This window comes from Acanthopagrus latus, unplaced genomic scaffold (genome assembly GCF_904848185.1).
Source record: "Acanthopagrus latus isolate v.2019 unplaced genomic scaffold, fAcaLat1.1, whole genome shotgun sequence".
In the NCBI taxonomy this organism is placed as follows: domain Eukaryota; kingdom Metazoa; phylum Chordata; class Actinopteri; order Spariformes; family Sparidae; genus Acanthopagrus; species Acanthopagrus latus.
The window spans coordinates 103748-175590 of NW_023504084.1; the positions used below are offsets into that span (position 1 = coordinate 103748).

A 71843-nucleotide genomic window follows, 5' to 3' on the forward strand; every position below is an offset into this window, starting at 1 on the left:
TGTCTCCCCGTCCAGCTCACCTCTGGATGCGATCATCGCCTCTGCGTGATCTAACGCATCTCTGGTGATGTGAGGCAGGTTCCTTCTGGCCCACCTCGTGGCTACCTGAAAGGCCGGTTGCCAGTCCCGTACCATGATTTCGGAAAGCTCTTCTAACACTCTGTCAAGCTCTGTTTTGTAGTGCTCTACCAGAATTAACACAGTGTTGTGGCCCCAGTTTTTGGCATTTCCCCGAATTAGATCCGCGGTACGGGCTGAGGGGGCTGCAGGTTTAATCATTGTTGCAAGCACATTCACCATCCTGGAGATCATGCGTGGCTCCGGCTTGTCTGGCTTTACGGCCACATTCTGCAGGTGGTGCACTATCTTAATTGCAGCATGCATCTTCCGTACAAGCTGCCCAAACTGTGGGTCAGCAGGCTGTCTTCTATTCTCATCTGCTGCTGCAGCCCCAGGCTGCTGAAATCTAGCTGCAGGCCCAGGCTGCTGAAATCTAGAGGCAGGCCGTGGCTGCTCAAATCTAGAGGCAACATTTTCACACATACAATAAAGTTTTCACAGATCAGAACCTGTGTTGTAATGAATGTATAGCCTCTGTAGGATAATCTCATCCAGATTTGACAAATCTAGGTACAGTGGTTTTTGATCAGGACCTGGTCTAATGTGGTCTATATTACGAAAAAATGGTGAAATGTGCCTTTATTGCATTTTCAAAAATAGAATAAAGTTTTCAAGGATCAGAAACTGTGTTATAATGAATGTATAGCCTCTGTAGGATAATCTCATCCAGATTTGACAAGTCTAGGCATAGTGGTTTTTGATCAGGACCTGGTCTAATGTGGTCTATATGATGAGAAAACGGTGAAATGTGCCTTCAATGCATTTTCAAAAATAGAATAAAGGTTTCATTGATAAGAAACTGTGTTATATTGAATTTATAGCCTCTGTAGGATAATCTCATCCAGATTTGAAGAGTGTAGGCATAATGGTTATTGATCAGGACCAGGTCTAATGTGGTCCACAGTCTCAGAAAATGGCGAAATATGCCTTCATAGCATTTTCAAAAATGAGAAAAAGCTTTCACAGATCGGAAACTGTGTTGTAATGAACGGATAGCCTCTGTAGGATAATCTAATTAAGGTTTGACAACTCTAGGCATAGCGGTTTTTGATCAGGACCTGGTCTAATGTTGTCCACAGTCTGAGAAAACGGCAACATGTGTCTTCACAGCATTTTCACAAATACAATAAAGCTTTCACAGATCGGAAACTGTGTTGTAATGAATGTACAGCCTCTGTAGGATAATCTAATCGAGGTTTGACAAGTCTAGGTACAGTGGTTTTTGATCAGGACCTGGTTTATTGTGGTCCATAGTCTGAGAAAATGGCAAAATACGCCTTCATAGCATTTTCACAAACAGAAAAAGGGTTTCACAGATCAGAACCTGTGTTGTAATGAATGTCTAGCCTCTATAGGATAATCTAATTGAGGTTTGACAAGTCTAGGTACAGTGGTTTTTGATCAGGACCTGGTCTAATGTGGTATATATGATGAAAAAATGGTGAAATGTGCTATATTGCATTTTCAAAAATACAATAAGGGTTTCACAGATCAGAAACTGTGTTGTAATGAATGTATAGCCTCTGTAGGATAATCTGATCCAGATTTGACAAGTCTAGGTACAGTGGTTTTTGATCAGGACCGGGTCTAATGTGGTCGATAGTCTGAGAATACAGCAAAAAGTGCCTTCATAACATTTTCACAAATAGAATAAAGGTTTAACAGATCAGAAACTGTGTTGTAATGAATGCAAAGCCTCTGTAGGATAATCTCATCCAGATTTGACAAGTTCCAGGCATAGTTGTTTTTGATCAGGACCTGGTCTAATGTGGTCCATAGTCTGAGAAGATGGCGAAATACGCCTTCATAGCATTTTCACAAACAGAATAAGGGTTTCACAGATCAGAAACTGTGTTGTCATGAATGTATAGCCTCTGTAGGATAATCTTGTGCAGATTTGACAAGTTTAGGCATAGTGGTTTTTTATCAGGACCTGGTCTAATGTTGTCCACAGTCTGAGAAAATGGCCAAAAATGCCTTCATTTCCTTTTCACAAATAGAATACAGGTTTCACAGATCAGAATCAGTGTTATAATAAATGTACAGCCTCTGCAGGATAATCTCATCCAGATTTGACAAGTGTAGGCATAGTGGTTTTTGATCAGGACCTGGTCTAATGTTGTCCACATTCTGAGAAAATGGCGAAATATGCATTCATAGCATTTTCACAAACAGAATAAAGTTTTCACAGATCAGAACCTGTGTTGTAATGAATGTATAGCCTCTGTAGGATAATCTCATCCAGATTTGACAAATCTAGGTACAGTGGTTTTTGATCAGGACCTGGTCTAATGTGGTGTATATGATGAAAAAATGGTGAAATGTGCCTTTATTGCATTTTCAAAAATACAATAAAGTTTTCAAGGATCAGAAACTGTGTTATAATGAATGTCTAGCCTCTGTAGGATGATCTAATGTAGATTTGACAAGTCTAAGCATAGTGGTTTTTGATCAGGACCTGGTCTAATGTGGTCCATAGTCTGAGAAAACGGCGAAATACACATTCATAGCATTTTCACAAACAGAATAAAGCTTTCACAAATCAGAAACTGTGTTGTAATAAATGTGTAGCCTCTGTAAAATAATCTCATCCAATTTTGACAAGTCTAGGTACAGTGGTTTTGGCTCAGGACCTGGTCTAATGTGGTCTATATGACGAGAACATGGTAAAATGAGCATTTATTGCATCCTCAAAAATAGAAAAAAGGTTTCACAGATCTGAAACTGTGTTGTCCTGAATGTATAGCCTCTGTAGGATAATCTCATCCAGATTTCACAAGTCTAGGTACAGTGGTTTTGTATCAAGACCTGGTTTAATGTTTTCAAAATGATGAGAAAACTGTGAAATGTGCCTTTATTGCATTTTCAAAAATAGAATAAAGTTTTCAAGGATCAGACGCTGTTCTATAGTGAATGTATAGCCTCTGTAGAATAATCCAATCCAGATTTGACAAGAATAGGCACAGCGGTTTTTGATCAGGACCTGGTCTAATGTGGTCCATAGTCTGAGAAAACGGCAAAATGTGCCTTCAGAGAATTTTCACGAGTAGAATACAGGTTTCACAGATCAGATACTGTGTTATAATGAATGTATAGCCTCTGTAGGATAATCTCATCCAGATTTGACAAGTTCCAGGCATAGTGGTTTTGGATCAGGACCTGGTCTAATGTGGTCCATAGTCTGAGAAGACGGCGAAATACGCCTTCATAGCATTTTCACAAACAGAATAAGGGTTTCACAGATCAGAATCTGTGTTGTAATGAATGTATAGCCTCTGTAGGATAATCTCATCCAGATTTGACAACTCTAGCCATAGTAGTTTTTGATTAGGACCTGGTCTAATATGGTCTACATGATGAGAAAATGGTGAAATGTGCCTTTATTGCATTTTAACATAGAGAATAAAGGTTTCAAGGATCAGGAACTGTGTTATAATGAATGTCTAGCCTCTGTAGGATAATCTAATCCAGATTTGACAAGAATAGGCACAGCGGTTTTTGATCAGGACCTGGTCTAATGTGGTCCATAGTCTGAGAAAACGGCAAAATGTGCCTTCAGAGAATTTTCACGAGTAGAATACAGGTTTCACAGATCAGATACTGTGTTATAATGAATGTATAGCCTCTGTAGGATAATCTCATCCAGATTTGACAAGTTCCAGACATAGTGGTTTTGGATCAGGACCTGGTCTAATGTGGTCCATAGTCTGAGAAGACGGCGAAATACGCCTTCATAGCATTTTCACAAACAGAATAAGGGTTTCACAGATCAGAAACTGTGTTGTCATGAATGTATAGCCTCTGTAGGATAATCTCATCCAGATTTGACAACTCTAGCCATAGTAGTTTTTGATTAGGACCTGGTCTAATATGGTCTACATGATGAGAAAATGGTGAAATGTGCCTTTATTGCATTTTAACATAGAGAATAAAGGTTTCAAGGATCAGGAACTGTGTTATAATGAATGTCTAGCCTCTGTAGGATAATCTAATCCAGATTTGACAAGAATAGGCACAGCGGTTTTTGATCAGGACCTGGTCTAATGTGGTCCATAGTCTGAGAAAACGGCAAAATGTGCCTTCAGAGAATTTTCACGAGTAGAATACAGGTTTCACAGATCAGATACTGTGTTATAATGAATGTATAGCCTCTGTAGGATAATCTCATCCAGATTTGACAAGTTCCAGGCATAGTGGTTTTGGATCAGGACCTGGTCTAATGTGGTGTACATGATCAGAAAATGGTGAAATGTACCTTTATTGCATTTTAAAATATAAAATAAAGTTTTCAAGGATCAGATACTGTGTTATAATGAATGTATAGCATCTGTAGGATAATCTAATCCAGATTTGACAAGTCTAGGCACAGTGGTTTTGGATCAGGACCTGGTCTAATGTGGTCCATAGTCTGAGAAAACCGCAAAAAGTGCGTTCACATCATTTTTAAAAATAGAAGAAAGGTTTCACAGATCAGAAACTGTGTTGCAATGAATGTATAGCCTCTGTAGGATAATCTTGTGCAGATTTGACAAGTTTAGGCATAGTGGTTTTTGATCAGGACCTGGTCTAATGTGGTCCAAAGTCTGAGAAAAGGGACGAATATTCCTTCATAGCATTTTCACAAATAGAATAAAGCTTTCACAGATCAGAAACTGTGTTGGAATGAATGTCTAGCCTCTGTAGGATAATCTCATCCAGATTTGAGAAGTCTAGGTACAGTGGTTTTTGATCAGGACCTGGTCTAATGAGGTCTGTAGGTATCAAACAAAAATGGTGAAATCTCCCCTTTAGCATTTTCACAAATAAAATAAACGTTTCACCAATACAATAGCGGGTGTCAGGTGTGATGGAAAAATTCCTTTTCATTATGGGTTGATGAATTTTGAACTATTTTGTTGAATATGATTTCTTATGCAAACGTATGAACACAGGGCGGCTGTAGCTCAGCGGGTAGAGCAGGTCGACTCGTGATCGGAAGGTCACTGGTTCAAATCCCGGCAGAGTTGAGCTGCATGTCGAAGTGTCCTTGAGCGAGATACTGAACCCCACATTGCTCAGTAGTGAGGGCCCTGCGATGAGCTGGCGACTTGTCCAGGGAGCACCCTGCCCTCGCCCTGAGACAAGGCTGGGATTGGCTCCAGCAGCAACACCCCGCAACCCCATGGAAAGGGATAAGCGGTTCGGACAATGACATGACATGACGTATGAACACCTAACCTCTGCCCTATATGATTGTAACAGAGTCATGAACCAGCCAAAACTCAGATAGAAAGTTGCCCTCTTGTCTCATGTTTTATGTCTGATAATTTTATGCTTCGCACAGAGTCCCAGGTCATGCACCATGAAGTTTTAACTTTAGTTCTGGAGTGGATGAGAAGCCTTTCTGATTGGGATAGTCGTATGTACGTATGTGTGTAGCTTAATCACTGCTGGCACCGAGAGTGCTTGTCTCTTCCCCTGACCTTGTTGATATCTGTGTATAAATTGTGAACACTCCTTTACTCTGGGCTCATTCACTCAGCTCATGAATTTGACTGTGTGGTGAGTCCATCTGCAGATGGTTGGATTAAACTTACCGAAAAGACAGATCTGACGTTATTCTTTTATTGACAGAAATTTCCGCCACACAGGCGAAGTTAATGTCTTACCTAAAATGTCTGAAATGTTTTTACATCAAGAAGTGTCACAAAAAACAGACAATCAGTGTACAAACAGTCGCACTGCACGTTACGTAATTTCCTCTTAACTTTCCCCTCAAGTGCTGAATCAGAAGGTGCTGAATCAGAGGCTAACTTCAGCGTCATCAAAAACAATGGATTTCTTGTAGGGATGACTTCACGGCACTACACGCAGGTTGCACTGTGCTGATCCAGGTGACATCATATATGCAGGTACACTGCAAGTCAATGCACGAGACACTGCTGGTCCTGAGTAATTTGGTGCCCTGGGCAAGATGTTAGCGGGCGCCCCCCTGCATCACAGTCAACTTCACAATCAATTTTCATACACTCACACAAAAACTGCATATATGTATTTAAGATTTGATTTGTTTTAAGTCAAAAATATCACACCAAAGAAAAACTGAAGAAAGAAACAAGTGATAAAAATACAATATAAATAAGGCATTACTCAAACATGTTATCTCTCAGCCTCAGAGTGCCATCTCTCACTTATCTATTGTCAGCCACTTTGCAAAATGACCTCCAACTCCTTCCATGTTGCCATGTGGGTATTGTGCTGCTATCTATCCTCATGAACCTTCAGCAAGTGGCTTTCATGTCTCCAGTCCTTTAGTCCTTCCTTATTTAGTTTGTATTCTGTTGGAGAAAACTTTTAGCACGTGAAGCAGTGCAAGCTATCATTTCTGTTTGAGTACATCAGCCAGCTTCTTTTGATTTTTTCAGCACTGACTAAGACTCTGTTACAAAAGTCATGTTGACACTCTCCCATCTTTGTTTTATTTGAACTGGTCCTCTGTGAACTAGCTCTGATCTTACATAGTCAGTTAGAAGAGATGTCCAGTCAGCAGGTCTACTGGTGCAGCCTTAAGTCCTGATGCTGTGTCAGTCTGCTGTGCTGAAATATGTTAAAACTGCATCTGAAGAGAGAAGAGAAGTATATCTGACCACTGCATGTTACATTTTAATAAAAAAACAGATGCTTGATGTGTGCTATACATAAGACTAATATAGACTAATAATGAAAATGTGATGAGATTCATTCAACATTATTGTCATTGCAATGCAATTCAGTCTAACCAGAGTACAAGTGCAGTGTGTGTGTGTGTGTGTGTGTGTGTGTGTGTGTGTGTGTGTGTGTGTGTGTGTGTGTGTGTGTGTATTTCACCCATGAATGATATGAGAAAGCTAAGGTGTGGATTATTAACAGTAATACAGTGTAACTGCACTTTAACACTGATGTAAACTATAACAAACATAAACTGTGACACAATAAACCAAAGGCTTACAATGACCCTATTACAAAGGGGATGGAAAACTAACAGCATTTTAACTGACAAGCAGGAAAGACACCTGTAAAATAACACCTGAACAGGCCTGACGTTAACTTACCAAATGGTCCTGATGAATTTAAGGTGGAGTAACATTAACACACATCGACTCAGCTATTTATTGATTATTAAACAATGCTGCTATCGTCCGAAGTAAGCTAGCAAGCTAACACTCTGCTCCAACAACAGTAACTACGATTATTAAACTATGAATTTCATTCACCTCATCACATTGACGTTACTGTACCTGCATCTTCTTCACGTCTTCCTCTCCTTTCCTTCTTTTCCTTCACTGGGTACCGGATGGTTTCAGTCTTTTGGACCTTGTAATTCCGCTACAGTATCAGTAAATCTCTCCTGGTCTTGGAGAGACCATTCAAAGTGCTGAAGTGTAACAAGTTTCAGGAGTCTTACATCTATCTCAAGTTATACAAACAAGCTAGTGACCACTACTGTTCACTGCAAAAACTGAAAATCTTACCAATAATATTTGTGTTATTTGAAATAATAAGAAACTCCATGGGGTATTTATTATTAATTTTTTTTATTGTAATAAGAAAAAAACCCTTGACAAAGGTGTCATCAAAGGGACACATTTCCCAATTTTGAGAAATGATTTTGTTTTGCTTGGAGTAAACCCCCCCCCCACTCCCACCACCACCTATAGGGCCCTGCAATTTCCCGGGTCCAAGTTTGTGTTGTTTAAATGAAAGCACTGACTTGTGAGCTTGCAATGTTTGCAAAGAAAATGTTTCATCAACAAGTTTCAATTGTTTGTAGTTTTCAATGTCTTTTTTAAAAAAAAAATGATTCATAAACATCAACTGAAGACAGGATTTCTCTAAATTCATTGAAACACAGCTACTTTGAAACGATCAAAAACATCAATTGAAGACATGATTTTTTTTTAATGCATTGAAAAGCAGCTAATTAAAAATTATTTAAAAACATGAACTGAAGACAGGATTTCTGTAAATTCATTGAAACACAGCTACTTTAAAAACAATACTTGAAGACATGATTTCTCTAAATTCATTGAAACACAGCTACTTTAAAAACAATACTTGAAGACATGATTTCTCTAAATTCATTGAAACACAGCCACTTTAAATACATCAACTGAAGACACGATTTCTCTAAATTGATTTCTCTGGAAACACCGGTACTTTAAAACCATTAAAAACATCAGTAGAAGACATGATTTCTCGAAATTCATTGAAACACAGCTACTTTAAAACGACTGAAAACATCAATTGAAGACATGATTTAAAAACATCAATTGAAGACATGATTTCTCTAAATTCATTGAAACAGATTATTCTAAAACATCAATTGAAGACATGATTTTTTTTCTAAATTCACTGAAACACAGCTACTTTACACACATCAGTTGAAGACATGATTTCTCTAAATGCACTTAAACACAGCTACTTTAAAAACATCTATCGAAGACATTTTTTTCTCTAAATTATTACTACACAATAGTTATTTAAAGACATTAAATTGAAGACATGATTGCTGACAAAAATGATTAAAATATATCAATTTACCGCACTTTGACCCTGATTTAAAAACAATAATTTAATACATATGGTTTAGAGGACTAAAAACAACAATTCATAATGACTTTAGAACATTGGAAGAATTTAAAAAAACACAAACATTATACTTATTTCATGGTAAAACTCACAAACATCCAGCACTTGAAATTACATAGACAGGGGGAGAGCCAACCACAGCCAAAATACAGAGACAGACCTGAGGGGAGGTGATAAATGGAGGCAGGGAGGAGAGAGACTCATTCCTGCTCTGACTTACCAGAGATACAGACGACTGTTAGTCATTCAACACCAGTCATGTTGCTTTCACACTGTGCTAGGCCTGAAGAAGACCAGAACTTGGTCAAAATGTCGCTGTAAGCACACACTCATGAAAAATAAAAACAAGTTGTTTAGTTCCCCAGTCCTAACCCCTAACCCTATCCTAAACACAATATCTTAACAACAAGTGATATTAATCTCTAAAGTTTACAATCACAATTAATACTTACCTCCCAAAACCTAAAAACAATCATTTATATGTACCTTTAAAATCAGAGAACAACAATTCGTACTTAACTCCCTAAAAGATTTAAAACAATTCATACGTAATTTCCTTAATTTAAGTTCATGTGTTCGCGTCTTCCATACTGGCAAGTCAAGCGTAGCTTGAGCAATGAAGCTGCATGTTTAAATCAACTGAAGTTCTCCTTTAAAGGAGAAATCCGGTGAGTTTTCACATACATCTCTGTTTCTCGAGGTCACTGAGTACTGTCTACACAAAACAATTTTCCTTTTGTTTTGGACCGACAGTTCTCGGTGACCTGGAGAAACTGAGATATTTGTGAAAACTCACCAGATTTCCCCTTTAAAGTCTGGTGGGTTTTGTGGAGATTTTCAAAATCATTATCTTAAACAAGATGTATGTTGTCAGTCTGGTTTACAGATGGCCAAGATGGGTGAGGTGCTGAAAAGGGACCTCAAACTGCGATGTACAGCACAAGTCCAGTCAGATTCAGACGATACATCTTGCGACATGTTTGATCAACTCGAAACACGTAAACCGTTAATTTAAAAACTGTAACCACCTTCATCCAATAATGTGCAGTGTTCCCCAGAGAACTGCCAGAGTTTACAGTGGTGGATTATAGCCACTGGTGTAGTCCAGGGTATACGTGCGTATACGGTGTATACCTACTTCTTTTTCAGTCAGCATTGCGTATGCCCACTTCTAAATCCCCCCTGATGCACACGCAGTAGTGTCACACCGATGAACAACATTTCATCCCCCCCAACTTATTCCTATGGTATTAAACCATTTGCCCGCCCTCGAGGTGTACCAGCGTACTGAAATGGATCGCACCTCAACACGGTGAGTATACATGAAAACCCATTGGTCAAGTTAGATTGATTGACAGCTATCAAGCCAATCACATAGTCCCGGCTGCCCAGGTGCTGCCGCAGACCGGGAGCAGAGCATAAGTATCACTGCATGAAAAGTGGGATTTTCGTCCCCGTAAACGCCCGGAAATCTCCCTCATTTTCGGCAGTTAACGACAATTCACAGCCTGTGAACGTCGCGTTTGTCTGTGCCACATATTGACAGAAACGAACCATGACGTATGTGGAGCTTACGGAGGTGCTAATGGCTCCAATTAGCATATGAATAGCAGCGTAACAACACCTGACTAGAGGATGTTTTCTAGAGACATCCACTGATTTTGACATTACTCAACATTATCATTATGACTTCTGTCATGTAAGTGGAGTTATGTGACAGGAGGGAAACAGAAAGCTAGCTTTCAATTCTTAAATGCACTACTTCAAGTTTATAGTAATACATTCATATTCTTGCATTAATGCCATTTAGGTGTTCATTTATGTAACTTGAAGCTATTTGTTGGAGCTTAAAACCTTCTTTTCAATGTAGAAAATGTCCGACATCAACTCATCCGTGTTACTGCTCTCAGAAACTAGAAAAGAATATAAATGAAAACAATGAAATACAATAAAGATATTGAAATCTTAAATAAGACGAATAAAATGATATAGACTACAATATAGGCTATAACAGATTAGTTAAAACAGAAGAGAACAACAAAATATGTGAAACAATTAATAAAAAGCAGATACAAGAACAAAAGAAAGTTATGTTTCCTAATCAAAATCAAGGCTGTAGAGGTTTGGTCTGAGTCTACATCAAGTATTTCAACACTGCCATGTTCAGGAATATTATCATTGAGTTCTTTATGTAGGATGTTTATGAGGAAGGGAAGTCCAGGTGTCAGGACAAAGGAGAGTTAAGGAGGAATAAGGAATAGTTCACACAAAATGCATAGTTGTCTCTCACTAGTCTGTGGGCCAGTGTTGGTTTAGTAATTTCAGAATCATTCCTCCCTGAGATCAAGCAGCAGAGATTATGTGACAGTGAGCAAATACTACTGATGGAGTTTTGGGTAAACTAAATAGAGTAGTCGTACATGTCACTGTTTCTAAAACAAAGTTTTTTTCTTGGCTGCGTTAAAAAAGGGCCAAAATTGAGAGTATAGCCACTTCTCCAGGGACCACTACACTACTACATACGGGTATCTTTCAGCATGACCACGTGATGTAGCTCGGTGTGAGAATCACGTGAAAACCAAAGAGCTGGCAACCTCAAGTCCTCGGACCTCAAGTCTCTTGTCTTTTTTTTTTTTCTCAGTTCAGGACTAGTTGAGAATTGAGGAGTGCATATGAGCAGGTAAAAGGATGATCAATTATGCAAACATTAAATTTACAGATGTAAGATATTACCTTATTTCCCATCGGCATCAACGTATTTGCTACTGTATGGTGTTACTTTTGGATTGTATTGCCTTGACACTGCTGAGGGCCAATTACGCAGTGAGCAGGTATATTAATAAGTGCTCTAACATTTAATTTCCGGATGTAAGATGCAAGATGTTAATTCCCATTAGCATCGTCATATTTGCAACTTGATGGTCAGGGGTAGTTTTTCATATGGGCAGTGTGGACAGCCGCCCAGGGCGGCATGAGTGCCAGCAGTAATAATAATAATAATAATAATAATAATAATAATAATAATAATAATAAATTATAAGATAAAATGAAATTATACATTATTTTTGTTTGCGTTCATGTCCTCCAGTTTTTGTATTGTTATTTTACAGTCAAGTGAATGATGTCATGACGCCACGTTGGGAGCAGGCTGGCTGCCCTCTGTTTTATCAAGGTGCGTCTGCTGCTGCTAGTGTTGTGTCATTCAAACAAACAAATCTTTTCAGTGAACGAAGTGAATGGAATCACTTCATGAACTGATTCGTTCCTTTTGCAGTTCAGTTGAGCTCAGCTGCGATCATGCCGGCCGGGAGTGAAACTGCCGCCACTCACTCAGAGAACTGTGAGGACGTGATTCACGTTCGCGCTGTGATTCGTTCATGATTCGCGAACCTACTGCACACAGAGAACTGATGCTGAGGATGTGATTCTCGTTCACGTACTGCGCTGACAGCGGTGCTGTGTCACTCACTCACTCACGCAGGGCAGAGGAGTTGATTCATGTTCTGTAACTGTTGCTAACATCCGTGTAGCATCATGTTAAGTGATTTTACTGCACAGTAAAAGTCACTCACGTCCGCGAACGTGATTCTCAGGAGGTCGTTTGCGAACGACTGATTCACTCATGATTTGCATCGCTGAGGATGTGATTCTCGTTAACGTACTGTGCTGAAAGTGCCGCTGTGTCACTGACTCAATGACTCACTGACTCACTCAGGGCAGAGGAGTTGATTCACGTTCAGTAACCGTACTGCTAAAATTGTGTTGCTAACATCCGTGTAGCATCATGTTAAGTGATTTTACTGTGCACTGTGACACTTTCACCGTGTAGTAATTTGAGTGCATGTATACCACTCAGAGCAGCGCTGCGTCTCCCACGAATGATTGTGTACTATAGTCCGTGAACGCACCGTCCCTCAGTAAGTGAAGGTGAACCTCAGGGCTGAATCATGAACTGAATGACGGATCGTTTGGCTGCTTATGAAAGACTCTTTTGAACATATGATTTAAATGAACGGATTCTAGAGATTCAGTACAGTAAAAAGAAGTGCCGTTCCCATCACTAACTGCTGCTGAGAGTGTCACACAGAGTCTGTGGGGAAGGGTAGCGGGGCGGGGACAGGCTCACCTACTGGGGCGGGGGAGCGGGGGATTCATCTAATAGTGCACAACAAATGCACTTAGTAGGATGAAGTCAATCACATCACGAATTCCTTCCACATGACGGACATTTCAGTCATAATAATATCATGAATAAAAGCCCATAGTTTCACACATGTTTTGGGGGTTTGATTAAATAATGAAATATATTACAACACGAGGTGAACTGGTTCAGTCTTAACTCTTGGTTGACGGTGTTGGGAGGGGTCACGTGTTGATTCCCCAGTGTCAAATAAACAAATGGATAAGAAGAGGACACAGCCATCAGGTGCCCAGTTCAGGAAAAAGACAAGAGAAGAAGAGGAGAAACCAGCAGAAGATAAAGGTACGGAGCCATGTCAAACACTCTTCAGAAGTGTGACCATGCATGTAATGAGATGAAATGACATTAATTAGTAGAAGTTAGGCTAACTGGTATGTTTGTTAGCCTCTTGCTCCACTGCTGGCTACAATAGTAGATGACGACAGCATCCGTTTTCAGTCCAGCTGACCAGCAAACATTCTATCTAATTCATTTCACCCTAATAATGTAACACAACATGACCAGCTCACATAGTGTGTGTTAAACATCACGTTAGGTCCTGTGCTGCTCAGTAAAGTCACTTATCACTTCTGGAAGCTAATTCCTGATGTAGCTTTCTGACTCATTTGGAGTGTCATGTATATAATTAGCCATTAACCAAGGAGGTTGTGTTTTGTTTTCTATTCATTTGGTTCCTATTCTAAAAGTTGGATACATTATGCTTAATAACAGCTTTATTTAGTTGTGCTATTCCTGCATTGATCATTTATGTTGTATTTTGAGACATGTGCTGATGGACAATTACACAGTGTGCAGGTATATTAATAATTGTTCTAAATTTCAATTTACGGATGTAAGATGCAAGATGTTATCTTAATTCCCATCAGCATCGTCATATTTGCAACTTCATGGTGTTAATTTTGGATTATATTCCATGTAAAGATGACATGATACATGTATTCTGCCCACTAATGGATAATTGTTATTATTGTCATATCCAATAATGCAGGCATATCAGGTTCTTTATCCCTGAATGGTCATGTCACATTTTTGTAATGCAATCTTCATCATGCCTACCACAATACAAGCACACTATTTTGCAAGCACTGCAGCAGCAATCACTTGGCAACTGTGTCTGATGAAAGAAAACGGTTGAGAAAAGTTTTATGTATAAAAAACAATGAGAGAAACTCCCTGAAATGTTATATTTTCAAAATGTAAGTTTCATAATTTGCTTTGTATCTAAAATCAACAAAGTCGTGAGCAAAAACTTGCCAAACGTGCTACAAAAAATATAACATAAACAAAATGATATGGCCACAGTTTTTGGCCTGATTTCAGTGTTATAAACATCTCAGTTGCAAAATATTAGAATTTTCTGGGCTTTTTTGGCTGTATCAGCCTTTAAAGGGTTACCTGTGTGTGTGTGTGTGTGTGTGTGTGTGTGTGTGTGTGTGTGTGTGTGTGTGTGTGTGTGTGTGTGTGTGAGTGTGTCTGCATTGTGTCTCCACAGATAAGGCAGGTCACCCTTCTAATTGATTTAGGCAGATGTAAGTAATAACACGCATATGTGCTTGTGACTATACACTTCACCTGACTACAATTAGGAGAAGGCCATGCATTCTTTTTTTTCTTTTTTTCAGTGTCTCACACGTACATTGCCGCTGTGAATGTGTGATGCATGTCAGGTCTCAGGAGAGGTTGAAGTCCCACCATGAGTGTCTGCTGGAGAGGGGACAGCACTGGATGCAGGCAGCCTGCCAAAAGCTTGAAGCAGGAGAGAGGATCTCCTTCGACCACAGGACCTTCTTCTCCCTTCTTCTCTGCTATACAAACCTGATTTCTTCTCCACTTACAGAATTAGGACAGGGCGGGCACCTCTGAGGGATATGGAGGGAGGATCTATAGATACAGGGCAGTACCTCCACTCCTCACTCTGTCTCAGCACTCTGACAGGAAACATCCCTGTACAAACCTGAGAGGACAGCAGTTGTTTGTTTTCAGTGTGCCTTTGACCTGAGGAAGAGCCATAAGGATTGAAACATTGCACATTAGGCACACATAATTTTATTTCATATTTAAGTTACAAGCATAACATAGAATAAAAACAATTTCATTTTTTTCCATTTTTTTCTATTTAGTTCATTTCCTTTTAATTAATATCTACCCTAATAAATACATACATGAATAAATACATACATAAATAAATACTTCAATGAATAAATACTACAATAGATAAATATAAATATAGTTAAAAACAATTAAAAACCAATCCGGTCGTGCCTTACGAGAAGGATGACCAATGGATACTTGTATGTTCCGGGGGCAGGCGTGGACGCCTCCGTGAACGTACTGAAGAAGCACCTTGCAACTTAACCAGGGGGAATAACTCCTGGGATCGCAGGGGGAGAGGCTTTGGGTAGAAGGCGAGTGCACCAACTGTCTCCTGTGTAGATGGAGGACAGAGCAAGCCCTTCTTTCCTAACCGTAAGCCGAACCCCATAAAACTAACCCTTAACTCAACCACTCGGGGAATGTGCATAAAAACAGTAAAATTTCTGGAAAAACTTGAAAAAAGGTGCATTTTTTAGAGTTATAGTTAGGCCATCCACCCCAGAGGAGTACCAGCCCGGTGGGTTCAGATGACCCTGGCGCCGTCAGTGGTGACGAGATGGGGAGAACCGGAGACTTGGGAGTGAGCCCACCTGTTGTCCAGGAGGGATCTGGTGGTGGAGCTGCCATTGTAGTGGCAAATAAATCTGGGTCACGATCATGCATATAAATAGATCTGGGAAATATCCTGTGCAGTCCCAACTGTGCTCTGATAATGAATTTTGAGCCTGATAACCAACGTTGGAGTTACCCTTTATAACAGTGGTGTCAAACTGATCCAGTAAAGAGCCATGCCACTCTGTATGAATCCTCAGCACCACGCAGGCAGGCAGCACAGCTCTCACTCTCCACCCCAGAAAGCCCCAGCACCAGCTTACAAAGCTTCTGTAGGCTACGTATCTATATTGGCTGGACACAAATCAGTAGAAAGTCAGCACTGAATGTTCACATCCATGGCAACTGGCGAGTTTAACTGTTCCACTTTAGATATTTATTTTGTATGTCTACAATTGTTTCTTCCAATAAAACATCTCTCCCAACTATTCTGTGTGTTTTCATTGTTTGATATGTAGTTTTCATTCAGTTACCAAGTTAAAGATAGTAAAGATAAACTATAAGCAATGTAAGACAGAGGAAGCAGTTATGTACTTCATAACACTTTTGCGATAAGTTAATAATATTTATGGGCCTAAAAAGCTCACTGCTCTATTCCCCTCAGACGTAAAGGTCCGTAGTCTGCCCGATAAATGTTCAGTGCATTCTGCAGTGAAAACACATTCAGGCAGACAGGTTCTAGGCCAGGATGGTCCAGCATGCATGATGGTTGCTCAGGAAGCTGCTGTAACTTAGTCTTCATGTCACCTAGAAGTTATGAGAGGTAAGTGAGTGACAATGGATTAAAGAAAAGAGACTGCAGAATACCAACCTTGTTTGCCCAGTGTTCACACTTACCTGTGGTATTTCCATACAGCAGATATTCTCAGGCTCTGTAGCCACTTGTTCACAACTGCCACAGGAACACCTGTTTTTAAGCATGTCACAGCCCGGTACGCTAGGTGGCGCTGTACCCATTTCAACTAGTGGTAACAGAAACACCTCCGGCTGACCTCTTTACGTCACCAGCTGCCTCGGCATTCAAGAAAGATGGCGTACGAAGAGCGAGGAGAGGCTACATCTTTGTACACTTCGTATATGATGTACATGATAATTACACAGACTAGATGCACAGTGGCGCTCTTTCTTACGGTGATTTCGGAGGAAAGACGTCGTTTGGTCATTATCATCGAAGCCTAGATGTTGACCTCCATTTGACCTTTGACCTGCACTGCTCTGAGTGTGGGTAAACTCCCATATTTCCTTTGGATTTATTCCACTGACACCTAGAAGTCTTTCTGCAGCTGAAGCAATGTCTCATGCCACACCTGATTTATTGTTTGCCACCATTTTAACCCTCCACATTGTTTCAGCCATGAATGCCAGTAGCCCTTTCTTCCTTATCAAGACTGAGTCATCATTTACAGCTATATGTCCATTTACTTGCTCTCTTGCAACAGCCGTGCTTTGACTGTGACTGACCACACTGTTATCCTCCACCCTTCTGGCTGCCTCTGCACAAGATATTCTGTTTTCCTTCTTTATTCTTTCAACATTTTCTGCTTTGACATAGTTTTGACATCTCCTGAAGGAAGCTGGAAGATCACCCCCACAAATACAACATTTCGCAGGTTAATTACACTCTTTTCCATCATGATCCTTGCTACCTCATCTGCATCGTTGCTGTCTTCTACACACAGCTGCCACATGGCCATATCTCTGGCACTTAAAGCATCTCAGAGGAGATCGTTCATACTCTCTCACAGGGTAACTCATGTATCCCAACATGATTCTCTTACACTGTAAACCCCGATAGATTCACGGAACTCAAAAATTATTTTGCAACAGATTACACAAAAATATTTTAGTGATGTTTTTAAATGTTTTAAGTTTACAGAAAATAAAAATTACATTTGCAGTTGCCTTCGGTTATCTCAATGTTATCTTATAAATACTGATAATCCTCAGCTTAGAATTAGGGAGTAATTCATTCAAAATGTTCAATATTTTTCAACTCAATCTGGGGGACATGCACTCAAAATTAATTCTAACCTGAAACAGTGATGTCAGCCCAATGCATGATTATAATCAGCTAATAATGTTAGAAAACATGAAAGTGACACCTCAGTGACAATTTAACAACTTTACTCAAGGGAGCTCAGTCAAAACAAAGTGTTTGTCTTGAATTAAAACAAAAGGAAAGGGAAATGACTCCAGCAAAACAAAATGTATTTTGGGTCTCCATCTCGCATTATTCAGTAAACATTATGACAGCAATGACAACTCTTAGAATGTGGAGCCATTTAACACAGTTTAAAAACGTTTTGGCACTTACTGTACCTTGAAGGCTGCCCATAGGGGGCTGCTGCTGCCTGAGATTCCCTTTATCTCCTCTTGCAGTTTGGTGATGCTCTTGGTTAACATTCCCAAAGTTTCCATGATCTTGGCTTTATCCTCTGCCTTCATTGCTCTGTTCTTCTCCAGTTTGGATATCAGGAGCGGCTGTGTCTCAGTTTGCTTCACTAGGATATCCTGCTTCTTCTTCCATACATCCTGCTGGGGGGTTAGGTGAGGGGAATTGAATCCGGCATCCTGTGAGGTGGGTTAGGGAAGGGAACTCGATCTGTCTTTTTCTAACAAAAACTGGCTGGAGAGATATGTCTTCCTCCTTTGCTTGTCACAGGGTGAAGCGCTCCTGGAGGCCGCATACAAAATGATTACAGCTGGGATGTCCTAACATCTAACATTTTACTGATTCTTGTATATCCATGACCATATTCCTCTTTGACCATTTTCCCAACATCAGTTTCTCCTCTCTACCATGTATAAAAGTAACAACACTAAAAGGTGAATGGGTTTTGGGTTGCCATCCCCTCATTTACCGAATCTAGTGTTAACTGTTGGTGACAATCCGTCTTCCCTGTCAGACTGTCCAATGCAACACCGAGTGCCTCAAAGAGAGCGAGGCTCCTCTTCAGACCCTCTTTCTCCATGTGGGAACTTCCACCAACTTTGTTGCTCTGATCAGAAAAACACAAAAACAGAACATAAAAGTCTATTAAACAAAATGACTTTTAAAAGCACACAGATTAGTTAACGTGAATACAGATCACACCTTTGAACTCACCTGAACCAGCTGTATGTCAATAACAGTGTTGCTCCTCAGGTCCATCATTGAGTACCTGTCAAACTTGGCAGAGTGGCCTTCAAAAATAAATGTATAATTTCACCAATATTACATTTTACATATCACTTTGTTGTTCTTCATAGCAGCCACTTTTCTAGACAAAAAAAATAGAGTAAAATGTATCAGAGAATCTTGTATACCTGGTGAGTCAGCCCTTAAGTGGCCATCTAGGATAACACTCTCCTGCTGACTGAGCTACTCCATCATGCCGTCCTGCACAGTCTTCCATGTGTGTAGGACAGCAGGCTCTATATACGACCGTGCATGATGGTGATAAGAGATGTGTCATTAGTACTGCTCTATACAACATTTAGCAATACGATATGCAGAACTAATAAAATTACATAGTAAAGTCTTAATCTGTTACCTTTTCAAGTTTGAAGAAAGATGCTCCTGTGGTGTATACTGCAGCTGAGAGCTGGAGGTTTCCTGCTGGTGTGCCTCCCAGAATTGGCTGGCTGTTCCAGTTTCTGAAGAACTGACAATGTGGGCATGTCTGTTCTACAGAGAGGAAAGTGCCTATCCTTCTTGTCTGAACGTCTGAAACACGCTGACAGACAGGGCACACCTCAAACAGCCCCATCAGACACTTTTCATAGACAATATATGTTGGGGTCTTATGAACAGGGCAGGAAGGCTCCAGTCTAGTAGGAAACAAAAATTGCAAACATAAATTAGTAACTCCCATACTACTTGAGACATATAATGTAAAAAAAAAAAGAAAAAGTAAATTCTGAGGTTATTTACTCACGTCACATCTGCTGACTCAGACAAAACTGTGACAGAGTCCTCAGGATCATATGTAGAATCCTTGGGGTCAGGAATGTCCATGGATGAACTGCCCTGCAATGGATTCTCCTCTCCCTCCTCCTCCAGTTCCAAGCGAGCCCTTTTGCATGGTCTCTTTTTCTCTTCTTATTGGGGTTGATGATAAGAATGGTTGAGATGTTGAGAAGGCAATGGTTGAGGTGCAAACTCCAACATCAGCACAGGACTCGGATGTCTGCGTGCCTTTGACAGATGAAAACAGAATTTTCATTAGCCAATCCAAATTCATAACAGAGTAAAACAAAACTACACATTAGAGTAAAATAGTGACTAACATTACATCATATGCTTTTGTTCAACAAACCTGTGCTTCTGAAGTGAGGCCGGAGAGTTCTCATGGAAAGCTGTGTGCCAACCGTGCATTTCACTGGTTGGTCTGTCTGGCAGGCAACATGATGCACTACAGACTGCTGTACAGATGTGCCTGGCTAAACACAAAAGGAAGGAATATGTTCTGTGTCTGTTTTCTCATGTTACATGAAACAAATCATCATTTCTGTCAACATTCCGCTTTGTTTTCATACCAAAACATTATCTGCAGGACAGCAATCACTACTTTGTTTTGAACCAGAGACAGGGGTTACCTGCCACATGTCTGCTGTACTATGAATAACGTTAGTTATATGCAGGCACAGACAGAGAAAAGTTTCTTCGTAATGTGTATTGCTCACTTACTAAATCTAATGTGAAATGAGAGATTTGCATGGGTTTGCTCAGATTATGATTTGGCAGATTTTGCCTTATCAAATTGATTTTGTAATCATCATTTCTGTCTACATAACTTTGTTTCATGTAACATGAAACAAAGCAAATCCATGCAGATCCCTCATTTCACATTAGATTTAGTAGGTGAGCAATACACATTAAGAAGCAATTGGCATGTCAATTCTGGTGTCCCAAGCATATTCATAATGTAAGAAATAAATATTCAGCAATTCTCTCTTAAACATTTTGAGATGTTGCCTTTTCGGTCACTGGTGCATTGTGCCCTGAAATCATGTGTCGTTCTGGATAATGCTAATAAAACATATATGATGTTCTTATATTTGTAAACTGTCTATTTCATGTGGAATGTGGCGGTAATGTGTTGAGGGATAAGCTATGTGTTAGCCAAGCAGACCATGTTCGACTGAGTTTTGGCAGAAAAATTGTGTTTTTGTCCTCTTTTATCTGGATTGGACATTTTAATGAAAATACCTTATTTATTATATTTGTCACTTTTTATGCATTGAGTTAATATTGTTATATAACATTAATAACTTAATATGCATTTTTGTTGTTATTTCGTTTTAATAGTTTTAGTATGGTGGGTGCTGAAGTCCAAGTGAGCAGCAGGAGGCAGGTAATGGGGAAAAACTCATTTGTGTGGCCAGCAACTGCAGACGTGCTTTTCTAAGGGCCAGAGCCGCCAACAAACCCCTCATCAAAGTTATGTATCCAGGACTGGGAAACATTCCACAGCATGTGGCAGCAGCATAAAAAGTAATAATAATAAACTTTATTATAACAAAGTTACAAAGTGCTTAAATGGATTCAACCAGGTTGGAATGTGGAGAAACCACCTTTTTCACGTCAGTTTTTAGTTTTTTAAGTGTTTTGAAGTGTTTCACTAAAAATGAAACGTCAGTGAACTTATTAAATGCCTATATAGTTTTACCCTGTGATTTAGTGTTATGTGTGTTACATACAGGACTTGAACAGTTACATTTTTGGTGTTGCATGAAATTAAAGATAAAAAAAAACATTTTTCAAATCATCAACAGTTGTCAGTGTCTCTTTCTTTTTAGGTATCACTGTTGATTTTTTTTTTTCTTCCATAGAGCCTTAGAGAAATACTTGCAGGATGTCATTCCTGGCAAACAGCATGTCAGTCCGAGTAACGTAATGTCGGTCAAGAAATTTAACCCAGATTTTCATGTTATGTTACACAGTCATGTTTTCCTGAGTTGAGGATACAATAACAACCTTTTCACCTTTACTGTAAACCATTTTAAGAAATTTGTTCTCTTTTTGACATGGAATATTGTATGACGAAGAAAAATTAAGGAGCCAATTTCAGCAAAAAATACCCAAATATATGACATTAATTGTGATAAAAACCTAGTTTTCTGAGCAGTGATTGTTTGGTGCTCTCTAACTATGGATATCTACAAACTTGTCTATGCAACAAGTGGTAGACATTGAAATAAGTTTAAAATCCATCCCATTACCTGGTGTCTTGACTCTAGGTTTTTGTTCTTTGTGTTGTGTCTTGTATTTTGTTTTCCACGCCCTCTTGTGTCTCTTGTCCTTTAAGTGTCTCCTATGTTCTTCCCTCTGTCTCCCTTTGTCTGTAGGCTTGTTCCCTCCATGTTTTCTCCTCTGTGCTCCTCCCCCTCATTACCTCACCTGGCCTCCTCTCTCCTCACCTGTTCCTCGTCTTGTCATTAGTGTCTGTGTATTTAGTCTGTGGCTGTGTCCAAATTCAGGGGCAGCATCCTTTGGAGTGTGTATGCTCGAGTGCAAGTGGTTCCCACAAATGCCTCCTTCTTTTCCCTCTTCCTTGAGGACACACTGCTACTATCCTTCGTGGCTACAAACTGCCCAAGATTCATTGTGCGCCCAAAGAGAAGAAACAAATAAATAAATAATGGTGACCTCAAGAGGTGCAGATCCCGCATTTAAATGTAAGTATTGGGTTTATACTCGGTTTTTACTCATTTGAGCGTCAAACACTAGATATGTTAAACTTCAAGGGACCTTAAAACCTCAAAACATCAGTTGAAATACATTGGTAAAGCTCAGCTTTGCTTTGTCGTAGACAAACTGACACAGTGGCAGCTGACAGACCTTGTTGATAGTTTTAAAGGTAAGAACATGATTTTTCACATTCACAGCAAGCAGTTGGCCTGCATAACCATAGGTAAAGAGATGATTTGAAAAGTCATGTAATTGACTGCATTGTATTTAAGTGCTCATTCATTGTTTCTTGTAGTTTGAGTTTAAGCATCGTGAGTAATTAACATTTTATAGAGGAATTGATGCTAAAATAGTCAGTCGGACAGTGGGCACATCAACTCATCTCCCAGCACCTGAGCACTGGACGTCTGTGCTGTTCCAGATGGCTCAGCCACATCCTGTGGCCATGCTGTCAAAACAAAGTGTGCTTCATCTCTATTCACCAAAGATTTTCCTTTTTTGACAGGGAGTCTGGTTCACCCAAGGAAGGAGCAACCATCCAGCCATTGGATTCCTTGAAGAGAGGCTTCGGAACAGCAGAGAGAGGCTGAGATCGCAGAGCAGCTCACGCAGCCGAGACCGCCACAAAGCAGTGAAGAAGGCGCCTGTAGGACACGCATACCAGGTAATTGTTGGAACTGAATAATTTGTTGAAGCAATATTTATATAACTTAGTGATTGGTAATATGATTATGTGTACTCTACCATATCGGAAGAAAGAGCCATACAGTTTAAAGACTGGCTGAGACACGTGACATGACAGTTCGCAGCCCCTCAGCAAGGTGGAGCTATACGTGCTGGATACAGCAGTGTACAGGTCAGTAGGAATGCACTGCGGACAATAGCTGCAGCACTCGATGCCATTTTTCCTATGCACGCGCCTCATGGTACTCTAGCACCTCAAGTCATTAAAATATAAACTCCAGACAAACTAATTGGACTACTCCGAGACCTCTCACCTATGACCTAACACCTGCTCATTATGCTAGGGTGGGCTGGCCCAGTGTAGAGGACAGAGTACAGTAACGTGCCATTGGCCTGCTTTTCAAGATACTCGAGGGACCAGTGCCCATGTAACTGTTACACTACTTCAAAAGAGTGAGAAACGGGCACAACAGAGAGGGAGCTCCATTACACAAATAGAATAATTTAAAAATCAGCACAAACGAAAATGAAATGAATGCATTTCTATTATGCTACCAAAACGTGGAGCACCTACCTCCCAACCAGCCAACAAAAATGCCATGAAACAGCACCTGTCTGCAATTGCCCTCAGGGCTTTTTGTGTTATCGTTTTAACATTCTTGTACATTTGTACTGCTGTACTTTCTGCAACTGCTAATAAAGTATTCAATCAAACAGGTCCAAGATGATCAGGGGAAACAAGTGGGACATCCAGGAGACCTGCCAAGAGTTTCTGTATCTACTCACTCCAGGCATGGTAAATTAGGAAGGACTATATGTTGAGGATTCATTGTTAATAACAATCTTTTATCTGCATGTTAGCTGCCACATTTAATTTGTTTTAGGTTGCACAAGACTTTGAAGTCTTACATGGAGAGACTGCATCAGAACTCTTCGAAACCTGGCTGCCGTTTTATGCCAAAAAGATTCTGTCCCTGGCGACACGGGAAGGGAATAGTGTTGTTTTTGGCGGCCTGTTTTAATTTTAGTTTTAGCCTAGTCTTTGTGTAAAACTGTCATTTTAGGTTTTATTAGTTTTAGTCACGTTTGTAATCTTTTTTAGACTAGTCAAGTTTCAGTCGACTAAAAGTCTGAGCATTTTAGTCAGAATTATCTATTTTCGTCTAGTTTTAATCAATGAAAACTGATGACATCTTAGTCAAAGAAATTGTACTTAAAGGAGTACGCCACCCCCAGGTGAAATTGAGTCACTCCCCGCAGTCCCTAGAGTTGGATGAGTGAGCCAAAGCGTTTTTTAGCCGACCAAGCCATTGTCCTAATCTAGAAACGCCGCGGTTAGCTTTAGCTTAGCGTAGTCGCTGTAATCCGGAGTGTCCAGCTAGCATGTCGTTGCAAAAGTGAATCAAATAACTCAAGATTTTTTGTAATTATCTCTCGTGACCTATACATTCATATCGAGTACACATATAAATGCAAATTAACACAAAGGGATTTACTAGACCAATTTATATCTGGAACTATTTGCGGCCACAGCACAGGCAAAGCACTGCTACCACGCGCAAAGACACCACTCAGCACCTGAAAAGCCTCAACTTCCGTCAATACACCAGCGTGGCTACTAAGTTCTCTGCCTCTAGGAAACGACAATGCGAGTCGGACTAACGTGAAGTTTCCGTGATAATGTTAGCAATGTATAAACCAAGGAAGGGTAAAAATTATAACGTTACTTACAGGCATGGATGATGAACTCTGTTCTGCCTCTGTACTGAAAATGGATGGGACGGCCGTATCCTTCAGATGTAGCAGCATCTTTCTCGTAGCATACTGCATTTTCTCTTCGTAGTCCTCCGGTTTAAAATGCTCATCGCAAACACGATATTGATTGATTTTATCCACTGGTGTTGTTGCAGGAATGCCGAGGACAGCAAGCCAAAGATTTCTTCGTTCCACTGGTTTTGGAATTCTGTGAAACATTATGTTCGTGTATGTCCTCTGCTTGTTATCGCAGCCCTTCACACAGCAAATAACCATTTTTCCTCAGTAGATGTGAAACTAACTTCAAACTACTAACGTAACAACCTTACTGCAACAACTTCTTCTCTTACTGCAACTACATGCAGGCAACACTGGAAGTTGTGGTGCTGTGTGCTGTCAGTGTATTGATGGAAGTTGAGGGTTTTCAGGTGCTGGTCTCAGGTTTCAGGTCTTTGCGCGTGGTAGCGGTGCTTTGCCTGTGTTGTGGCCGCAAATAGTTCCAGATATAAATTGGTCTAGTAAATCCCTTCATGTTAATTTGCATTTATATGTGTACTCGATATGAATGTATAGGTCACGAGAAATAATTACAAAAAATCTTGAGTTATTTGATTCACTTTTGCAACAACATGCTAGTTGGACACTCCGGATTACAGCGACTACGCTAAGCTAAAGCTAACCGCGGCGTTTCTAGATTAGGACAATGGCTGGGTTGGCTAAAAAACGCTTTGGCTCACTCATCCAACTCTAGGGACTGCGGGGAGTGACTCAATTTCACCTGGGGGTGGCAGCATCAGTCACCGGCAAACAACGTTAACTCACCGAGTGTTGGTGATGAAAATAAATCAGCCCTCCAGACCGAGACTTCGGTGAACTGTCCCCCAGAAATCAGCCTCTGTCCCCGCGAGGGAGTCAGACAGCGTCCACTTTACTGATGACGATCATGCAATTATGTAATTCAGAGCGAAAAACATAACTTCGTCACTTTCCAGCATGTTTGGTGGGTCAGTATCTCAATCACTGCACATTATAACAGCATCCATATGATTATAAACTGTCCCCAGGTTTAGACTGACGGGACACCGGAGGGAACGCCGAACCCCGGCTGGTGGCCATCGGTCCCTTTCTTAGTGCCAGACTTCGCTCTGTGTCTTGAGTTATCGTTGAGCCACCAGCAGCATCTTTTTAACAATGCCAGGCGGGGGGATTGAGGAAGAGACGTCGCCTGCGTCTGCGCAGTGCGACCTGATGCAGCACCCGAAATGAGACTCAGGACACAGAAATATTGCAAAATAATAATAAGGGACGAAATAACGTTATTAGATTTCGTCTCGTCTCGTTTTGGTCAACGAAAATAAAGATACTTTAGTAGAGGTTTTTTTTTGTAAACCACATTTAGTCCCGTTTTTATTCATCAACAATATTGCATTATATATTTGATTATAGTTTTCGTCACATGACCACCATTTATGTTGCGTCTCGTCTCGTTTCCTTCGCGTGATAAAGGTTCGTTGACGACGATATTTAGTCATACTTTTCGCTGATAAAACAGCACTAGAAGGGAAACTGACCTCTTTGCTCGATGGATTAATACACGGTAATACAATATTATATTGTACTGCAGACTATGCAAATGTCAAATTCATTAGGTGTTTTATTTTGCTACTTAATGACCAAATCCCAGATATGCCATTCTATGTATTGATATCTATAACATTGCCTTCCTACAGATTGCTTGGGGGAACTGGCCCTGAGCCAGCTACCAATGCTACTTCCACCAACAGTGTACAAAGCTGACACCATCAAGGAGTCCAAATTGGCATTTATCGACCATAAGCCTGTAAGTCCCTCTGCATATCTAATGGGAAATGTTATTCATCTGATCACTTGAACCCAGCATCCATATTATAAGACATTTTGTGTAGATGGAAAACAGTGATCCAAGTACACAGCCAACCCAGGTCTAGTTTAATTGGTTAAGACTGTGCCGTCTTGTGTCGTTTCATTTTCCCACAACCAAACCCTACCCCTTTCCTCAGCCTCAACCACTCGGGGAATGGGCCTAAACCCAGCCATCTCACACTTTGGCAGCTGTCACCCAAAAGTTGGTTAGTTACTCAGGTATGTATAGACTCCAAATTACCTGAAACACGCTCCTAAAAACTTTCTGGAACGAGTTTTTTGGCTCTGACAGTGACATTTCACCAAAAGTTCACAAAAAATTCTACTTTTAAAAAAAAAAAATGTTTATAGGTACTAGTGCATTGCCCGTATGAAGCATGTATTCATATAGAAAAGTGGGAGGTTAAGTAGCTTTTTCATGGATGGCCAAATGAGGTTGTGTTTGAAGGTGGGACATCAGGGATATAATTGGCTGTTTTTGACTACTTTTGATTTTACCATTATATTTCACCTTAAAAACTATTTACTTTGCCTTGTTTGGTGTCATTATTTTCAGCATAACCTCACATGTGTGACTGTACAGTTATTTTTTTCATTTTGACAAACTGTATTAACACCATTGACCTACAATCACAAAATAACATAAAATCAAAGTAGGAAAAACTTGTAATAATGCAAATATAAATTGCTGTTTGCTAAATTTGTGAATAAGTTTTTGAAATTTACAAAGTTATATGTAACTATTTACATTTAAATGCAGGCAATGCCTCAGGCTCAGGGTTCCTCAGCTCATTCTCCACATTCAGCAGTCTCCTCCTTGTTTTGACTCACAACACAAAAAAACGACTACACTACACACTAAACAAACTACACTAAACACATGCTATATGTCACAAATCTCTCAACTCTCAAAACTTGCTATCTCTGTCGACGTCTGTATCACCACCGGCGTCCTTCAAACACTTCCCCTGTTCCTCAGCAACCAAACTTGCTGCTTTTACCATTTCTTCCTGCACCAGACACAAAGCAAACGTGACAGCAGTGTTCGCAAAAAAGCGTGGCAGACATTATTTACCCTAAGTCTGGTTTTGGACGTGCCAGTGCATCCAGTCCGTCAACTCGGGAGATGGGCTGTGGGGTGGGGCTAGCTGCTAGCTACACACGAACATCCACAGATTCCGATTCCACTTTGTTGTCCTTGCGTATCTGGATCTCCTCAGACCGGAACAGACTCGATCCAGACTCGTTTGGTCTCATTAATCCACAACAGTCAGTTTAGATGCACAGAACGGGACCGAACCAGCGGCAAAATCCCGGTCAAGCTCGCGCTGCTGAAGGTCTAAATCCGCTTGTTTCTTAAGTTATGTCGTGGAAGTGAGCTCTGCAGTGATTGGCTCTGGTGCACACATGGATATGGTGGCTATGATTAGCAATGCTATCAGAATTCTCAGGTCAGTCTGATCCTGATCCGCAGAGATGTTTGAGACAAACGCAGAAAGACAGAGATTCCTTGATTTATACAGAGAGCTGTATAGACTCCAAATGACCTGAAACATGCTCCTGAACACTTTCTGGAAGAAGTTTTTTAGCTATGACACTTTCACCAAATCCATCGCCCATTCATTTCTTATAGTAAACACGATTTCTCTGAAATCTCCGGAACTGTACGTTGTAGAGACTCAGGGGTGGTGGGCTTCTCTCCACGCCAGTCTTGGTCCTGAGTCTCTACGGCCTTCTGTTCCCGAGATGCACACAATTCATGCACAGGAAGTGACGTAGCTCGGTAACGGAATGTCATAGAGACTCAGCAATGGCATTGTTGGAAAGCCCATACATGAAAACCTTCCTAAAAAAAAAAAGACTTTCTTCTCTCTAAGACATTCCGTTCCACGGCAAAATCACAATAACTTTAAACAAGACAATTTATATCCACAAAGTTTAAAAAACCCTTGGCGTAGCTGACTGATCCTAACCCTAATATCTCTACCAATTCACCTCTCTAAAAACAAAAGCCTTTAAAAGACAAGTGGCCAGTGTAGAGCAGCATAGGAGGGACACACACCAAAGACTGTACATCTTTGCCTGGAGCTTCCTTGGGTGAGAGTGTCTTGTGGTAATGGGTCGAAACACTCAATGATCCTAAGGCACACAACTGAGGATGTGTCCCAGTGAGCACAGACTTTGCACGTCATCAATCGAAAGACCCAACTGGTTTTACGCATCTGGGGCTTTGCGGGCCGACGTACTGGCCCACATTCCCTTAAATCCAGACAACAGGTGCAGATGTCTGTCATGGTGTCATGGGGGCATTCCTGCTCCTTCCAACTTTCATCGAGCTCTTCCTTGCACCCCACCACATTCCCTCCTGGGGCTCTGCATGCCGGACGCACGCAGCCACGTCCCCCGATGTGGCCATGTGTTCCCCCGGTGTCTTTGCCGACGGGGGGGAATTACGGTTTAACAGGGGTGCCTGGTTGACTCGTGGGAGCTTGTTGCGGATGACTTGCAATGGTCTCCTGCGCTGTTCAGAGTACTCTACTTGTGCCCTACAGGCTCCTCCAACTGCTTTCGCTCTCCACTGGTGCAGACCATATGGAGAGGGAGGATAGAGTGACGGGAGAAACTTCCACTGCTGCAGTCAGCCTCCACTGGTGCAGACCACATGGAGGGGACTGCTGTGGTGTTGGGACGATGACACTTCCGGCACTGTCCCAACTCACTTAGCAAGCAACAATTTTTAAATAGGCCTTAGTCTTATTCTACAAACTCTTAATATCTCCAATACTTTCCCAGCGAGCACAGACTTTGCGTGTCATCAATCGAAAGACCTAACTGGTTTTTCGCTCTTGGGGCATTGCGGGCCGACATATTGGCCCACCTTCCCTTAAATTCAGACAACGGGTGGACACGACTGCCATGATGTCTGAGGGCTATTCCAGTTCCCTTCAGGGTGACGGGCAGTGGTCCTCGGCATTGTTCAGAGTATTCCACTTGTGCCGTATCCTGACACGATGACACCTCCAGCACTGTCCCAACTCACTTAGCGAGCAACAATCTCTAATTACTTTAATTTAGCAAACTCAAAATGTCTCCAATGCTGTCTTTGTCTTCTTTCTGTGATTTCTTTCTGTGTTTTGCCAGTCTTCTTGGTCTTAAATATGGCCACACCAGTCAGTTATCCACTGGACACGCTACTGTGTTTTGGATTTGTCCTGCCATTATGCATGGAGGTTCACTTAAGGCGTTTCCCCTCTCAACATACTCTTCCTCCTTCTATTCTCCTCTCCTCTGTCATGGTTCATGCTGGCAAGTGGGAGGTGAGATGGGGACTAACTTGCGGCGGCCAGCTCCCTGCCTCTGTCTCTCTACCCAAACTATGTTGTCGTTGGTCAGCATAGGGAGAGACTCTGAGTAATTTATTTCTTCACCTAACCCTACTGCACCCTACATTCATGTCTGGTTTTTTTCCTACTGACAGCACTCTGTCACCTCGATCAACAGGGATATGAGTTAAACACGGCCAATGTCATTCCTTTAAGGTGACATATTTTATATATTTGTAAATAGTTGAATTGTATATAGTTAGGTAGTTATATTTAGATGTAGTTAAGATGTAAATAGTTCATTAGGGTTATTTTAGATGGGGTTATAGTTAGATAGGATTAGTTAGATGTCGTTATATTTAGATTTAGTTTGTTGTACAAATTTGTAGATAGTTAGGTTCCCCCACAAGGACTCTGCCAGGATTTAACTGTGCTGGGTATGGCCGTTCTGGAGAATCCCTGGGATGACGGGGGCCAGACTAAAGAGTCCAACATTTAGCAGTTTGAAAAGCACTTAACAGTTTTACTAACTGTTGACACTTGGACATGACAGCCAGAATGGTAATTTGTTAGCGTTGGCTTCCTTTTCGAGCCAACTCTTAAGGCAAACTTCAGAGTTTCCATTTGTAGCTTGCCAAATGGAAGGGACATTTATGTATGTTAGTGCAGTCACCAAGATGAAGCTTGAGGTTTTTATGTTGTTATTTAACCTGATCCCTCACCGTCATCTTCCCTACCACCAAAACTGCACCCATCATGCACATCACTTGTTTCGTTAAAGTGCCACACACTTATACCCCTTCCCTTCCTTTACCTTTCCCTAACCCTACCTCCTTCCCCTGGGGCATCCCACCTCAAGTAGTTTAATGAATAAACAGCCAAGCGAGTCTTTTGTGTATTTCTAAATATACTTCTTGCTGCCATTACTTTATTCAGACAGGCAGCGTAGAGGTGGAGGTGAACGAGGTGAAGCAGGCACAAAATTTCAATGGAGTAGTGATTGGTTGATGGAGAACGTTGGCCGCTTTTTACTCCTTATCCCTGTTGATCGAGGTGACCGAGTGCTGTCAGTAGGAAAAATAACAAGACAATTTGGCACAATATTTACCAGGTGTCACAAAGGCAGCTAGAGTCAACCTATGGGGGCAGACATAACCGAAAGTTAAACTTAAGGATGTCTGTCCCCATAGGTCCGCTTTAGCTGCCGTCCTGATATCTGGTGAATATTGTGCTAAAAATGACTGTTAATTTTTCCTACTGACAGCACTCTCTCACCTCGATCAACAGGGATATGAGTTAAACACGGCCGACGTTCTCCTTTAAGGTGACATATGTCATCATCATTTGTATATTTGTAAATAGTCAAGTTGTATGTAGTTACATTTAGATGTAGTTATAGTTAGATACAGTTGGTTAGATGTAGTCATAGTTCCATTTAGTTGGTTGTATATAGTTGTAGTTACGTTCCTCCACATGGACTCTGCCTTGACGTGGCGTGGAAGCTTGAGTGCAGCGGTGATGCTAGGTAACGTCCAGTTGCCTAGCATCACCGATGCCAGACTAAAGAGTCCAACAGATGTGTGACAAAAGGCTTTCTTGCCTTGCATGTGACTTGTATTGACATTGCACTTACAGCCTGACCTGGCCATGTTTACAAACTAAACAGTTTTTTTTGTTTTGTTTTTTTCAGGATGTACATGGTCAGGCTGTCCCATACAAGTGAAGCGAGAAAATGGCGGCCCCTTGTTCAGGTAGCTGGCATAAAATAGGAGGCAATAGCCAGCGTGAGGGTGGGAGTATTCAAATCACCCAGATTTCACCCGGACGGTTACGTAACAGAGCTGGTGAAATATCTAATTTCCTGACCCTGAGTAGTTGAAAATCACTCTTAGGGGGTGGGGAGACACTCACTTATTAATGCTACCATGTTCATAATTATTGTATGAAAGGAAAGGGTTAGGGTAAGGTTCTGTTATGAGCTTCTGTTCCCTAGCTACATATGAAAATTTGCTTTCTGTGAAATTGAAACTATCAATTCCAAAATTACTATACGTGCACCCAAGTGTGTGAAAATGTCAAAACTTCTGATGGGCGGTGCCTATTGATCTAACTTAACCCTAACCTACTCAACTTGATAGTGAGGTAAGTAATTCACATATCTATTGATAAATTTATTTAGGTCAGTACTGTGAGTGATAAATAGTAGTTTGTGAGGAATATCTGAATTGTTTAATCAATTTTATTTTGTTGCTGTTGACTATGAATGAGGTGTGTTGTGTGGTTTGAAAAAATGATTTACCAGTGGAGTTTGCTTACTTTGAGGAGTGCGATTTAAAAGGGATAGTGTGTTTTTTGACGTGGGGTACATACATATGGTCGATCTGTTCTCTACTGTAATCAGCAATCAGCGCAGCCTCAGTTTGGAGAAGTAGAGAGCCGCTCCAGCCCAGACGCTCAGCTTTGTACTGCAGTGAACGAGGTCCAGAGAAAAAGAGAAATAAACCACCTCAAACAAGGCTCACCTTAAAAAATCTATAGCAATTCAAGTGTACGTTGTATAGAGAAAATTCACAGCGCTTTACATCGCCGTCAGACCACCCTTTATTTTGGAACTGCATTTTCTCAACCGTAGAACCTCCGTATCCCTGCGTATTCCTTTAATGGAAATCCACGTGTAGAGCCAGAATGTTTTCACATGTAATTGAATTGTTGAATCAGAGTTTTTTCCCCAACTCAACCAGAGTTGCTAATTGTTGGACCAGAAAAGACTAACGTCATGGTTTTGGTGAGATTTGTTTGGTTTCTGTTGCGTTCGCATGAGGAGTGTTTCATGGTTAGAACTGTTTTTCCATGCAAGTTTGCTGACTTTGAAGATCACAATGTAGGCAGGAAAGCCACAGTGCCTGCTGCTTGGTGAAATCACTGTTTTCAGTGTACATGAACTAGTTCAAAGTTAAGTTCACAAATTTTAAAATGAACTTGCCACTGCCCACAGGGAACCACAGACAGCAATTATTTTATCAGACCCACATATTAAGTGCATTTGAATTTCAACAAGGTCCAAAATAGTCTATGTAAATATGACAAGAGAGATAGAGAGAGAGAGAGAGAGAGAGAGAGAGAGAGAGAGAGAGAGAGAGAGAGAGAGAGAGAGAGAGCTCTTGAAAAAGACCACGCCTTTGTTTCCTTCCCAAAACATGAAACCACAACAATTTTCATTTTTAAAACAAGAGCATTTATTTGCTATTTTTGTTGTTGTTCTTGCAAAGTGTGCATTAGATCTTGCAGTTTTGTCACTAGAAGTTAGTCTAGCCTTCAGTGGTTAAGCTAGCTGCTAGCAGCTGTTTACAAAGTTGGGTTTTTATAAGTTGGCACAGAGGCTGGAAGAATGCATCGGGTATTGAGTAGGGATCACACCCTAAAGATGAGGTGCGAAATGTTGTCTTTCATAGCCATTCACTGTATCTGTACGAATCATAGTCATTAAAAGATACAAATCCGTAAATTGTAGCAAGCTAGCTAATGCTTAGGTGTCTATGGTACTCGGAAGGTACTCAAGATGACGGCAGTAAGCTAGAAAAAGAGCTTCCTAGGTGTCTTGACAGGCCCTCAGCATATCCCTGAGTTCATGCTGCACTCTCCTCACTTCTTCTCTGTCTCCAGACCTGAACATCCTCTTCTTCTTGTTAAGAAGAGCTTTCAGGTCACTGGTAATCCATAGCTTTTTGTTAGGGAAGCAGCGTACAGTCCGGGTTGGCATGGTGGTGTGTTCACAGAACCTGATGTATTCTGTGATGCAGTCAGTCATGCTAAAGCAGGAACATACACACCGATAATTATGGCAGACGTGAATTTCCAGGGCAAATAATAGGGTCGCATCCCCACAGTCAGCAGCTCAATGTCCGGGCTACAGAGACGTTCCTTCACATGTACACGTCCGGGATTACACCACCTCTCCCTTCTTCTTTCCACTGCTTATCACGTCCCTGTCCACCTGAACAGTGCTGAAGCCGGATACCGCCACCCTATGGTCCGGGATGTGTGAGTGGAGCCATGTCTCCGTGAAACACAACACACTGCACATATGATATTCAGTCTGAGTCTTTATCAGCGCAGCGAGCTCGTCAATCTTATTCCCCACCTCACGTTCCCCAGAGTGATCGCTGGTACAGCCGGTCTATATCTCCCTCTTCGCCATCTGTTTCGCTCCGGCTCTGCAGCCCTGGCGTCTCTTCCACAGCTCCTGCGGGACCTCAGGCCTCGCTCCGGGCAGCACTGCAGGTTTACACGGCACAATCAGCTGGTCGCGGGTGTAAACAGTGCCCTCGCTGCTGTGCTCCTGACCCTCCAATTGCCAGGAATAACAGGAATGGCATAAAAAAAAGTGCTGCAAAAGTTTTAAAAAAGAAAGTGTCCATCTTCTCTTAGTCATGAGAAGAGTTGCTAAAATACACAATGAAAATAAGAATAGAAAAACAAAGACAAAACCACGAAAAACTTGGACACACCGAAGCTGCAGCAACAGGCTGCCACCTTGTACAGTGCCATTTTGCAGCTATATTTGTTTAGAATCAGAATCAGATTAATTACCAAGAAGAATTTTACACCAACAAGGAATGTGTCTTGGTGAATACGGTGCATGTATTGAAGTCTATGTATTTCTGTCTGTCTGACTGTCTGTCTGTCTTTTTGTCAGTTTGTCCAACTGTCTGGCTGTCTGTTGGTCTGTACTGGTCTTGCTGGAGAGTGTGGCTCCTCCTTGATTTTCTGCTGCAGGAGTCAGAAGAAGACATCCACAAAGAACATATTTCATCATGTCTGGGTTATTTTGGAAGAATTTATACTATTTGGAATTGGTTAGAAAGTGTTGGAGGAAAAGTGGAAGGGTTAGTTATTTAGTTTAAATATGCACAATCATAATTTGGACTCTGAAAGTTTTCTTTTGAAATTAACTTGTGAATCTTCTGGGCTCAACCAAAGGGTTCTTTCTTTCTTTCTTTCTTTCTTTCTTTCTTTCTTTCTTTCTTTCTTTCTTTCTTTCTTTCTTTCTTTCTTTCTTTCAATAACAGAATGACTGAAGGTCTTCAAGGTTAAGGAGTGATTTTCAGAGGGTCACATGTTCTCAATCAGAAGACAAATATTTGTCTCATGTGACCTTTATTTCTTAACAGGAAGAAGGAATGGAAGTTGATGCTCCTCCAGATCCACCTCCACCTCTGCCTGGACTTGGTAAGAATTATGCATGAGACTGTGGTTTCCTCTGAGGCCCTGTCCATATGGGTCGTTTCAAGAATATTTGCATACAGACCGATCCGCTGAAAATGACTGAAAACGCTGTAGTTCATATTCCAGGCCTATGGGTGGCACTTGAAATTCACCAAAAACTTGGAAGAAGCATGTGCAAAAAGCCTGCAGGCTGTATACAAACAACCGACAATGAGGTTAAACTGCTGCTGCGACTCACACTCGACTACAAGGCGCGTAAGTTGCAAGAAAGACGAACACAAGCAGTAGTCCGCCATTGTTGTTGTTGTGAGGCGTCGCGGGCTTCAGAGGTCAGAGGTTGAGAGGTGGGGCGATGACAAAATAATGGCAAACATGTGAGTTTACACAAAAGAGCATTTTCATATGGACAGGGTGTGAGTGAGGGCTTAGCTCCATGCCCTGAAGATCACCTCTGTATTCCTATACAAAACGTCCACATGACAAATTGTTTAAGTGTTGACTTGAGCAACAAAAAACAAATCTGATACTGAAGAATAATCCTTTTCCATATTTAACCAAAAGGGAAAAAAAGGAAGAAGCAGAAGAAGAAGGAAAAAGTGGAGGGGTCGTATGACATTCCCCATGCCCATAATGTGGAAGGAGGAGGGATCTTCTGATGGGACCATGATCATGGAGAGAGAGAAGAAATCAAAGAGATGGAACAAGAAATTTAAATAAATAAATTAAATTAAATGTTCAACCACGTTGCTGTTGTCATCTGCATTTGTGTTGAATATTAAAAGATGCTTATTAACGTCAGATATGAAACCTACACATCTAATAGGTACGGTGGCCAGGAGGTGCAAACCATGCCATGCCATGCCATTGTCCGAACCGCTTATCCCTTTCCATGGGGTTGCGGGGTGTTGCTGCTGGAGCCAATCCCAGCCTTGTCTCAGGGCGAGGGCAGGGTGCTCCCTGGATAAGTAGGTGCAAACCAAAATTACAAAATGTGAAACACTTTTACCAAGCTTGAGACAAATGTACATTTCAGAAAATACATTTACTCTTGTCGGGAGCCACGGATGAAGTCATTCATTATGGATTTCAAAATGGACTCTGAATTGAACTCAGTGTCCCAAAATTCCCCATTCTTCACACCTAGGTGCAAAATTCAGGTTTGAGCTGCTATTGGTCAGGGTGACAGGTAGTCAAAACCCCAGAGCATACATTGTTCTCTCTCTCTCTCACTCGACGCCCTCCACTTCTTCAACTTCGGATCTTCAGGCTCTCCTCTCCACCTCCCCCCACAGGGCTGCCTGCCCTCAAGCTCTCTTCTTCTGGGCCCAACAAGCTGTAGAGAGCTGCAAGCTGCACTGGCAGCACGCCCAAAGAACTTCTCCTCACTGCAGCGACACGAGGTCCTGCCAATTTGAGGATCTGAGGAACACCAAGCAGGTTAGCACTGAGCTGCTGTCCTTGAATTTAGACTTTAGACTTTAGACATGTATTTATCCCACACTGGGGAAATTTACTCATCACAATAGCAGGTGAACAAACATACAGACATACAATAAGTACAGGACTCATACCGTGCACAGCAAGAACAGCTTTGTTCCCAATCTTCTCCTGCAACCACCAGCACCTTCTCTTCAAAGACTTAGGAGTAGTGTGTTCATTACTTGCCTCACTTTACTAATTTAGTAAATTTAAGTCAAAATCCAACCAAGCATGACAATACAGCACATGTCCACCCACAATATATATTTACCAGATGTTCCTGCCCCTACCCGTGCATCACTATTTATGCAGCCCAGGTGGGCAGTTTGGCTGAAAAATGTATCACAATATAATAAGTGTTTCATATCAGTCGACATCAATAATTATTGATTTTATTTTTACCTATTTTAAATAAGAAAAAAGGGTGACCACAGGGGAGATTTTTGGAAAAATTGAATTTCACAATCAGCTTCAGGTCCTCCTGCTCCTGCTGTCAAAGCCTCTTCAGACGCTCACGCTCAGCTCTCTCACTCTCTCGCTTTGCCCCTCCGACTGCTGAGCCTCGTTCCCAAATCAACTGAAGTTTAGGACTTTAGGATTTTAATTGATGCTGAGGATGGAGCAAAAGGGTCTTTGCCACTGAACGGGTCTCCTGGGCCCTTTTTACTCTGAAACAGGTCGATAGTGTCACTGTCTGTGCCAGACATGCTCACTGGTGTATTCTTACCACTGGGTGGTAGAGCCGGCGTGTCATTCTTTCTGCTGAATGGGTCATCCACAAACACTGACTTTTGGTAGTCTGGCAGCCAGCTGGCCCTGCCTTCAAAGGGGTCTCTGGGCTTTAACATGTGGCTGAAGTCTGCAAATCCAGCAGAGCTGTTACTGCTGCTACTGAACGAACTGCTGCCAAACGGGTCCAAAGTGCCAAACAGGTCTTGTTAAATAATAGCTGATGCTCCAGTGTGTTGAATTTCATGGCAACTAGTGGTGAGGTTGCAGACAGCAAACAACTAAACAGCCTCTCTCGCTCTTCCCCTTGATGACCACTGGTCCTGTTGGTTTAGGGTTGCTTGAAGAGAAAAGGTCACTGCTTGTCAAGTGACTGGTTTGCTTAGAGGGTAATGTGGTACTTTTACTGAAGGGGTCTGGTGTGGACAAGGGATCAATGTTCGTGGTCTTCTTGAAGAAACCCTCTGATGAAGCCTTGAATGGATCTGTCTCTTTGAATGGGGCTCCTCCAAAAGGATCTGTGGCTGCTGATGGCTGCTTTGTAAAATGGTCACCTTGGAAAAGGTCTGTTTTGAAGAGGTCTTAAGAGTGGAAAGGGTCAGGGGGAAGCTCCTGAGGCTGGCTGTTAATCACCAAGGCTTCACTTTGAACGGATCCTCCATGGCTGGAAATCGTCCATTCTCTCTGTCACTGAAGCCCTCGCTCATGTCAGCCAGGTTGGTCATACTGCCGCCATGTGTTCCATTCAAGGTACTGTTGTACTGCTCAATGCTTTTAGACGCTTCCTGCTGGCTGTTCTGAATCTAGGACAGTTTACTACGATCCTGGTTGATCTCATTCTGCGTGGCCTTCAGAGACCTGATGATGGGCTCTAGTTGGATCCTGCCAGCAGCCAGGCTCTGCTCCAGCTGGTTCTCCTCCTGCTGCAGTCGGCCGAGGTCACATCTCTCTCTCTCTCTCTCTCTCTGTCTCTCTCTCTCTGCCTCTCTCTCTCTCTCTCTCTCTCTCTCTCTCTCTCTCTACACATCCATCCATCTCTCTCTCTCTCTCTCTCTCTCTCTCTCTCTCTCTCTCTCTACACATCCATCCATCTCTCTCTCTCTCTCTCTCTCTGTCTCTCTCTCTCTGCCTCTCTCTCTCTCTCTCTCTCTCTCTCTACACATCCATCCATCTCTCTCTCTCTCTCTCTCTCTCTCTACACACCCATCTCTCTCTCCCTCTCTCTCTCTCTACACACCCCTCTCTCTCTCTCTCTCTCTCTCTCTGTCTCTCTCTCTCTCTCTACCCATCCAACCATCACTCTCTCTCTCTCTCTCTCTCTCTCTCTCTCTCTCTCTCTACACATCCATCTCTCTCTCTACACATCCATCCATCTCTCTCTCTCTACACATCCATCTCTCTCTCTCTCTCTCTACACATCCATCTATCTCTCTCTCTCTCTCTCTCTCTCTGTCTCTCTCTCTCTGCCTCTCTCTCTCTCTCTCTCTCTCTCTCTCTCTGCCTCTCTCTCTCTGCCTCTCTCTCTCTCTCTCTCTCTCTACACATCCAACCATCTCTCTCTCTCTCTCTCTCTCTCTCTCTCTCTCTCTGCCTCTCTATCTCTCTCTCTCTCACTCTCTACACATCCATCCATCTCTCTCTCTCTACAAAACCATCTCTCTCTCTCTCTCACACTACACAACCCACCATCTCTCTCTCTCTCTCTCTCTCTCTCTCTCTCTCTCTCTCTCTCTCTCTACACATCCATCCATCTCTCTCTCTCTCTCTCTCTCTCTCTCTCTCTCTCTACACATCCATCTCTCTCTCTCTCTCCCTCTACACATCCATCCATCTCTCTCTCTCTCTCTCTCTCTCTCTCTCTCTCTCTACACATCCATCCATCTCTCTCTCTCTCTCTCTCTCTCTGTCTCTCTCTCTCTGCCTCTCTCTCTCTCTCTCTCTCTCTCTCTCTACACATCAATCAATCTCTCTCTCTCTCTCTCTCTCTCTCTCTCTCTCTCTCTCTCTCTCTCTCTACGCATCCATCCATCTCTTTCTCTCTCTCTCTCTCTACACATCCACCTGCTGCTGCTCCGAGAGGAGATCCACTTGCTGCTACTGCTGCTCCGAGAGGAGATCCACCTGCTGCTACTGCTGCTCCGAGAGGAGATCCACCTGCTCCTGCTGCTGCTCCAAGAGGAGATCCACCTGCTGCTGCTGCTGCTCCGAGAGGAGATCCACCTGCTCCTGCTGCTGCTCCAAGAGGAGATCCACCTGCTGCTGCTGCTGCTGCTCCGAGAGGAGATCCACCTGTTGCTGCTGCTCCGAGAGGAGATCCACCTGCTGCTGCTGCTGCTCCGAGAGGAGATCCACCTGCTGCTGCTGCAGCTGCTGCTCCGGGGGAGATCCACCTACTGCTGCTGCTGCTCCGAGAGGAGATCCACCTGCTGCTACTGCTGCTGCTCCGAGAGGAGATCCACCTGCTGCTGCTGCTGCTCCGAGAGGAGATCCACCTGCTGCTGCTGCAGCTCCGAGAGGAGATCCACCTGCTTCTACTGCTGCTGCTGCTCCGAGAGGAGATCCACCTGCTGCTACTGCTGCTGCTCCGAGAGGAGATCCACCTGCTGCTGCTGCTGCTCCGAGAGGAGATCCACCTGCTGCTGCTGCAGCTGCTGCTCCGGGGGAGATCCACCTACTGCTGCTGCTGCTCCGAGAGGAGATCCACCTGCTGCTACTGCTGCTGCTCCGAGAGGAGATCCACCTGCTGCTACTGCTGCTGCTCCGAGAGGAGATCCACCTGTTGCTGCTGCTGCTGCTCCGAGAGGAGATCCACCTGCTGCTGCTGCTGCTCCGAGAGGAGATCCACCTACTGCTGCTGCTGCTCCGAGAGGAGATCCACCTGCTTCTACTGCTGCTGCTGCTCCGAGAGGAGATCCACCTGCTGCTACTGCTGCTGCTCCGAGAGGAGATCCACCTGCTGCTGCTGCTGCTCCGAGAGGAGATCCACCTGTTGCTGCTGCTGCTCCGAGAGGAGATCCACCTGCTGCTACTGCTGCTGCTCCGAGAGGAGATCCACCTGCTGCTACTGCTGCTGCTCCGAGAGGAGATCCACCTACTGCTACTGCTGCTCCGAGAGGAGATCCACCTGCTTCTACTGCTGCTGCTGCTCCGAGAGGAGATCCACCTGCTGCTACTGCTGCTGCTCCGAGAGGAGATCCACCTGCTGCTGCTGCTGCTGCTCCGAGAGGAGATCCACCTGCTGCTACTGCTGCTGCTCCGAGAGGAGATCCACCTGCTGCTGCTGCTGCTCCGAGAGGAGATCCACCTGCTGCTGCTGCAGCTCCGAGAGGAGATCCACCTGCTGCTGCTGCAGCTTCGGGGGGAGATCTATCTATCATCAAATCATCAATGATGAAGATGACTGTTAGATGTTAGATTTACCTTTTACTGACTGCTCTTCTTACTGTTGTTCATTTTTTATCTATGTGTGATTTTAATATCAGCACCTCAAACCTGAACGGGGCCAGGTCTGATTTTAAACAAGCCGCTCTTTTTAAACTGATGGAGACTAAAAGAATTGATGTTGTGTTTGTTCAGGAAACTCACAGCACCACAGACAATGAAAGTGACTGGAAAAGGGCTTTTAAAGGGGAGGTGGTTTTAAGTTACAGGTCCAGTCTGAGTGGAGGAGTGGGGATTTTATTTGCTCAGAGCTTTTTACATTTTTCTTTTACTGTTGATGAAGTCATTCCAGGTGTTTTATTGAAAGTTAAAGCTGCATTTGTATTTGTTTTAAATGTCTACACTCCCACTAACGCAGTGGACAGGGTAGCTTTTTTAAACAGTTTAAGTGACTGTGTTAAGAACTGTGAGGATGATGGTTTTATGTTTTTAGGGGGTGATTTTAACTGCACAGAAAATCCAACCCTAGTCAGGAACCATCCTGAGCCACACCCTCCTTCATCTCACACACTCAGACGGCTGATGGAGAACCAGGAGCTGAGTGATGTGTGGAGGGTTTGTAACAGTCAGCACAGGTAGTACACCTGGAGCCACAGAAGGGAGGAGGGGTTTATCTCTGGCCAGACTGGACCGCTTTTATTGTTTTAAACACCACTTGAATAATTTTAAGAGGTGTTGTATTCAGCCTGTGGGTTTTAGTGATCACTTTTTAGTCTCCTGTCATGTTTTTATCAAAAACATCCATGTAAAGAGCGCCTATTGGCATTTTAACACGGCCCTTTTAGATGACCAGGCTTTTAGAACTGCTTTTAAGTTTTTTTGGGAATCCCACAGGGAGAGCAGGCCTGCCTTCACCAACTTACAACAGTGGTGGGACTTTGGTAAGACACAGATAAAGCAGCTCTGCCAGCAGTTCACTCGCGGTGTCACTACAGACTTCACCCAGTCCATGAAAGAGCTGGAGACGCAGGTGGTGGAGCTGCAGTCTTTAGCAGACTCTACAGCAAATCTGCTGCTGAGTTTTACAGAAACTTGTTTAAGAGTGAGTGGACACATAATCCAGATGTGCACAGCAGCTCCCTCAGCCGTCTCCCTCAGGTCAGCGAGGCTGCCAACAGTGAACTGGCAGCAGAGGTGACGCTGCAGGAGCTCCACACTGCCACCATGAGCCTGCAGAGCGGCAGAGCTCCAGGCATGGACGACCTTCCTGCTGACTTTTATAAGTCTTTCTGCTCCACTATAGGACCAGATCTGCTAGAGGTGATAAATGAAAGCCGAAGACCGGCAAACTGCCTCTGAGCTGCAGGAGGGCCGCAGTGACCCTGCTGCCTAAAAAGGGAGACCTGCAAGAACTTAAAAACTGGAGGCCGGTCTCATTGCTGTGCACAGGTTATCACAGAAGATCCTGTCCAAAGCTCTGGCCCTTAGACTGAGAGAGGTGACGGCGTCCATCATCCACCCTGACCAGACCTACTGTGTGCCCGGCAGGCTCATCAGTGACAAAGTCACTTTAATTCGTAATAGTGACATTGCGAGGGTTCTGAAAATGAATGGCGGGCTGAGCACAACATTTGAGATCCAGAGAGGGGTAAGGCAGGGCTGCTCTCTCTCTGGGATGTTATATTCGGTAGCCATCGAGCCTCTGCTCCACTAACTAAGAGCTAAACTTACAGGTGTGTGTTTCCCCCAGCGTCCCGTGTCTTTTAAACTGTCTGTGTACGCAGATGATCTCATTGTTTCGGTTAATTCACAACAAGATAAATTTTGGTTTTATTTCATCTGCTAGAGTGACACACAAACACACATGCAGTGTAGAGGAGATGGGTGAAGGGGCTGCCACTCATGCTACGGTGCCCAGAGAGCTGTGTTGGTCTGTGCCTTGCTCAAGGGCACCTTGACAACGCCCAGAATGTGAACTAGCGCTCTCCAACTGCCACATCATACTTTTTGTGGTCCAAGTGGGACTTGAACCAGCAACCGCCCCCAAGCCAAGCCCCTACGTCCTGAGCTGTTGCCGCCCCAGTTAGAGTATAAGAAAATAAGAAAGCTGGTAGTCTCATAGTTGACAAAACATTTCTGCAGCTTCACAGCAAGCATTGTCCTGAACAACTGACCTGTTTTACAGTCTTTGTCTAATGCTGAAACACTAAAAGTGGGTGTTAAGTATCACAACCTCTAACTTTGGTGACCATGCCCTAAACAAAAGCGCCAACTTATGCTTTGCTCATATGCACATATGCTTTGCACTGTGTTTGAAATTCTCCAACACACTTGTTGCAAAACACAATTAACTGTTTTTTACATGACACATTGTTCAAAAAGGAAATCTCATGCGATCATTTGGAAAACACATCGATTTAAAATACAAAACACAACTAAAATTGGAAAAGCACACAGACTCACACACATGAAAACATTTCAAATCTAATTGCAGACCAATCAGTATAAGCCATAGCACTAGTCTTGGTACTGCTGGATCTAACCGCCGCCTTCGATACAGTAGACCATCACATTTTATTAAATAGACTGAAGAACCTGGTCGGCCTCTCTGGTACTGTTCTTGACTGGTTCGTTTCTTACCTCACAGACCGACACTTCTTTGTAAGTATGGATACATGTTCCTCAGAAACCCACAAAATAAAGTGTGGGGTTCCCCAAGGGTCAATTTTAGGTCCAACTCTCTTTAATCTGTACATGCTTCCCCTTGGGGACGTCATCAGGAGGCATCAGCTTTCATAGTTATGCTGACGATACGCAACTGTACATCGCTGTGTCTCCTGATGACACAGGGCCTATTGATGTCCTTTTTAACTGCATTTTAGATATCAAGACATGGATGGCAGCAAATTTCCTACAGCTCAACCAGAACAAAACAGAGGATTTACTCATTGGTCCTGAAGGCCAGAAAGAGAAACTTTTACCAAAGTTAAAGGATTTTAAACCATCACAATCTGTAAAAGAGTTCAGCTTTATTTCACACATCAAAAATATAACAAAGACAGGTTTTTACCATCTTAAGAATATAGCCAGAGTCCGCCCGTTTCTCTCTCAGGCCAGCACGGAGGTGCTGATGCATGCTTTTATCTCTTGTCATTTAGACTACTGTAATGCTCTGCTCTCTGGCCTTCCAAAAAAGAGCATTTCGAATCTACAGTTATTACAAAACTCAGCTGCACGAGTGCTGACGAGGACCAGAGGGCGGGAGCACATTACACCGGTTTTAAAGTCGCTTCATTGGCTCCCCGTGCGTTTCAGGATTGATTTTAAGGTTCTTTTACTAGTTTTTAAATGTATTAACGGTCTTGGGCCTTCTTATCTATCTGACCTGCTTTTAGTCTATCAGCCCCCGCGGACCCTGAGGTCCTCCGGCACCGGCCTTTTAACCACCACAGGTTAGTTCAAAAAAGCACGGGGAGGCGGCTTTCAGTTGTTATGGCTTTTAATTGATTTATGAATTATTTTAATTCCTTTTATGCTGTTTTAGCCTTTATGCTTTTATGCTTCAGTCCCTCACATTGAAATCTTCCTCCTGCAGCCTGGATATTTTACCAGCAGGGTTCTTCAAAAAAGTTTCAGACTGCATGATTCCAGATCTGCTACAGATTGTTAACATGTCTCTTCTCTCAGGTGTCTTCCCCCAAGCCATGAAGACTGCAGTCATTAAACCACTCCTGAAGAAGAGAAATCCAGTAATGAATGACTATAGGCCCATTTCAAACCTCCCAATTTTAAGTAAAATGATTGAAAAAGCTCTTTCTCAACAGCTGAACAATTACTTAATAATAAATGGCTGTTTTGATGTTTTCCAATCAGGATTGCGACCACATCACAGCACTGAGACAACTCTTGTCAATGTCCTCAACGACATTCATTCAAACACAGCCAGCGGTCTTATTATTACTGGATCTCAGTGCTGCGTTTGACACAGTCGACCATAATATACCACTGGACCGACTGGAAAACTGGGTTGGACTCTCTGGTACAACACAATATTGGTTTAAATCTTATCTAAATAAGAGAGATTACTTTGTGTCTATTGGTGATTACACATCTGAATGGATGAAAATGACAAGCGGAGTACCCCAGGGCTCCATTCTGGGGCCTCTACTATTCAACACTTACATGCTTCCTCTAGCTCAGATAATGGAAAACAATGAAATTTGCTACCGTAGTTATGCAGATGACACACAAATTTATATAACCATAACACCAGGGGACTGTAATCCCATACATACCCTGAGTAGATGCATTGAACAAATCAGTGATTGGATGTGTCAGAGTTTTCTCCAGTCAAACAAAGATGAGACTGAAATAATTGTTTTTGGATCTGAGGAAGAACGACTTAAAGTCTCTGCTCAGCTTCAGTCTGTATCATTGAAAACTACAGGCCAAGCCAGAAACCTTGGTGTAATTATGGACTCAGACCTGAATTTCAGCAGCCATATTAACTACTATCACCTCAAGAATATATCCAGGATAAGAGGACTTCTGTCTCGGCAGGATTTGGAGAAACTTGTTCATGCATTTATCTTCAGCAGACTCAACTACTGTAATGGTGTCTTTACAGGACTCCCTATAAACTCCATCAGACAGTTGCAGCTGATTCAGAACGCTGCTGCTTGAGTCCTAACAAGAACCAAGAAAGTAGATCACATCACTCCAGTTCTTAGATCTTCACACTGGCTTCCTGTCTATCAAAATCCTGTTGTTGGTTTATAAAGCATTGAATGTTTACATTTCTGATCTGCTGCCGCATTATGAACCATCCAGACCTCTGAGATCGTCAGGCACCAATCTGCTTTCAGTCCCCAGAATCAGAACTAAACATGGAGCAGCAGTATTCAGTTACTATGGGCCTCATATTTGGAACAAATTCCCTGAAAATTGCAGGTCTGCTCCAACACTCAGCTCTTTTAAATCAAGACTTAAAACATTTCGTTTTGCCACTGCTTTTAGTTGCCACTGCTTTGAGTTGCCTTGTGTCTGAATTTTGCTATAAAAATAAACTTGCCTTGACTTGCATCAAGTTTTTAACCTTTATGCTTTTATGTTTTAGTCTCTCAAGTTTTTAGCCTTTATGCTTTTATGTTTTAGTCTCTTGCCTTTTTAGCCTTTATGCTTTTATGTTTTAGTCTCTTGCCTTTTTCCGAATCAGAATCAGAATCAGAATCAGAATCAGAAAAAGCTTTATTGCCAAGTACGATGTTACACATACGAGGAATTTGTTGTGGTGATATTGGTGCATGCATCAAATAACTATTAAGTGAAAATATAACAAATTGACAATATAAACTATTTAAAGAATAGAAAATATAACAAATTAACAATATAAACTATTTTAAAAAGTAGAAAATATAACTATACAATATAAATATATATACACAATCTGTTTTTTGGGTAAAAGGATAAAAGGAGCAGACCAGCTGGCAGTGAACAATTACAAGAATGATGTGCAAATGAAAATGTGCAAATGAACAGGATGTTCAAGGTGAGCATTAATGTAACGCATAAAGTTATGGTACTGTCAGTGTGACAGTAGAGTCAGTGGTAGAGGTGGAGTGTGAGGAGTGTCAGGGGGGATTCAGGCCTTGTTGATAAGGCTGACAGCAGACGGGAAGAAACTGTTCTTGTGGCGTGAGGTTTTGGTCCTGATGGACCGCAGCCTCCTGCCAGAGGGGAGTGTCTCAAAGAGTTTGTGACCGGGATGGGAGGGATCAGCAACAATCTTTCCTGCACGCCTCAGGGTCCTGGAGGTGTACAGGTCCTGAAGAGACGGGAGGTTGCAGCCAATCACCTTCTCTGCTGACCGAATGACACGCTGCAGCCTGCCCTTGTCCTTGGCGGTGGCAGCAGCGTACCAGATGGTGATGGAGGAGGTGAGGATGGACTCAATGATGGCTGTGTAGAAGTGCACCATCATTGTCTTCGGCAGACTGAATTTCTGCAGCTGCCGCAGGAAGTACATCCTCTGCTGTGCTTTCTTGATGAGGGAGCTAATGTTCAGCTCCCACTTGAGGTCCTGGGAGATGATTGTTCCCAGGAAGCGGAAAGACTCCACAGTGTCAATAGTGGAGTCACAGAGGGTGATGGGGGCAGGTGAGGCTGAGTTCTTCCTGTAGTCCACAACCATCTCCACTGTCTTTAGAGCATTGAGCTCTAGGCTGTTCTGGTTGCACCAGGTCACCAGGTGGTCAACCTCCCACCTGTAGGCGGACTCGTCACCATCAGAGATGAGTCCGATGAGGGTGGTATCGTCCGCAAACTTCAGGAGCTTGACGGACTGGTGACTGGAGGTGCAGCTGTTGGTGTACAGGGAGAAGAGCAGAGGAGAAAGAACACAGCCCTGGGGGGATCCGGTACTGATAGTCTGTGCATCGGAGATGTGTTTTCCCAGCTTTACACACTGTTTCCTGTCAGACAGGAAGTCAGTAATCCACCTGCAGGTGGAGTCAGGCATGTTCAGCTGGGAGAGCTTCTCCTGTAGCAGAGCTGGGATGATGGTGTTGAAAGCAGAGCTGAAATCCACAAACAGGATCCTGGCGTAGGTTCCTGTAGAGTCCAGGTGCTGGAGGATATAGTGGAGGGCCAGGTTGACAGCATCGTCTACAGACCTGTTGGCTCTGTAGGCAAACTGCAGGGGGTCCAGGAGAGGGTCGGTGATGTCCTTGAGGTGTGAGAGCACAAGGCGCTTGAAGGACTTCATGACCACAGAGGTCAAGGCGACGGGTCTGAAGTCATTAAGTCCGGTGGTCCTTGGCTTCTTGGGGACAGGGATGATGGTTGAGGTCTTGAAGCAGGCTGGCACGTGACAGGTCTCCAGCGAGGTGTTAAAAATGTCTGTGAACACTGGGGACAGCTGGTCAGCACAGTGCTTCAGGGAGGATGGGGAGACCGAATCCGGTCCAGCAGCTTTCCGGGGGTTCTGTCTCTTGAAGAGTTTGTTGACGTCCCTCTCATGGATGGAAAGAGTCGTCACTGAGGAGGGTGGGGAGGGGGGGCCCATTAAGGTGGGCATTGGTGGAGGTGACTGGAGTTGGAGCTGGAGCTGTTGGGAGGTGTCGTGGGGGATGGTGTCAGGACTGTCCCTTTGTCTTTCAAAGCGGCAGTAGAACTCGTTCAGGTCGTTGGCTAGGCATCGGTCGTTAATGGAGTGGGGGGCTTTAGGCTTGTAGTTGGTGATCTGCCTGAGCCCTTTCCAGACAGACGCAGAGTCGTTAGCTGAGAACTGGTGTTGGAGCTTCTCAGAGTACTGTCGTTTAGCCTCTTTCACCGCCTTGCTAAACTTGTACTTCGCCTCTTTGAATCTGTCTTTGTCCCCACTCCTGAAGGCCTCTTCCTTTGCAAGCCTTAGCTGTCTGAGTTTGGCTGTGAACCAGGATTTGTCATTGTTGTAACTCACCCTGGTCCGTGTTGGAACACAGCAGTCTTCACAGAAGCTGATGTATGACGTCACAGCCTCTGTGTACTCATCCAGACTGTTGGTAGCAGTCCTGAACACATCCCAGTCAGTAGAGTCCAAACACGCCTGGAGATCCTCCACAGCTTCACTGGTCCACGTCTTTGAAGTCCTCGCTACAGGTTTGCAGAGCTTTAGTTTCTGCCTGTAGGCAGGAATCAGGTGGAGCATGACGTGGTCAGAGTGACCCAGTGCAGCACGGGGGACGGCGTGATAAGCATCCCTGACTGTGGTGTAACAGTGATCCAGAATTTTCCCCTCTCTGGTCGGGCATTTAACAAACTGTCTGTATTTAGGGAGATCGTGAGTGAGGTTACCTTTGTTAAAGTCTCCAGAGACAATAACCAAAGAGTCCGGGTTGGTCCGCTCCACACACAGTATCTGGTCGGCGAGCATGCGCTGTGTGTCCTGCACGTTGGCCTGCGGCGGGATGTAAACACCGACCAGAATGAATGAAGCGAACTCACGGGGTGAATAAAACGGCTTGCAGTTGATGATAAAAGATTCCAGGTCAGGAGAACAGTGCTGCTGGATCACTGTTATGTTGTTGCACCAGCCACCGTTGATGTAAAAACAGATTCCTCCGCCTTTAGTTTTGCCGGAAAGTGCCGTGTCTCTGTCCGCGCGGTAGAGATTGAAGCCTGCCAGCTGCAGCGCAGAGTCCGGAATTAGTCCGCACAGCCACGTCTCCGTGAAGCACAAAACCGCAGATGAATGAAAGTCCCTGTTTTTGCCCAACAGCAGTTGCAGTTCCTCCGTTTTGTTGGGCAGTGAGCGCACGTTAGAGAGAAATATTCCCGGTAACGCTGTGCGTAGTCCGCGCTGGCGAAGACGCACGAGTGCACCGGCCCGTTTCCCTCTCCTCCGGCGTTTCGCTGCGTGAGCAAAGGTGAGCGCACCTTTGACCAGAATGTCCAAAATTTCCAGAGTTGGGAGGAGAAAACTGGGAAAAAGATCCTCTGGAGTTGTTGCCCTGATGTTCATGAGCTCTTCTCTGGTGAAAGAGCTCCGGGTACTGTCGCAAAAAACAGAGTTTACGCACAAAACAAAACAAAACAATGCGCACCAACACACCGAGGCAGCCGTCCGCGGCGCCATCTTGGATCTTGAAAAGCCTTTATGCTTTTATGTTTTAGTCTCTCGCGTTTTTAGCCTTTATGCTTTTATGTTTTAGTCTCTTGCCTTTTTAGCCTTTGTGCTTTTATGTTTTAGTCTCTTGACTTTTCAGCCTTTATGCTTTTATGTTTTAGTCTCTTGCCTTTTTAGCCTTTATGCTTTTATGTTTTAGTCTCTTGCCTTTTCAGCCTTTATGCTTTTATGTTTTAGTCTCTTGCCTTTTTAGCCTTTATGCTTTTATGTTTTAGTCTCTTGCCTTTTCAGCCTTAATGCTTTTATGTTTTAGTCTCTTGCCTTTTTAGCCTTTATGCTTTTATGTTTTAGTCTCTCAAGTTTTTAGCCTTTATGCTTTTATGTTTTAGTCTCTTGCCTTTTCAGCCTTTATGCTTTTATGTTTTAGTCTCTTGCCTTTTTAGCCTTTATGCTTTTATGTTTTAGTCTATTGACTTTTTAGCCTTTATGCTTTTATGTTTTAGTCTCTTGCCTTTTTAGCCTTTATGCTTTTATGTTTTAGTCCTTCATGTTTTTACTCTCTGTGCTATTTGCTTTATTCGACTGTTTTAGTCTGTCAGTTTTTAATCTCCAGTGTTTCCTCATGGGGGCCTGCCAGACTGGGAGTTGTCTCTGGTCTGGCCGTGGGGGGTGCTGTCCCATGGATGGTTTGGGCCCGGGTGACCAGAGGGGTCGGCACCTTGGTGTGGGGCCTCCTGTCTGCCCGGGTTGGGATGGTCTCTGTATCTGTGCTCCCTGTGGCCCTGGACTGTGATCTCTCTCAGTGTGGTTGGCCCCCCAAAGGTAGCTTCCTCCACGTCTCAGGTCTCGCTGCCCAGCCATGTCTCTGTAGTGACAGCTAGTGTATGTGTGGGTGTGAGTGTGTGTGTTTGTGTGTCTGCATGCATATGTGCGAGTGTGTGTATGAGTGTGTATGTATTTGTGTATGTCTCTGTGCATGGCTATAGGGGTGGGAGTGTTGGGTTCTTTCAATTTTCTTCCCGTGATTTTATTTGCTGTTTCTCTTTTCCTGTTGTTTGTTTGTTTTTGTTTTTTTTAATCTATGTAAGGCACTTTGAACTGCATTCTTTGTATGAAAAGCACCATATAAATAAAGATTGATTTGATTTGATTGATGCTCATTTGAGTGCTTATCATCCTGAATCGCAGGGGGCTCTTGAGCGGTTCCATCAATGCTCAAGTTGATGTAACGGACATACTGCATGGAATTTGAAAAAGACTGGGATGAGGGAGTCCCTTTGATAATGTTTGCGGTGAGGGAAGTTGTGCAGAAGTCTGTAGGTTTTAGTCCCTCTCAATTGGTCTTTGCTCATTCTGTGCGTGGTCCATTGAAGCTGCTGAAGGAGAGATGGCTGGCTTAAATTGAACCCCAGAATTTGCTGGATTTTGTGTGTGCGTTTTGTTTGAAGCTACATTGTGCTTGTGAGCTAGCAAGGGATAATCTGGTGTCTGCTCAGCAGAGGATGAAGGGCTGGAATGACCGTAAAGCTGTGAGCAGAGCTCTCACCTCCGGTGACAGTGTTGGTTTTATTACTGATCCCTGGTTGTAGTCTGAAAGCTCGCTTCAGTATCTTCTCCAGAAAAAAAATCGGAGACCGTGATTATCTCGTTGCTACTCCGGAGTGGAGGCGTAGGAGTAGGCTGTGCCATGTCAATATGCTGAAACCTTGAGCGTGAAACCTTGAGCGTGAAACCATGAGCGTGAAACGAGGCTTGGGCTGGTCTGTGTGTCAGCTAGTGCTGATCCTGTCAAACCTATCACTCACTCTGCGGAGCTGTCCGGTGCTGATCCTGTCAAACCTATCACTCACTCTGCGGAGCTGTCCGGTGCTGATCCTGTCAAACCTATCACTCACTCTGCGGAGCTGTCCGGTGCTGATCCTGTCAAACCTATCACTCACTCTGCGGAGCTGTCCGGTGCTGATCCTGTCAAACCTATCACTCACTCTGCGGAGCTGTCCGGTGCTGATCCTGTCAAACCTATCACTCACTCTGCGGAGCTGTCCGGTGCTGATCCTGTCAAACCCATCACTCACTCTGCGGAGCTGTCCGGTGCTGATCCTGTCAAACCCATCACTCACTCTGCGGAGCTGTCCGGTGCTGATCCTGTCAAACCCATCACTCACTCTGCGGAGCTGTCCGGTGCTGATCCTGTCAAACCCATCACTCACTCTGCGGAGCTGTCCGGTGCTGATCCTGTCAAACCCATCACTCACTCTGCGGAGCTGTCCGGTGCTGATCCTGTCAAACCTATCACTCAGTCTGTGGGGCTGTTCAGTGCTGACTGACTGAATCTAGTGTGGGTTCTGTAACCTCTGTGGGGAGGAGAAGGATGTTGTGTCTTTCTCTGCTGTGGTGATGCGGGGGAGGTTACAGAACTCAAAGATACTAAAGAAACTTGAGTCTCATTTGGCTCACCTGCCTGAAGCTCAGCGTGACGATATTGTCAAGGTGATTATGTCACATAAGCCACTGTTTTCTGATGTACCTGCACGCACATCAGTTTTACAACATGATATTGACATAGGTGACTGTTTACCAATAAAGCAACACGCCTACTGTGTGAATCCTGATAAGTGGCACCGCACAATTTTTTGCAATACACAATGATGGCCTTTGGGATGCGTAATGCTCCCACTACTTTTTAGAGGTTGGTTAACATCGTGCTGTCTGGTCTGTCTGGGTGCGAAGCTTATTTGGATGACCTGGTGATTTATTCACATTCCTGGCAGAGTCATGTGTGTGGCATGAAAGCAATATGGACCCCAATTGGAGAGCTGGGACTCTTACAATATAAAAACAACTTTTTTTCTGTTTTGTTCTTTGGTTTGGTGGGAGCAACACAACAGATTTACCCAGACAACAGTTTGAGTATGAAAAAAAAAAAAAAAAAAAAAAAAAAAAAAATATATATATATATATATATATATATATATATATATATATATATATATATATATATATATATATATATATATATATATATATATATATATATATATATTGCAATATCTAGTTTAATTTTTAAAAAAAAAAGGTGTACACCCTTCACACACTTATTCACACATTCAACTTAAATACTGGCCTCTTCAAGCACACGCATTAAAGAGTCCAATAGATCGGCATAGTCCACAGTCCACAAGGGGTTCCCCTAACACAAGTCCGTCTGTCGCCTGGCAGTGACTTCAACGCAGTCGGCGACCTGTCTATCACTCGCACACACCAACACAACACTCACACAAACAAAGAGAAAGCTGCCAGTATCTCCACAGTGGATAAAGAAACAAAACACACCAACACAGCAATGAACACAGGAAAAAACAAACAAACACAGCAATGCAGCGCTAAAAGAGCAATCATGCAATTCTCAAAATCACTGCAAAGCATGAATTATATTTATAGACAGGTTATGGTTAGTAGACAGTCTGGGGCAGCTTGTGAGTATCAATTGGCATCGCAATGATCCACACCTGTTATGCTCCAATCAGTTGGGCACGCAGCAGTGACAAAGAAGGGCCATTGCCCCGCGTTCCCAAATCATGACCATGACATCCCCCTACTCTTCTACATTGGCAGTCCCTGATAACAAAGAAATATCATAAAGGACTTAAATGTCTCTATATCTCCCTGGTGGCTGTCACCTATTGGCACGGTTTGACCTCCTGGGGGTCACATCATTACCTTGGTCATCTGGAGCAGGAGGGGCTACCCATGGCACATACATCACAGGTGGGGGTTCCCAAACAGGGGATACTGGCAGATCAGGATGTGCTGCAGGGGCACCTTGGGGTGGATTAATGCAAGGTTTAAGAGAATTTCTGTGCAGAACCCTCTTTTTCCTTGTGTGCTCGGATTTAACCCGATAGGTTAAACCCCCTTTATCCAACTGTTCCACCACCACATAGGGCTCTGGATCCCACTTGCCACAAAGCTTGCCCCTTCTCCCATCCCGCCTATTCCTACACCATACCCGTTCCCATAACTGAAGGCAGTGCATTGGCCAACAGCGTCAGCTTATCTCTGTTGTCCAGGAGCAGCTTCTCTGTGTGCCTGTAAGCACGGGCTATCAGCAACTTAGCCTTGTGGTTGTTGTTCTGACACTCGCAGCACCCAAGCCTCCAATGACCTCTACAATCTCAGAGCCAGCCATAGCTAGAAAGGGCACCTGGGCCTCAGTGGCGACAGCCTTAGCCAGCAGGGTCTTCCCGCAGCCTGGAGGCCCGGGCAGCAATGCACCCTTGGGAACCTTGGCTCCCAGCTGGAGGTATCGTTCTGGATTTTTGAGGTAGTCAACAAATTCCTTTACTTCCATCTTCACCTCGTGCATGCCCGCTACATCTTTTAAACTCACACCTTTACTTTAGCTGATTAAAAGCACTGAAGCTGCCACCCATGCCTGCGAGTAGCAAAGACATACCAGAGAATGGCCATGCCAATAGCAGCCATTCCCAGAGCTTAGATTGCATTCCCGAAGAATTCAGTGTGTTTGTAAGACACCTGTATCCTGTCCTTGGCGTCAGTATTCAGCTCTTCTTCAGCAGCTCTCAGCTTCTCCTCAAATTTCTCAATGTTGACGACCTGCATTCTGTATGTGAGTGCAAGCTTAGGCCTTCCGAGGATGACCACTCCGGGATGAAGGTTGATTTCTACAATGTCACTCTCGGGAATGACCTGCACACGTGACACCTCTCCCTTGGCCAGCATCTAACTGACAAAGTCATTCCAGGAAATGTTACCGCTGCTGCTATTAATCAAGTTCAACACAGACCTGACAGCTGCTATAATGATGAAGGTCCGCACATGCTCCCGGGACATCTGGTCATTCTGCTCTCGGCGCTTCTTCTCATCTTCATCTTCCTCTGGAGTTTTTCCCTTTGGTCCATTACCTTTATTTTTCTCTCGTTTAGACTGAGATGTACTGAAGAAGTTTGTTGCCCCTAATAGATTTGCAACACCGACAGGGTTCCTCAACAGGCTGTTCCTGATGAACTCTCTGCTGATTCCCACCATGACCGGACCCAAGTGTCTGTGGAGAAGACTCTGATTTAGTGAACGACCAATTATCGGCCACCAATATATCGGGGCCCGATAGACTGGCCCAATTTCTATCGGGGGTTCTATCGTATCGGTGAAATGTTGCGCCGATAGAAAAGAAAGTGTGACAATGACAAAAGCATGCGCTGGTGTACTGATTTATTTTGTCCAGTGAGGCGTGCTGAGCTCAGCCAGAGACTTTGGCTCAGCTCACATTTCAGTGAAGTCCCTCAGATGCTGACTGACAGCATGTTGTTTATTTATTTATTTATTGAAAGTTCTGCTACATTATTTATTTTATTTTTGTTTGTGTGCCAATCTGCTCTTTTTCTCAGCTTGACTGAAAAAGTTCAAATGTTAAGTGTCATTTTAAAAAAAGTCTGTTAAATGTTAAAAGTCTTGAATAAAGACATTGGTTTAAGAAAGCATCTGTCTGTACTACTGTCACTGTGACTGTACTATTGCATAATTGTATTGGTACAAAATCTATGCACAATCCAAGGCCTGTTTTCATTCCAGCTCAAAAACTCACTATATCGGTTGCATATCGGCTATCGGTGATTGCACCCCCTCTAATTTCTGCTATCATTATCAGGCCAAAAAGTCCCTATCGGTCGGACACTACTCTGAATGACTCTCTGCGGCTGGCTTGTAAGGGTCCACACTGACTTTGAAAGAAGCATCTCTGTGACAGTATCCCACCTGGACAGCACATTATTAACACTGCTGCTGGATGTCGACTTGTTTGCTAATAAATGAGAGTTTCGTCTGGACAGTGTCTACAACAAAGCTCTACTGAGTTTTCTACAGAGGGCAGCACGATGCTGCAACAACAAAGACATATTGTCACTTAATGAGTACGTTAACTACACAATCGCAATGCCATAGCTATCGGTTTGCTATTAAGCTGAAACTGTGTGTTATGACACGACTGTTTACCTCTACCTCCGTTCAGCGCTAGCTAGCTAGCTAGCTTGCTATGTTATTCAACTGTGCAGTCTGGCAAAGATGCTGCCTCGACATCAACACGGCTACTATCCGCTTCCGGAGTTCCTTCTCACAGAAAATTAAGCCAAAAATGAGATGAACTCTACTCTCTCATATACATATACATAGTATATATATATACATGGTATATATATATATATATATATACACATGGTATATATATACTTGTGTATGTATATATATATATATATATATATGTGTGTGTGTGTGTGTGTGTGTGTGTGTGTGTGTATATATGTATATGTATATATATATATATATATATATATATATATACATATATATATATGTATATGTGTGTATATATATATATATATACCCTCCTGTGGGCTCACTCAGGGGCGGGTGCGGTGTGATTTGGGTGGCGGTCGTGGGCGGGGGCCCCGGCGACCCAATCCCTGGATGGTGACTCTAGCCATGGGGACATGGAATGTCACCTCACTGGGGGGGAAAGAGCCTGAGCTGGTGCGAGAGGTTGAGCGGTACCGACTAGAGATAGTCGGGCTCTCCTCTACGCACAGTCTGGGCTCTGGAACTGAACTCCTTGAGAGAGGCTGGACTCTCTTCTATTCTGGAGTTGCCCGCGGTGAGAGGCGGCGAGCTGGTGTGGGCTTGCTTATAGCTCCTCGGCTCAGCCACCATGTGTTGGAGTTTACCCCAGTGAACGAGAGGGTCGTTTCCCTGCGCCTTCGGGTCGGGGATAGGTCTCTCACTGTTGTTTCGGCTTATGGGCCAAACACCAGTGCAGAGTACCCGGCCTTCTTGGAGTCCCTGGGAGGGGGTACTGGAGAGTGCTCCAACCGGGGACTCCGTCGTTCTTCTGAGGGACTTTAACACTCACGTGGGCAACGACAGTGTTAACTGGAGGGGTGTGATTGGGAGGAACGGCTTCCCCGATCTGAACCAGAGTGGTGTTTTGTTACTGGACTTCTGTGCTAGTCACAGTTTGTCCATAACGAACACCATGTTCAAGCACAAGGGTGTCCATATGTGCACATGGCACCAGGACACCCTAGGCCGGAGGTCAATGATCGACTTTGTGGTCGTGTCATCTGGCCTCCGGCCGTATGTCTTGGACACTCGGGTGAAGAGAGGGGCTGAGCTGTCAACTGATCACCACCTGGTGGTGAGTTGGTTCCGTTGGCAGGGGAGGAAGCTGGACAGACCTAGCAGGCCCAAACGTATTGTGAGGGTCTGCTGGGAACGTCTGGCAGAACCCTCTGTCAAAGGGGTCTTTAACTCCCACCTCCGGGAGAGCTTGGACCTGATCCCGAGGGAGGCTGGGGACATTGAGTCCGAATGGACCATGTTCTCCACCTCTATTGTTGACGCGGCTGTTCGGAGCTGTGGCCGTAGGGTCTCCGGTGCCTGTCGTGGTGGCAATCCCCGAACCCGGTGGTGGACTCCGGAAGTAAGGGATGCTGTCAAGCTGAAAAAGGAGTCCTACCGAGCCTGGTTGGCCCGGGGGACTCCTGAAGCAGGTGACGGGTACCGGCAGGCCAGGCGAGCGGCAGCACGGGCAGTCGCGGAAGCAAAAACTCAGGTCTGGGAAAAGTTCGGAGAGGCCATGGAGGAGGACTATCGGTCAGCCTCGAGGAAATTCTGGCAAACCATCCGGCGCCTCAGGAGGGGGAAGCAGTTCTCCACCAACACTGTTTACAGTGGAGGTGGGGAGCTGTTGACCTCAACTGGGGACATTGTCGGGCGGTGGAAGGAATACTTCGAGGATCTCCTCAATCCCACTGACATGTCTTCCATAGAGGAAGCAGAGGCTGGGGACTCAGAGGTTGACTCATTCATCACCCAAGCCAAAGTCACTGAGGTAGTTGGGAAGCTCCTCGGTGGCAAAGCACCGGGGGTGGATGAGATCCGCCCTGAGTACCTCAAGTCTCTGGATGTTGTAGGGCTGTCTTGGTTGACACGTCTCTGCAACATTGCATGGCAGTCAGGGACAGTGCCTCTGGACTGGCAGACCGGGTTGGTGGTCCCCCTATTTAAAAAGGGGGACCGGAGGGTGTGTTCCAACTATCGGGGGATCACACTTCTCAGCCTCCCTGGGAAAGTCTATTCCAGTGTACTGGAGAGGAGAATTCGGCCGATAGTCGAACCTCGGTTCCAGGAGGAACAATGCGGTTTTCGTCCGGGCCGCGGAACACTGGACCAGCTCCATACCCTCCGCAGGGTGCTCGAGGGTTCATGGGAGTTTGCCCAACCAGTCCACATGTGTTTTGTGGACTTGGAGAAAGCATTCGACCGTGTCCCTCGTGGCATTCTGTGGGAGGTGCTCTGAGAGTACGGGGTCGGGGGACCTCTGTTAAGGGCCATACGGTCCCTGTACGAGCGGAGCAGGAGCTTGGTTCGCATTGCCTGCAGTAAGTCAGACCTGTTCCCGGTGCATGTTGGACTCCGGCAGGGCTGCCCTTTGTCACCGGTTCTGTTCATTATTTTTATGGACAAAATTTCTAGGCACAGCGACGGGCCGGAGGGGATCTGGTTCGGGAGCCACAGGATTTCATCTCTGCTTTTTCGCGGATGATGTGGTCTTGTTGGCTCCTTCAGGCCGGGACTTCCAGCATGTCCTGGGGCGGTTTGCAGCCGAGTGTGAAGCGGCTGGGATGAGAATCAGCACCTCCAAATCCGAGGCCATGGTTCTCGACCGGAAAAAGATGGCTTGTCCCCTCCGGGTTGGGGGAGAGTTACTGCCTCAAGTGGAGGAGTTTAAGTATCTTGGGGTCTTGTTCATGAGTGAGGGAAGGATGGAGCGTAAGATTGACAGGCGGATCGGTGCGGCCTGTCGGTATACGGTATAACGACCGTAACACGACAGACCGGTATAACGACCGTAATACGGTCGTTATACCGGTCTGTCGTGGTGAAGAGAGAGCTGAGTCGAAAGGCGAAGTTCTCGATCTACTGGTCAATCTACGTTCCTACCCTCACCTATGGCACTCCCTTAGAGATAGGGTGAGGAGCTCTGTCACCCGGGAGGAGCTCAGAGTAGAGCCGCTGCTCCTCCACATCGAGAGGAACCAGCTGAGGTGGCTCGGGCATCTGTTTCGGATGCCCCCGGGACGCCTTCCTCGGGAGGTGTTCCTGGCATGTCCCGCTGGGAGGAGACCCCGGGGAAGACCCAGGACACGCTGGAGTGACTATGTCACCCAGCTGGCCTGGGAACGCCTTGGGATCCTCCCAGAAGAGCTGGAGGAAGTGTCCGGGGTGAGGGAAGTCTGGGTGTCCCTGCTCAGACAGCGACCCGGTTCTGGATAAGCGGAAGAAGATGGATGGATGGATGGATGGATAGATTATTCAAAGTTTTCAGAGCGAGCAATCTGCATTTGGCTTCAGCTGGTCAACAGGGAGCATTCACAACCACAAGTTCTTCAGTAATTGCCTTCTCTAGTGTTAACAGCTCCTCTTTTGCAGTCATATCTGTAAACACTATCCAAACAAAAATGCACAACTGGGCTGTATCGCTGGTGTCTCTAGGCTCGTCTCATTGCAGTGAGAAACACTCACAGTCTGCAATGTCTACAGACACACACATTTATGAAACAATGGTGGATCGTTTGTCTCTTGTCCAACATGTTTCTACCCCATTCAGAGGATTTTCTCTAATCAAGCAACAGACCAGAGTGAACAATCTGCTTCCTATTCACACCAACAGGCAGATGCCCAGTGTGTGATCTGTATTCTCAGGTGTGTTGAGTGGACGAGGCCTCCGACTGACAGGAAGTAAAAACAAAACCAGGAGAGAAAACATCTTCATTCTTTAATTATTTTCAAGTTGACAACAGATTTTAGGATCCATCTTTCCGTTTAATAATAAAACACTTGTTTGTTTCATTTCTAATTGGAAAGTTCAGATTCATAGAACTACCCTGAAACTCTCCCCTGCTGAAAAAACTAGCAGAGATCAGCTCTAAAACCAGCACCAAAACACAACATATGCTGGTCTTGGTGGTGAACAGTCACTAGAAAGACCAGCATATGTTGTGTTTTGGTGCTGGTTGATGCTGTTTTTGTCAGCAGCGTCAACACAAAGTAAACAGTGTTTCTACACACAGACTGCTGAAACATCCAACAACAAATAAAGGTCTTTAAAGATACAAAAAATGTACAAATGCTACTTTGGATGAAGGACGTTACAGCTTAGTCTCTTCGCATAATTCTGTCTGGCTCCCAAGCAAAAAAACTGAAAGACAAAAAAGTTACTAAGTTTTCAGACTGTCAAAGAATTTCACTTCAAACAAGACATTTCACTGCTGTAATAACTTCAGAGACGGAATTCTGTCCCAACTTTAATTTCAAAGAAACATTTGAACAGGAAACTTTATCTATGAAAGCCTTTCAGCTCCTCATTCCACTGCTACTTCCTCCTGGTTCTCCTCCCTCCTCTCTGCTCCTCCTGGTTCTCCTCCCTCCTCTCTGCTCCTCCTGGTTCTCCTCCCTCCTGGTTCTCCTCCCTCCTCTCTGCTCCTCCTTCCTCCTGGTTCTCCTCCCTCCTCTCTGCTCCTCCTGGTTCTCCTCCCTCCTCTCTGCTCCTCCTTCCTCCTGGTTCTTCTCCCTCCTCCTCTCTGCTCCTCCTTCCTCCTGGTTCTCCCTCCTCTTCCTCTTCAAGTCAGAGTTGATGATGACGGTCGGCCTCCGTCTGCTGGCGCGCTGTTCAATTCAACACATGAAGAAGAGGTTGGTGGTTAAAATGAAGTCATCAGTGGGAGGTGTTAGTGAGCATCACATTGAGTAGACGTACTAGTCATGTCATTGTCCGAACCACTTATCCCTTTCCATGGGGTTGCGGGGTGTTGCTGCTGGAGCCAATCCCAGCCTTGTCTCAGGGCGAGGGCAGGGTACTCCCTGGATAAGTCGCCAGCTCATCGCAGGCCCCTCACTTGTGAGCAATGTGGGGTTCAGTGTCTTGCTCAAGGACACTTCGACATGCAGCTCAGCCCTTGAACCAGTGACCTTCCGATCACTAGTCGACCTGCTCTACCCGCTGAGCTACAGCCGCCCCCAGACGTACTAGTCTCATACTTAATTTCACCTGCCTGGGGAACATTGCTAACACAGTAGGATCTGGTTAGTTGATTTCTCGTGACAAAATGCCAAAAAAGAAGCTTAAAACCATTGGGTCGCCTGCTTCACCTAATGCTAATGCTAGTGATGCTAGCGGCAGCTCTCCCAGTCGAGCTTGTCGTCAAGCTACAGTTGATGACGACATCCATTATTTGCCGCTGATCTGGGAGAAGGTCTCCACCAAGATCCTCAAACACATTAACGACAGGTTTGAAATCCTACATTATTTCACAGTTTTTAGATATTCTGGACATTACAGTAAGTTTTCACAGGCAGCAATCTGCATTTGGCTTCAGCTGGTCAACATGGAGCATTCACAACCGCAAGTTGTTCAGAACGTGCCTTCTCTAGTTCTCTTCAGTTTCTGTGAATCAGCTGGTCAACAATGTGTCTGATTCAGGTTCTGATGAGGTCACATGAGTCAGTGAGTCAGTAGAGGAGAAGGTCTTTACCTTGGCCCGACGGGCTTTGCGGCGTCTCACCAGGCTGCAGACGTCCAGTTCCTCATCACAGTTACAGCTGTCGCAGCGAACGCAGCAGCGCTGACCTCTGACCCACAGAACCACGCCTGAATACACCAGACCTCTCCCTGAAGAAATGGCCTGACACCGAGAACCAGCTCTCCAGTTCTGCTACACACAGACCACAAGAGAACGGATCAGACTTTACTGCTGTCACTTTAAAAACATCTACAGGTTTTGTAAATTCACCTTCAGGTGTGTCTACAGGCGTGGTGAAACATGCAGCTTCTTCCTCTTCACTGACCTTGATGATGAAGACTCACCTCATATGAAGAGCAGCGCTGCCCCTCCCTCCTCTCTGCTCCTCCGTCCTCCTGGTTCTCCTTCCTCCTCTCTGCTCCTCCTTCCTCCTGGTTCTCCTCCCTCCTCTCTGCTCCTGCTTCCTCCTGGTTCTCCTCCTTCCTCTCTGCTCCTCCTTCCTCCTGGTTCTCCTTCCTCCCCCTCCTCTTCCTCTTCAAGTCAGAGTTGCTGATGACGGTCGGCCTCCGTCTGCTGGCGCGCTGTTCAATTCAACACATGAAGAAGAGGTTGGTGGTTAAAATGAGGTCATCAGTGGGAGGTGTTAGTGAGCATCACATTGAGTAGACGTACTAGTCTCATACTTAATTTCACCTGCCTGGGGAACATTGCTAACAAAGTAGGATCTGGTTAGTTGATTTCTCGTGACAAAACACCGAAAAAGAAGCTTAAAACCATTGGGTCGCCTGCTTCACCTAATGCTAATGCTAGTGATGCTAGCGGCAGCTCTCCCAGTCGAGCTTGTCGTCAAGCTACAGTTGATGATGACATCTATTATTTGCCGCTGATCTGGGAGAAGGTCTCCAATAAGATCCTCATTTTATTTCACAGTGTTTAGATATTCTGGACATTACAGTAAGTTTTCACAGGCAGCAATCTGCATTTGGCTTCAGCTGGTCAACATGGAGCATTCACAACCGCAAGTTGTTCAGAACGTGCCTTCTCTAGTTCTCTTCAGTTTCTGTGAATCAGCTGGTCAACAATGTGTCTGATTCAGGTTCTGATGAGGTCACATGAGTCAGTGAGTCAGTAGAGGAGAAGGTCTTTACCTTGGCCCGACGGGCTTTGCGGCGTCTCACCAGGCTGCAGACGTCCAGTTCCACTTCACAGTCACAGCTGTCACAGCGAACGCAGCAGCGCTGACCTCTGACCCACAGAACCACGCCCGGATACACCAGACCTCTCCCTGAAGAAATGGCCTGACACCGAGAACCAGCTCTCCAGTTCTGATTCACACAGACCACAAGAGACCGGATCAGACTTTACTGCTGTCACTTTAAAAACATCTACAGGTTTTGTAAATTCACCTTCAGGTGTGTCTACAGGCGTGGTGAAACATGCAGCTTCTTCCTCTTCACTGACCTTGATGATGAAGACTCACCTCATATGAAGAGCAGCGCTGCCCCTCCCTCCTCTCTGCTCCTCCTTCCTCCTGGTTCTCCTCCCTCCTCTCTGCTCCTCCTTCCTCCTGGTTCTCCTTCCTCCTCTCTGCTCCTGCTTCCTCCTGGTTCTCCTCCCTCCTCTCTGCTCCTCCTTCCTCCTGGTTCTCCTCCCTCCTCTCTGCTCCTCCTTCCTCCTGGTTCTCCTTCCTCCTCCTCCTCTTCCTCTTCAAGTCAGAGTTGCTGATGACGGTCGGCCTCCGTCTGCTGGCGCGCTGTTCAATTCAACACATGAAGAAGAGGTTGGTGGTTAAAATGAGGTCATCAGTGGGAGGTGTTAGTGAGCATCACATTGAGTAGACGTACTAGTCTCATACTTAATTTCACCTGCCTGGGGAACATTGCTAACACAGTAGGATCTGGTGAGTTGATTTCTCGTGACAAAAGGCAGAAAAAGAAGCTTAAAACCATTGGGTCGCCTGCTTCACCTAATGCTAATGCTAGTGATGCTAGCGGCAGCTCTCCCAGTCGAGCTTGTCGTCAAGCTACAGTTGATGACGACATCCATTATTTGCCGCTGATCTGGGAGAAGGTCTCCACCAAGATCCTCAAACACATTAACGACAGGTTTGAAATCCTACATTATTTCACAGTGTTTAGATATTCTGGACATTACAGTAAGTTTTCACAGGCAGCAATCTGCATTTGGCTTCAGCTGGTCAACATGGACATCAATATTCACAACCGCAAGTTGTTCAGAACGTGCCTTCTCTAGTTCTCTTCAGTTTCTGTGAATCAGCTGGTCAACAATGTGTCTGATTCAGGTTCTGATGAGGTCACATGAGTCAGTGAGTCAGTAGAGGAGAAGGTCTTTACCTTGGCCCGACGGGCTTTGCGGCGTCTCACCAGGCTGCAGACGTCCAGTTCCACTTCACAGTCACAGCTGTCGCAGCGAACGCAGCAGCGTTGACCTCTGACCCACAGAACCACGCCCGGATACACCAGACCTCTCCCTGAAGAAATGGCCTGACACCGAGAACCAGCTCTCCAGTTCTGCTACACACAGACCACAAGAGACCGGATCAGACTTTACTGCTGTCACTTTAAAAACATCTACAGGTTTCGTAAATTCACCTTCAGGTGTGTCTACAGGCGTGGTGAAACATGCAGCTTCTTCCTCTTCACTGACCTTGATGATGAAGACTCACCTGATATGAAGAGCAGCGCTGCCCCTCCCTCCTCTCTGCTCTTGCTTCCTCCTGGTTCTCCTCCCTCCTCTCTGCTCCTCCTTCCTCCTGGTTCTCCTCTCTCCTGGTTCTCCTCCCTCCTCTCTGCTCCTCCTTCCTCCTGGTTCTCCTCCCTCCTCTCTGCTCCTCCTGGTTCTCCTCCCTCCTCTCTGCTCCTCCTTCCTCCTGGTTCTCCTTCCTCCTCCTCCTCTTCCTCTTCAAGTCAGAGTTGCTGATGACGGTCGGCCTCCGTCTGCTGGCGCGCTGTTCAATTCAACACATGAAGAAGAGGTTGGTGGTTAAAATGAGGTCATCAGTGGGAGGTGTTAGTGAGCATCACATTGAGTAGACGTACTAGTCTCATACTTAATTTCACCTGCCTGGGGAACATTGCTAACACAGTACGATCTGGTTAGTTGATTTCTCGTGACAAAGTGCCAAAAAAGAAGCTTAAAACCATTGGGTCGCCTGCTTCACCTAATGCTAATGCTAGTGATGCTAGCGGCAGCTCTCCCAGTCGAGCTTGTCGTCAAGCTACAGTTGATGATGACATCCATTATTTGCCGCTGATCTGGGAGAAGGTCTCCACCAAGATCCTCAAACACATTAACGACAAGTTTGAAATCCTACATTATTTCACAGTGTTTAGATATTCTGGACATTACAGTAAGTTTTCACAGGCAGCAATCTGCATTTGGCTTCAGCTGGTCAACATGGAGCATTCACAACCGCAAGTTGTTCAGAACGTGCCTTCTCTAGTTCTCTTCAGTTTCTGTGAATCAGCTGGTCAACAATGTGTCTGATTCAGGTTCTGATGAGGTCACATGAGTCAGTGAGTCAGTAGAGGAGAAGGTCTTTACCTTGGCCCGACGGGCTTTGCGGCGTCTCACCAGGCTGCAGACGTCCAGTTCCACTTCACAGTCACAGCTGTCACAGCGAACGCAGCAGCGCTGACCTCTGACCCACAGAACCACGCCCGGATACACCAGACCTCTCTCTGAAGAAATGGCCTGACACCGAGAACCAGCTCTCCAGTTCTGATTCACACAGACCACAAGAGACCGGATCAGACTTTACTGCTGTCACTTTAAAAACATCTACAGGTTTTGTAAATTCACCTTCAGGTGTGTCTACAGGCGTGGTGAAACATGCAGCTTCTTCCTCTTCACTGACCTTGATGATGAAGACTCACCTCATATGAAGAGCAGCGCTGCCCCTCCCTCCTCTCTGCTCCTCCTTCCTCCTGGTTCTCCTCCCTCCTCTCTGCTCCTCCTTCCTCCTGGTTCTCCTCCTTCCTCTCTGCTCCTCCTTCCTCCTGGTTCTCCTTCCTCCTCCTCCTCTTCCTCTTCAAGTCAGAGTTGATGATGACGGTCGGCCTCCGTCTGCTGGCGCGCTGTTCAATTCAACACATGAAGAAGAGGTTGGTGGTTAAAATGAGGTCATCAGTGGGAGGTGTTAGTGAGCATCACATTGAGTAGACGTACTAGTCTCATACTTAATTTCACCTGCCTGGGGAACATTGCTAACACAGTAGGATCTGGTGAGTTGATTTCTCGTGACAAAAGGCAGAAAAAGAAGCTTAAAACCATTGGGTCGCCTGCTTCACCTAATGCTAATGCTAGTGATGCTAGCGGCAGCTCTCCCAGTCGAGCTTGTCGTCAAGCTACAGTTGATGACGACATCCATTATTTTCTGCTGATCTGGGAGAAGGTCTCCAATAAGATCCTCAAACACATTAACGACAGGTTTGAAATCCTACATTATTTCACAGTGTTTAGATATTCTGGACATTACAGTAAGTTTTCACAGGCAGCAATCTGCATTTGGCTTCAGCTGGTCAACATGGAGCATTCACAACCACAAGTTGTTCAGAACGTGCCTTCTCTAGTTCTCTTCAGTTTCTGTGAATCAGCTGGTCAACAATGTGTCTGATTCAGGTTCTGATGAGGTCACATGAGTCAGTGAGTCAGTAGAGGAGAAGGTCTTTACCTTGGCCCGACGGGCTTTGCGGCGTCTCAGCAGGCTGCAGACGTCCAGTTCCTCATCACAGTTACAGTTGTTGCAGCGAACGCAGCAGCGCTGACCTCTGACCCACAGAACCACGGCCGGATACACCAGACCTCTCCCTGAAGAAATGGCCTGACACCGAGAACCAGCTCTCCAGTTCTGCTACACACAGACCACAAGAGACCGGATCAGACTTTACTGCTGTCACTTTAAAAACATCTACAGGTTTTGTAAATTCACCTTCAGTTGTACAACAAAGATCACAGGTTGCATCATGAACAGAACTCTGATTCTCAACAGTTGGGACGTTGAGTTAATTTAAACAGAATGTAATCGTTTTCAACCTTTAAACAGAACAAAGGCAAAATATCTGACACCCTGAAGAGCTTGAGTTACTTCTCACATGATTTGATAAATGATACAGATTCATTCTCAACATTTCTTCAGACTGAGCTTTTGACTCCTGGTCTTCTCCCGCACAGCCGTGTGCACGACAAACACGTGATGTATTTGTGAGTTTAAAGGTGACGTTACCTACCTGAGAGTTTTGTCTCTGTGGTTGCACAGCAGCATCTGGACTTTGGAGCGCGCTCAGTTCCACTTCCTCCTCCACGCCGAGGCCATGGAACCTGACTCTGCAGCGCCCTCCATTCAGAGACACCACCTTCGCCGGATACAGCTGCCCGTCCTCCTCCCACACTGCCTGACAGTCAGCACCCACCATCCACTGAGAGAGAGACAGACAGCTCACTGCTGAATTGTCAGTCAGACTAAGTTTAATTCAACAGATAACACCTGAGTCACAGCAGACACACAGCCACCTCTTGGACACAGTAGGAGGCCAGATCAACTTGTGACTGCGGTGTCTGTTCACTGTGTCTGTACTGTGACAGTTTATAACACAAACAAACAAAACCTTTAGGAAACGCACTTGTCTTTGCTGTCAATTTGAGTAAACATTCTTCACATTGAACTATGGAACCCTTTTAAACGAAACTGAAAAAATGAAATAAAACGTAGGACTCGAACTAAGACTAATCGAGGGAAAAAGCAGCCTGTCGAATGATAACCAATCCACTACACCAGACAAACCCTTGTTTGACTGACAGCATAGCCTCTCAGCACAGACACCTGTTGGACACAGAAGGTGGCCAGGACAACGTGTGACCATGGTCTCTATACACCAAAAATTGAATCAACTCATGCTTGCTGCCCAAAAGATGCAACAACTGGACAATACCAGCATTTATGAAAATTGTCCTCCTCTTTATCTGCTCAAAATCTAAGATAGACCCAGTTATTTTCCATCATTCAGGCATGTTATTTCATTTTACTTCAATATAGATGGTTTTAACTAAGAAAGAACATATTCTTTTGGGAAATCTTATTTGTGTTTAAAAGGGTTCCATAGTTCCTTTATGTGATGCATGTTTCCTCAAACAGGGAGAAGAGACAAGCAGGTGTTTTTAATAAAGGTTTATTAGAGATACACGTTCACAGGAAGAGCAACTCTCCCTCAGGGAGAAACACGTTTAATCAAACAGGAACCTGAACAGAGAAGACCCGGTGTTTCGGATTAGCACAGGTCCATGTTAACTGGCGACCGGCAGCCAAATGTGTCTGTAGTCACCGTAGCCATAGACATAATATACGTAGACGCCTCATAGCGTGCTAGAACGCAATCCCGCGTCGCCGCCATCTTGGTTGGGTCTCCTCACAGTAGCCATAGACATAATATACGTAGACGCCTCATAGTGTGCTAGAACGCAATCCCACGTCGCCGCCATCTTGGTTGGGTCTCCTCACTGTAGGCCACAGACATAATATACGCAGATGCCTCATAGCGTGCTAGAACGCAATCCCGCGTCACCGCCATCTTGGTTGGGTCTCCTTACTGTAGGCCATAGACATGATATACGTAGACGCCTCATAGACTGATGCTGCCTATTGGAGCTGACGTATCAGTGCGGCCGCCATCTTGGATGGGTCTCCAACGCGCGCCCTCGTATTTATTTCTACTGTGGAAGGTGTAACCACAACTGCAATAATCATAACCTCCCGAATTTGTACCAGATTTTCACATGGTTACAAATGGCACATATTTAGCAATGATACAAGGCGCCGTCACAAAAATTATTTCTAAAAAAAAGTCTTACTTGTGAAAGGTAATCCCCCACGATCTGGTAACAATACTGCGCCGGTTATTGCAACCATAAACTGCACAAAATATGGTCATAGTTGCTCGCTCTCCATTGATTGCAATTGACTCTAGTGCGCATTGGAGACCCATTCAAGATGGCGGCCGCACTGATACGTCAGCTCGATTGATATTATCTGTTTCCCACCTTGTTAAGTCATTGTTGATAATTATTGTGAGAAATAATTAACGTGATCAGTGTCTTCACATAGATGAGTATCATTAATCATTAATAATCATATATAACTAAAGGCAAACTGAGCAAATTTGTTATTTCAGAAGAGTGTATCAAACTGGTAGCCCTTCGTATGACTCAGTACCCATGAAGTAGCTCTCAGTTTCAAAAAGGTTGGTGACCCCTGGCCTACAGTGAGGAAACCGAACCAAGATGGCGGCGACGCGGGAATGCGCTCTAGCACGCTATGAGGCGTCTACGTATATTATGTCTATGACCGTAGCTACAACAGATGTTGAAAACGGGAGCAGAAGACGTAGTTGTCCTCAGATTTGCCTCTTTGTTCAGGTTTTCTGTGCTTAAAACATCCCTGCTGGGCTCTTCCCTCTTCGCTAGCTGCTACTGGGGGAATCCTGGTTAGTTCTTTTCCTCCGCTCAGTAATATGCTTAAATTCAGTGGGTTGTCTCGTCCCTAGTTCAGACACTAACTTTTCTACATGAACATTAAGATAATAATTGATTAATAACGCGCCACTCACCTGCTTCTCGAGTTCAGTCATGGCTCGAAGTTAACCATTAAACATCAACGTCAACACTCCCGGATGTGAGGAGAGAGCTTCCGGTTGGACCTTTCAAAATAAAGGTTTTTCTAAAACACAGGCCAAAGCATTCATACAGAAACTAAATTCTTGATACTGATCCAATCCTTCGTTCTGTATACACACCCTGTTGTGCGTGAACAGTGTTTTGATTCATGGTAAAGTCTGAAATGAATATTTAGTGTTTATCAGCCCTGAAGAAGAAAGAGCTGAATGAATGACATGAGTAACAGCAGGCCTGTGATGTGCAGCTGCTGTTGTAACGGACTGGATGTATGTTTGTATCTTTTTCTTTTTCTTTTTTTTTTTTGCTTATTCTGTTGGTGTTTGTTTGAAAAGTAACTATATTATTTGCAATTTCAAACTTTTGTGTTCGTGTGAGTTCTTGACATATTCCTCATTATATATATATATATATATATATATATATATATATATATATATATATATATATATATATATATATATATATATATATATATATATTATTAATTTTATTATATTATATATAAATTATTCATACCCTTGCTGATTCTTGTGATTTTTTCATTTAGTGATGAAATAAATGCTTGTTTTCAAATTTGTGTTTTAGCTTCATGTGACCAACAATTGAAAGAATGACAAAATCATTTCTGGGGTATTTTATTAACGGAGTCCAAAAAAAATGCCATGTTCAAAATTATTCATACCCTAGTTCATCGTCTTTATTTAATAGTCAATGGCATAGCCTTTATTCTTTATGACTGCTTCCAGACGATTCTTGTACGTGTCCACAAGCTTCTTGCACGTCTCCTGTGGGATGTTGGCCCACTCTTCCTTGGCGAATGCCTCAAGCTGGGTCAGGTTGGTTGGTTTCCTCGCCATCACTCTGGTCTTCAAGTGATGCCACAAATTCTCAATTGGATTGAGGTCAGGACTTTGAATTGGCCATTCCAGGACACTGATGTCATTGTCCTTGAACCATTTCTTGACTACCTTGGCGGTGTGTTTAGGATCATTGTCTTGCTGGTACATCCAGTTTTGGCCAAGCTTGAGTTTTTCAGCAGATTCCTTGACATTTTCATCAAGTATCCTGATATAATCCTCCTTTTTCATGATACCTTGGACCTTGACGAGATTGCCTGTGCCACTGGAAGAGAAACATCCCCACAGCATTATGCTTCCACCACCATACTTGACAGTGGGCACAGTGTTCTTTGGTCTATAGGCTTCTCCTTTCTTCCTCCAGACATACTGGGTATCCATATGGCCAAATAACTCCAGTTTTGTCTCATCAGACCACAGGATGGTTGACCAAAAGCTGGGATCTTGCTTCAGATGACCTCTACAAAAGGCCAGGCGAGCTACCAGATGTTTTTTCCTGAGCAGCGGCGTCTTCCGAGGTTTACGTCCATGGAGACTTCCTCTGTGCAAAACTCGCTCAATGGTGGACCGTGACACCTTTGTCCCTGTCTGCTCAAGGGTTTGAATTAGGGCCTTGGTTGTGGTCCGTGGGTTGGTGTTGACCTCTCGGCAGATTCTCCTGGCAAGTTTGGGGGACACCTTACACTTTCGGTCACGCCCACTGAGGTTTTTGACAGTGTTGAACCTCTTGTGCTTGTTGATGATGCTCTGGACGGTTGAGACAGGGACACCATACTGCTTGGAAATGGCCTTGTAACCCTTTCCTTCACTGTGGGCCTGCACAAGATGCTGACGCAGGTCCTCACTGAGCTCCTTCTTCTTTACCATGATGACCAGAGATTAACAATGACCTGAACACTTTCCCACTATTTATACTCTTCTGGAAAGATGCTATTTTTTTAACCTTGTTTAACATTTGGTCAACAAAAAAGGTATTCATTCCAATGAGACATCATGAAATAACTTTGGGAGAAAGATGAACACATTTGGGACATTTTTGTTGAGATATTGCCAGGGGTATGAATAATTTTGAACATGGCATTTTTTGGTAATCCGACAATAAAATACCCATGAATTTAAGAGTTTCTTGAATTGTGTATTGTTGTCGTTCTTTCACTTGTTGGTCACATATAATTAATAAACAAACGTGACAAAAATGCATTAGTTTCATCGCAAAAATAAAAAAAATCACAAAATTAACAAGGGTATGAATAATTTTGAGGACGACTGTATATATATATATATATATATATATAAATAACTCTCATTTATTAGCAAACAAGTCGACATCCAGCAGCAGTGTTAATAATGTGCTGTCCAGGTGGGATACTGTCACAGAGATGCTTCTTTCAAAGTCAGTGTGGACCCTTACAAGCCAGCCGCAGAGAGTCATTCAGAGTAGTGTCCGACCGATAGGGGCTTTTATGGCCTGATAATGATAGCCGAAATTAGAGGGGATGCAATCACAGATAGCCGATATGCAACCGATATAGTGAGTTTTTGAGCTGGAATGAAAACAGGCCTTGGATTGTGCATAGATTTTGCACCAATACGATTATGCAATAGTACAGTCACAGTGACAGTAGTACAGACAGATGCTTTCTTAAACCAATGTCTTTATTCAAGACTTTTAACATTTAACAGACTTTTTTTAAAATGACACTTAACATTTGAACTTGTACAGTCAAGCTGAGAAAAAGAGCAGATTGGCACACAAACAAAAATAAAATAAATAATGTAGCAGAACTTTCAATAAATAAATAAATAAACAACTTGCTGTCAGTCAGCATCTGAGGGACTTCACTGAAATGTGAGCTGAGCCAAAGTCTCTGGCTGAGCTCAGCACGCCTCACTGGACAAAATAAATCAGTACACCAGCGCATGCTTTTGTCATTGTCACACTTTCTTTTCTATCGGCGCAACATTTCACCGATACGATAGAACCCCCGATAGAAATTGGGCCGGTCTATCGGGCCCCGATATATCGGTGGCCGATAATTGGTCGGTCACTAAATCAGAGTCTTCTCCACAGACACTTGGGTCCGGTCATGGTGGGAATCAGCAGAGAGTTCATCAGGAACAGCCTGTTGAGGAACCCTGTCGGTGTTGCAAATCTATTAGGGGCAACAAACTTCTTCAGTACATCTCAGTCTAAACAAGAGAAAAATAAAGGTAATGGACCAAAGGGAAAAACTCCAGAGGAAGATGAAGATGAGAAGAAGCGCCGAGAGCAGAATGGCCAGATGTCCCGTGAGCATGTGCGGACTTTCATC

At 44.1% G+C, this 71843-nt stretch overlaps 1 protein-coding gene, 2 long non-coding RNA genes and 3 pseudogenes across 13 annotated transcripts; 2 read left to right on the top strand and 4 right to left on the bottom strand.

The window, feature by feature from the left end:
• Positions 1-17790: 17790 nt before the first annotated feature.
• LOC119016353 lies at positions 17791-19355 on the bottom strand. Its single transcript, XR_005074050.1, has 5 exons — positions 19168-19355; positions 18941-19048; positions 18741-18817; positions 18496-18633; positions 17791-18308 (listed from the first exon to the last, which is right to left on the bottom strand). It is a non-coding gene; the product is annotated as an uncharacterized LOC119016353 (long non-coding RNA).
• A 2752-nt stretch (positions 19356-22107) lies between these two features.
• On the top strand, positions 22108-35855 carry LOC119016348. 3 transcript variants are annotated; one of them, XR_005074043.1, is made up of 8 exons: positions 22108-22294; positions 22813-22971; positions 23063-23163; positions 23709-23787; positions 26477-26586; positions 26786-26867; positions 35143-35200; positions 35759-35855. It is a non-coding gene; the product is annotated as an uncharacterized LOC119016348 (long non-coding RNA). The 3 variants fall into 3 exon arrangements; XR_005074042.1 differs by lacking the exons at positions 26477-26586; positions 26786-26867; positions 35143-35200; positions 35759-35855 and adding an exon at positions 23876-24118; XR_005074041.1 differs by lacking the exons at positions 26477-26586; positions 26786-26867; positions 35143-35200; positions 35759-35855 and having other exon boundaries at positions 23709-24118.
• A 590-nt stretch (positions 35856-36445) lies between these two features.
• Positions 36446-38349, bottom strand: LOC119016343 (annotated as a pseudogene).
• A 14884-nt stretch (positions 38350-53233) lies between these two features.
• On the bottom strand, positions 53234-55053 carry LOC119016344 (annotated as a pseudogene).
• A 4167-nt stretch (positions 55054-59220) lies between these two features.
• On the bottom strand, positions 59221-68741 carry LOC119016347 (trichohyalin-like). Of its 9 annotated transcripts, none has more exons than XM_037092118.1 (12): positions 68608-68741; positions 66235-66423; positions 65679-65855; positions 64882-65082; positions 64550-64729; positions 63672-63953; positions 63340-63519; positions 62466-62738; positions 62134-62313; positions 61330-61566; positions 60998-61177; positions 59221-60131 (listed from the first exon to the last, which is right to left on the bottom strand). In XM_037092118.1, exons 1-12 carry the CDS (start codon positions 68626-68628, stop codon positions 59820-59822), a joined length of 2412 nt encoding a protein of 803 aa, XP_036948013.1. In that variant the 5' UTR covers positions 68629-68741; the 3' UTR covers positions 59221-59819. The 9 variants fall into 9 exon arrangements, with proteins under 9 accessions (XP_036948013.1, XP_036948010.1, XP_036948012.1 ...); XM_037092115.1 differs by having other exon boundaries at positions 64550-64726; positions 65679-65858; XM_037092117.1 differs by having other exon boundaries at positions 63340-63516; positions 65679-65858.
• A 2877-nt stretch (positions 68742-71618) lies between these two features.
• The window catches only part of LOC119016345, a 944-nt pseudogene continuing 719 nt past the window's right edge, over positions 71619-71843 (top strand).

Coding starts and splice junctions, on each gene's coding strand:
- LOC119016347 (XM_037092112.1), bottom strand. CDS start 68,628: ATGACTGAACTCGAGAAGCAG. Junction 63,520..63,671: donor AGCGCTGCTCTTCATATCAG/GTGAGTCTTCAT, acceptor GTCTGTGTGTAG/CAGAACTGGAGAGCTGGTTC. Junction 61,567..62,133: donor GCAAAGCCCGTCGGGCCAAG/GTAAAGACCTTC, acceptor TGAATTGAACAG/CGCGCCAGCAGACGGAGGCC.